The 59,140-nt window shown below is 45.0% G+C and overlaps 2 protein-coding genes, 2 long non-coding RNA genes and 1 other non-coding gene across 8 annotated transcripts in view; 3 read left to right on the top strand and 2 right to left on the bottom strand.

The window, feature by feature from the left end:
- LOC141424035 (uncharacterized) overlaps window positions 1-650 on the bottom strand; it is a 1,297-nt gene extending 647 nt beyond the window's left edge. The window contains exon 1 of the long non-coding RNA XR_012448831.1: window positions 261-650. This is a non-coding gene — a long non-coding RNA (uncharacterized lncRNA). The remainder of the gene's footprint in view (window positions 1-260) is intronic.
- Window positions 651-772: 122 nt separating this feature from the next.
- Window positions 773-5,844, top strand: Cdkn1b (cyclin dependent kinase inhibitor 1B). Of its 2 annotated transcripts, none has more exons than XM_020186743.2 (3): window positions 773-1,752; window positions 2,298-2,430; window positions 4,489-5,844. In XM_020186743.2, exons 1-2 carry the CDS (start codon window positions 1,278-1,280, stop codon window positions 2,420-2,422), a joined length of 600 nt encoding a protein of 199 aa, XP_020042332.1. In that variant the 5' UTR covers window positions 773-1,277; the 3' UTR covers window positions 2,423-2,430; window positions 4,489-5,844. The 2 variants fall into 2 exon arrangements, with proteins under 2 accessions (XP_020042332.1, XP_020042331.1); XM_020186742.2 differs by having other exon boundaries at window positions 775-1,752; window positions 4,460-5,844.
- A 38,869-nt stretch (window positions 5,845-44,713) lies between these two features.
- On the top strand, window positions 44,714-44,785 carry Trnav-aac (transfer RNA valine (anticodon AAC)). Its single transcript has one exon. It is a non-coding gene; the product is annotated as a tRNA-Val (tRNA).
- Window positions 44,786-48,887: 4,102 nt separating this feature from the next.
- On the bottom strand, window positions 48,888-50,706 carry LOC141424034 (uncharacterized). Its single transcript, XR_012448830.1, has 3 exons — window positions 50,671-50,706; window positions 49,895-49,988; window positions 48,888-49,313 (listed from the first exon to the last, which is right to left on the bottom strand). It is a non-coding gene; the product is annotated as an uncharacterized lncRNA (long non-coding RNA).
- Window positions 50,707-50,917: 211 nt separating this feature from the next.
- On the top strand, window positions 50,918-58,440 carry Apold1 (apolipoprotein L domain containing 1). 3 transcript variants are annotated; one of them, XM_074076025.1, is made up of 2 exons: window positions 50,918-51,007; window positions 52,653-58,440. In XM_074076025.1, the coding sequence occupies exons 1-2, from the start codon at window positions 50,990-50,992 to the stop codon at window positions 53,373-53,375; spliced, it is 741 nt and encodes a 246-aa protein (XP_073932126.1). In that variant the 5' UTR covers window positions 50,918-50,989; the 3' UTR covers window positions 53,376-58,440. The 3 variants fall into 3 exon arrangements, with proteins under 3 accessions (XP_073932126.1, XP_073932127.1, XP_073932128.1); XM_074076026.1 differs by lacking the exon at window positions 50,918-51,007 and adding an exon at window positions 51,056-51,452; XM_074076027.1 differs by lacking the exon at window positions 50,918-51,007 and adding an exon at window positions 51,435-51,452 and having other exon boundaries at window positions 52,417-58,440.
- The last annotated feature ends 700 nt before the right edge of the window (window positions 58,441-59,140 follow it).

Below are 59,140 nucleotides of genomic sequence, written 5' to 3'. Positions count from 1 at the left end.
GGGAGGGAGGGCTTGGGCTGGAAACACGTTATAAATGCTGCGTATACTCCTTGCTAATTTATGGGAAGTCGTCGCCCTGGATTCTTCCCTAAGCCCCCGGGCCTCTCCTAGGACAGACAGCAGAGACCTCTGGCTTAAGGCTCAGCTAACCACTGCCTACCACTCCGCCCTCAGCTAAGGCACCAAGACAGGGGGCTCCCAGGCTCCTGGCCTCGGTTTCCCGTCCCTCCCCTCCCCTCCCCTGCAGCTCCCGCCCCTACCCCGCAGCCTCCAGCGTCCCCGGCTAGACAAGAGTGCGTGCCAAACGATCAAGCCATCGAGGCTCAAAACGCGGGGCCAGCCACCTTGGCACTCCCTGGGTCCAGGCCCTGAGTTTGGCGGGCGGTCGCAACTTGGGGACGGTGGCGCTCCAGCCTGCGCAGCGCAGCGCCTGGACCCGAACCCCGGGCCGCGCCGGCCCCTCCCCAGCTCCGCGGCCGTTTGGCTTGCTTGTTTGTCTTATTTTTAATTTCTCCGAGGCCAGCCAGAGCAGGTTTGTTGGCAGCAGTACACCTCCAAGCAGTCACGCGACCAGCCAATCTCCTGGCGGCGCTCGCTCCAGGGAGGCGGCGCGCTCGGGAGCGCGCACAGGCGTCGGCACCGCGCCGGGGCCACCTTAAGACCGCGCTCGCCAGCCTCGGCTGGGCGGCTCCCGGCGCCGCAACCAATGGATCGCGTCCTCTGTTTAAATAGACTTGCAGTGTCAATCATCTTCTTCTTCGTCAGCCTCCCTTCCACCGCCATATTGGGCCACTAGAAAAGGGGGCTCGTCTTTTCGGGGTGTTTTTCTCTCCTCCCCTTCCCCCCACTCCCCTTCTTTTCTCCGCATTTTCTACCCCCGGCTCCAGGATTCGGACGGCACCAAGGTTTGGAGAGCGGCTGGGTTCGCGGGAGCCGCGGGCTTGCACCAGCCTGGACTTGGACTGGCTTTGCCACCTCCTCCTTCCTCCTCCCCTCTCCCTTCCCCGCCCTCCAGCTCGCCCGTGCACTTGATCGGCCGAGCTTGGGGCTGCCTGGCCGGGGCGTCCCCGCTCTCCTCCCCCAGACCTGCGCGCTCCTGAGGCTCGGCCACTACGTCGCCGGGGTTTGTTGCTCTTGGCTCGGAGCGCAGTCGCAGAGGGCTTCTGAGAGCCGATCGGACTGCGCCTGGGCGTTTTGTTTTGTTCGGTTTTTTGTTTTTCTGAGAGCGAGTGAGCGAGCGAGCGGGGCGATCGTCTCTGCAGCAGATCGCAAGGAAGATGTCAAACGTGCGAGTGTCTAACGGGAGCCCGAGCCTAGAGCGGATGGACGCCAGGCAGGCGGAGCACCCCAAGCCCTCCGCCTGCAGAAACCTCTTCGGCCCGGTGAATCACGAAGAGTTGACCCGGGACTTGGAGAAGCACCGCAGAGACATGGAAGAAGCAAGCCAGCGCAAGTGGAATTTCGATTTCCAGAATCACAAGCCTTTGGAGGGCAAATACGAGTGGCAGGAGGTGGAGAAGGGCAGCTTACCCGAGTTCTACTACAGACCCCCGCGGCCCCCCAAAGGCGCCTGCAAGGTGCCAGCGCAGGAGGGCCAGGATGTCAGCGGGAGCCGCCAGGCGGTGCCTTTAGTGGGGTCTCAGGCAAACTCAGAGGACACGCACTTGGTAGACCAAAAGACTGACCCGTCAGCCAGCCAGACGGGCTTGGCGGAGCAGTGCGCCGGGATAAGGAAGCGACCTGCCACCGACGGTGAGGACACTTTCAGAGTCGCCAAATGCCTGTCTGTTTGTCTGTCTGTCCGTCCGCCTGGACGCCGCTTTGCCTGCTCGATCGTATTAACCTACTCTAGCTTTAGCAGCGAGTTCTGGTCGAGCTTTGGGGGCGCAAACTTTGTTAAACCGATGCTACCTGGCTGACTGCTGGCTTGTTTGTAATTTTGAAGTCAGGTAGTAAGATCGATCATGTCCCCCAGCCTAACACTTTGCAGGTCCCCCCCCCACTCCCCGTCGCCTCCGCCGCTAGCCAGCCAGCTGTAGGTATGCGACCAAGTTGGGGTGTTTATCAGCAGTCTCCCTGAGGACTGCACAGAGCTGTGGGGCGTAACATATACTTTCTGTTATATGGAGACAACCTTATTCTGTGTCCTTAAAGGCCACTGGGGACCGATCCAGGGTTGTGGGTGGAGGTGGCGTGCTTTTCATCCCCTGCCTATTGGGCCAACTTTCCTCAGCTATTGTTGTTGCGAATAAAGATTGTTTGTGTGTGTTCTTTTTACAATCTTCCCTTGTCTTTAGAGTCTTCTACTCAAAACAAAAGAGCCAACAGGACAGAAGAAAATGTTTCAGACGGTTCCGCTAATGCCGGTTCTGTGGTGGAGCAGACACCCAAGAAGCCGGGTCTCCGCAGACGTCAAACGTAAACAGCTCGGTGGGTTGATCATTCAGAGCGCAAAACTGTCACTGCATCTGGGCTGCACGCCCTGTGGGGCCTGCACGCTCCACAGTACCAGGTCTTACTGGCTGCTGACACGGTAGTAGCTTGCTGAGTTTTTTATTTTTTGAGGTCAAAAAAGTAGCAGTGGGGAAGGCTGGGCGCCACCCTGGGGGATACTGTAACTCTTCGAAGTGTCTACGTCCCAAGATGATTTTGCCTTGAAATATTAAACAACCAGAGCAAGTGCCCCACGCAAGTGCTTGTAACCAAGGCCCCAACAGCCACATCGTCATGAGTCCCACCAAAGCGTGGGGAACAATAGATCTTTCCCCATCTGAACAAGAACTGGGGTACTCCCCAGTCCCACTTCATGAGAATTCATTTCCCAGGGGTTCAAATCGAATCACTAACGGATTTCTGAGCTGTACACGGAAAAATGGCTAATACATGATTACATTTAAATTTCGAGAGAAAAATTAGGTACAAAAAGTTCAGATTTGGTTAGGCAAGGGATTCGGGAGGTGAATAGAAAGGCGAGCTATATTTTATCATTTTCATAAGTTGCCTTTTCTCCTGTTTCCTGGGAGTTTTGGGGATAGACAAGGAAAGTTTTGTTTGTTTGTTTGTTTTTTTAAATGGAAAGTTCAAAAATACTAAAGTTCCCTACAGATTTTCTGATAACACTGAAGTTTTTGCAAAGCAGAAGTTAACTGGCAGAGTAAGCAATCCAGTAACACGTCAGCCTGTATGCTAATCGTGCTGGAACAGATGATTTGGATATTCGGAGGGGAAGTGGATGTAGACATTACCACTGTCCAGGGGTAGTTCTGCCTAGCGCAAGTGGAGATTTTCCAAGTATGAAAATCTTATCACCCTGAATAGCAAATTGGAATAATTCAGCCTCCCAATTTACATCGATGCAATGTCCATAGTGATCTAACTACATATATTGTTAATAAGCTTCTTTATAAACAAGGACTGTGACTTCTTTTTTTTCCCTCAAAGTACACTCAGACCCTAGTGTATAAAGAGATCTTAATAAGTGTCCATGTTAACTTTTTAAATCCTCACTTAGAAAAAATTTAAAAATAAATTACTGACCACAGGGATAAGGTAGGATCCAATGTCATCGTGTTTTTAAGTCATAATTTGACTTCTCCACATATAGCTCATATTTTTCAGAGCTAATACAAAATAGCACTATAAACTCTCTGTATTATACCTCTCTATAAAGGGAGAAAATTGGATGGAAATTTTTCATGAACAACCCTAACAACCAGCAGCTTTTGTGGGTTTGTGCGACTTGTGACCTGGCTCCTCAAATAAGCCATGGGAGCCATTCTACTGGATTTTTACCTGGCCCACTGTGACACACAGAGAGGACGTTGCTGGTAATATTTCTAGTTCAAGAATACTAGAAACTGTCAGAACCTACTCAAAAACATTCATCTGTTCTGCACATGAATAAGAAATTAAAGTATTTTTTAAAGTGGATGTTAATAGAATTTTCCTCTGGAGGTCTTTATAAGTTATATCTCCAAGCATTTTTCAAATTTAGAAGCAATTGGTTTCTGAATCCCTTTTCTTCCTATCTTTGACCCAGATTCTTTAGACAAGACTTTCCCAGTCTCTGCAACTATTGACATTTTGGGTCACATAATTCTTTGTTGTGGGAGGCTGTCCTGTGCATTGCAGAATGGTTGATATCCTTTGCTTCTCCTACTGGAGGCCAGTAGCAATCCTCTTCCCCAGTTCTGACAACCAAAGATGTCTCTAGACATTTGGAGATGTTTCTTGGGGTTGGTGGGAGGTGGGCAAAATTGCCCCCTTGTTAGGAACCACTGTTCTGACACAAAACAGAGGATAGCAAAAATCCGTTAAGACAGTTTTTGGTACATACTCCACACCCCCTCCATCACTATTTATTTCTCAACCAAGGCAGTAACAGAGGAATTCCTCTACTTTACTGATAATGTTACTCCAGTGCCTTACCCCTAATTCTTCTTTCTTGTTTCATTTGCAGAACTCAGAATATGTTTCCTTGTTTATTAGATACGTCACTGCTTGATGAAGCAAGGAAGATATACATGAAAAGAATTTAAAGACATATCGCTGACTCCAGCAGAGGACATCTTGTAAAAGCACTGAACAGCAAAAACACAATAACACTAAAATGTTAGGCACTCTAAGTGATCTGCCTCTAAAAGCGTTGGATGTAGCATTGTGCAATTAGGTTTTTCCTTATTTGCTTCATTGTACTACCTGTGTATATAGTTTTTACCTTTTATGTAGCACATAAACAGTGGGGGAAGGGAGGGCTGGGTGGGGCTGAGCAATTGGTGTGGGTGGGGCTGAAGAAATTGCTTCACTTTCTAGCAAGGAGAAAACTAGTTGACTTGCATGAAGAGAAGCAATTTTGGGGGAAGGGTTTGAATTGTCTTCTTTAAAGATGTAATGTCCCTTTCAGTGAGAATGGATACTTCATTTTTTAAAAACCATCAAAATTTGAACACTGGCTACATAAATAGTTGCTATTTATTTTTTACATGAAGCTTATTCTCATTTGGAAATTGTAACAATTCCGTTATGTAGCAGCAAATGGCTTACACACACACACACACACACACACACACACACACACACACAGCAACAAAAAACTACCCTTTTTGTTCCCCCTCAGTCTCCCTTAAATTTGGAATTGACCAGTTACAATTCTAGGCAAAAATATGGGGTATATGGTGAGGAATTCTGAAATGTTCAGAATTGACCATTTCATACTTACAAAATTTGTTGAGAAAATTTCGTAGTTTCTTTTGCTATATATAATTACAGCCAAAATAATTCTGAATCCTTGGATAGTTTATAAAGGTCTATAACTTCATACACACACACACACACACACACACACACACACACACACTCATAAATAATGAAATAATTTTTAACTGAAAGCTTCTTTTGTTATTTTGCCCAAAGGAAAGATTTTTGTTTGGTTGGTTTTTTTAAAGGAAGGCTCATATAGAAAAAAAGACTTGTGGAATAAATGAAAAGGACACTTACTACATGTTTAAACAGTATTTCTCCATTGCCTGTGTATGTGTATGAAACAAACCATTTGAAGTGTACCTGTGTACATAACTCTGTAAAGACACTGAAAAATTATACTAACTTATTTATGTTAAAAAGAGATTTTTTTTTTTTTTAATCTAGACAATATACAAGCCAAAGTGGCATGCTTTGTGCATTTGTAAATGCTGTACTGGGTAGAATAGGTCCCCCCTTTTTCTTACATAATATGGGTATGCTTAAAAGGTTGCATACTGAGCCAAGCATAATTTTTTGTAATGTGTGAAAAATGCCAATTACTGTTCCACATCAAGCAATCAATAAAGAAAACTTCCATAGCTATTCTCTGAGTGGCTCTGTAATGTGCCCTACGAAGCTTGAGGACTCGGGCCTGGCATTCCAGTCTTATTTACACAAATTAATGTGAAATGACAAATATCTAGAAAATTTAGGGCCACAATTCTCATGATGACTTTAGTGGGTCAGAATGGAGTCAGTAATGACTGTTTTCCACTTAATACTGAACGGGTAGACAAAACTTTATCAGGAGAAAGTGGAAAAGCCACATTTTCATAAATACTGTTGAAATATCCATTAGTTAAAATATTCTAGAATATGAATGTGTCAGAAGCAAAAACCCTTACATAAGTGTAGACTGATCTCACATTTGCAGGGCTGAAAATGAAAGTAACATAATGACTTCTCTAAGTGCTGTATTTACACATTTGGAGTGTTGGGAGGTGTTAAAAACAATTATCCAGACTATGTAGTCTACTAATCTTGCCCCAAATAGTCAAACATACTTTTTTACAAAATTGATGTTTATTCCACACTAATTTAAGTAGGTATTTGTCAAATGATACTGGTCATCCTATAAAAATTTCTCAATTTTTGAATATCCTGGTTATAATCTACACATCCAAAAACTAGCTAATCAAAACCCAAATTTTGATTCTTGGGTCTTTATATTCATACAACAGAAAGGGAGAGATTTTTTTATTTAAGGAAAAAAAAAAAGACAGCATTTTAAAGTCGGATTTATCAAAATGATTCTTGTAACTCCATATTCTTAAAAAAATGTGGTTAGGGTGTAAACATAAATTTTTACCTACTGAACTTTGCAAATGGGTAAATTGCAAAAATAAGAATTTGACTTAAGTTGTCTCACTCAAATACTAGTATTTTACATCACTGTACAACAAAAAAAGGCTCCAAAAAAAGATACTTTCAGCAGTTTTTGACCCGAAGATTTTTTTTCAAAGTTGATTTTTCTTCCTGTGCTGGAAAGGGAGAAATAGGCCTTTTGGTGGTTGGACCACGTTCTTCAAGTAGGTATTATTTTAATCCAAGACCTAAAGGTGTTTTTGTGATTCTGTTTAAAACACGCATACAGGGTGTTTTTCAGGAAGAGACAGCAAGAAAAACTATTGAAAATGGGGAGGAAGGAGTGGAAGGTCAGGAAATAGTGAAATAAAATGAAAGATCCTCTGAGAACAGTGTACTTTAAAAAGTGTCTTTAGCAGAGGACAAGCATCCTCTCAACTGCGTGTACCTCATTTTCCTTTCATAAAAAGGTCACTTTAATGTGAATTTGTAGAGACTACGTTTTAGGAATGCTAGCCCGGGAAGTGGATGCTGACTGCGCCAGGCGCGTTCACAGGCACGCAACCCCCAAGTCGCCGTGTCCTCCATCCTTTGAACGTCGGTGTCAAGCTTCCCCCAAACGACCCTTCGGATTGTTCTCCCCGAGGTCTGGGACGTCGGGGTCCGCAGCGAACGCCCCTTTGGAGGAGATGCGGCCGCCGGCGCCAGTCACCCGCTGCCCCGCCAGCCGGTCCTTTGCGCCGTCGACTCTCCAAGTGTCCCGCAGCCCCGCTCCCAGCCCGCCCGCTGGCAGCTGCAGTTGCGGGGTCCCCTGGCTGGGGCGTGGGGACCACAGCCCCACTCCTCGTCCTCAGCTCGCAGATCCCTCACTGTCCGGATCACCGCGCGCAGTTCCCGCGCCCCGGACGCCCGCAGGCCGCGGAGGGGGCCGCTCCTCTGGCCGCGCAGCGGGGCCGGGCGGTTTCTCTCAAACTTTCCTCCTCCATCATCTCTACTCGGGGCTAGGAAAGCAGCGAGAGCCCTCAGTCCTCTCCACCCGAGTCCCCTGTCGCCTCCTGAGCGCTGGGGTGGGGGTTGAGGAAGGGGAGATCCCCTCGGAATTTGGGGACCCTCCAGGGCGGCAGTCCGCTCCCACCCCTACCCCGGGCTCCAATGATCCGCAGCCCCGCGCATTTCGAAAGGCTTCCCGGCTCGCGGGCGGCGAAGGAGAGCCACAGGGGCGCGCGGGGCCCGCGAGGGCCACGGCCGCTTTCGGGGGTCGCCTCTGCGCGTATCCCTTTCTTGCAAAGTCCCCCCAGCGCGGGGACCCCGGCAGGGAAGGCCTGGGGGAAATGTGAGCTGGGGGGCTTAAACGGGGGGACTTGGAGGACTGGGGGACCGTGGATTCACCGGGAGGACTGGGGAAGCAGGGCAGGCGACCTTTCGGGCCCGGTTGCGCCCACCGTCCTGACCGCCCCCGGCGACCTTTCCAGGCGCTGGGCAGCTCTGCCTTCGCCATTTCATCTTCATCACCCGGAGCGTGCACACTTGCTTTCCCAGCTATCTGATTTACAAAGGTGTGTGCAGAACGCGTCTAGGACCGCGATCTGGTTTTCAGAGAATGCGTTTCTTTTTAATTTGCCATCTAGTTCACCTGAGCCACACCCTAGGCCTGCCACCCCCTTCTTCCTGCCCCCTCCCCAATAAGGCCAAAAGGCTGCCAAATTAGGGGGGGATAGGTCACCTCAAGAAAACCTGGGGGTGGGGGCGCTTCCCCTTCTCCCTGGCGTGCGGAGATGAGGGGGGTGGGATAGGGTGGGGTCACACGCAGGCCGACCCCGCAGAAGCGAAAGTGCAACATTCCGGTGTCCCCGCGCCGCCATCCGCACACCCGACCTGTCATGCGTGGGGACGCACAGAATAGGCAGGGATCAGAAAGTAAGAAATGGGGGGGAGCAATCAAGACTTTGGGCGCGAAAACTTCGACGCGCTTGGGAAGGAATGTTAGGAACAGGCAGGGAAAAGGGCGCGCAGTCGGGGCGCGGGCCGGGGGATTGCATCACTGCAGCTCCCCCTCCAGAAAATGGGCTCCGAACCGCGGCCACCATCATGGCGCTCGGGCCGGGCCGCGCTTCCCGCGCGCGCAGCCGTCCCCGAGCGCTCCGGCCGCGGCCGCGAGCTCCTAGCGAGCGTTTGCAAACATTTCCCCCTCTCGAGCGCCCTCCTCCCTTTTGTGTGCGTGTGTACGTGCGGCCGAGTGTTTGTGTGTGGAGGGGAGAAGTTGAAGATTTTTTTTTTTTTCTCTTTTTTTCCCCCTCGGTGCTGGTGGTTGTAAACTTGATTGGCATTGGCTGCGCCCACTGACCCCTGCACGGAGTCCACCGAAGATTTAAGGTGGATCCAGGCGGCTGCGGCTTCAGGCCGAGCTTGTCGCTTTACTTACTTTTCCAAAGAGAGAGAGAGAGAGAGAGAAGGAGGAGAAAAAAAAAAAAAAAAAAAGCCCCAAAGCCTGCGCCCGCCGCGCTTTTTACGAATCCCCCGCGGCCCCGGCTCTGCCCAACCCCCCCTCCCCCCCCCCCCGCCGTGGCCCCGCCCCGCCTGGTCCGCCGCGCACTTGCCCCGCCCCTTCTTCCCCATTGGTCAGCGCGTGCAGTTTGAATTTTTTTTTTTTTTTTTTTGGATGCTTGTTTTCTTGTAAAAAATACAGCAGCCTGGATCATGTGATGAAACCTACTCCTGCGGCCCGAGGTGGAGCGTTGGAGCGGGTTCCGTGCAGGCGGGAGGGGGAGGGGGCGTGGCTTCTGTTGCAAAAGTGTCCCCGCCCCGCCCCCCAGTGCGGTTGACAGTGGGCGGGTCCCCGAGCGCGGGCGGGCGGGAGAAGCGGCGTTCGCGCGGCGATGCGGGAGACCCGCGCGTGGGATGGCCTGTGTCCAGGGAGGGTGCGCGCGCCGGCGGGATGCACCTTTCCTCGGCCGCGCAAAGGTAGACTCGGGGGATCGCGGGAGGGATCGGTCGGTGTCACCCAGGGACAAAAAGAAACCAGAATGAGAAACAGCGTTCAGAATCCATCCGTTCGAGCTCAGGCAGTTGGGGTCATTTTTTTACTGAGATCAAGGAAAAAAAAAAAAACGTTTTTCTGCCTCTGATCTCGAGTGTTTTTGAGTGAGGGATATATTGAAACCGACATAGGAAATATGGCCAAGTGTGTTTGATTTCTAGGGCTATAGAAATTCTGTTGCTAGAGTACTTTAAGGTTCATCTTATTTGTAGTGCAGGTCTAATAAAAATGATGTCCTTTATTAATTAGAACCTATCTGTGTTTTACTTTATGCTGAAAAATTTTAAAGTTTGTAATAATTCAGTTTTATTCTCTGAATCTATCTCCACATCTACAAAGTTAGTATAGATAGATAATAGATGATAGATAGATAGATGATTGATAGATAGATAGATACAGGTATACCTTTTTCTTGTTTTTCTAGAGCAGGACAGTTTTAACCAAATGTCCAGCCACAGCCTTCTAACAGTTCCTAAACCAGGGTGACAGTTTTTAGTTTTTAACTGCTGAGATACTTAGCCCAAGAAAACCCTACTTATTCCATCCCACTAAGCTTGGAGCCCAGTCATAAAGCAGCCTGCTGTGTCTTCCCAAGGCTTTGTGCATTTAACCTCTCACCCAGATCATACAGTCTACTAGTCACCCCTGAACCCCTGGGACCCACCCAACCAGAGCCCTATCAAATGAGTAGTCAAACTACAGTAGTTTCAAAGTTGGTTCTACACCTTGAGATACTGTATTTCCAACCTTGGAGTTTCCGGATATCCATTAAATCAGGCCATTTTCCTTGCTCATTACTGTCTTGTAGAGTTGTGCTGTCCAGTACACAGGAGCTGCATATGGTTATTGAGCCCTGGAACAGGAATGATCCAAATTGAGAGATGCTGTGTCACACACATGCACTGGGTTTTCAAGACTTAGCATACAAAAAGAATATTGAATATCTCATTGATAATCTTTATAGGCTGGCATGATGATTCACCTCTGTAATCTTAGTTAGCTACTTGGGAGGCAGGGATGGGAGAATCAGTATTTGAGGCCAGCCTGGGCAAAAAGTGTGAGATTCTATCTGACAAAATAACTAAAAGCAAAATGGGCTGGAGGTGTGGTGCCAGTGGCAGAGCAGTTGCCTAGCAGTATAAGGCCCTGAGTTCAAAACCCCAATTATACTAATTAGTATACCTCAATTATACTAATTACATTGAAATATAATATTTTTGGTACATTAAGTATGTTATTAAAATGAATTTCATTTATTCCTTTTCCCTTGTTTTTAGTGTGGTTAACAGACAATTTTAATTTCCAATGTGGCTGAAATTATATTTCTATTGGACTTGCTGTTGTAGACCAATGCTTATGATAACTTGAAGGACCATCTTTTAAAAGCAGTCACTAATAGCCAGCTCACTCCTGTAATCCTAGCTACTCAGGAGGCAGTGATCAGGAGGATCGTGGTTCGAAGGCATCCTGGGCAAATAGTGAGACCCTATCTTGAAGAAACCCATCACACACACACACACACACACACACACACACACACACATACACACACACACACACACCAGGACTGGTGGAGTGGCTCAAGTGGTAGAGCACCTGTCTATCTAGCAAGTGCAAGTCAGTTCAAGACCAAGTACCAAGCAAAAAAAAAAAAAAAAGGTGTGTGGCAGGGAGGTCACTAATGATAATGAGGAATAATGGTGACCTCAAGCTGCCTGGACTTGAAGTCCTAAGCTCATGGGATCCTTCTCAGCCTCCTGGGTAGCTGGGACTATAGACATGAACTACTGCATCTAGTCTTAACTTTCCAAGTGAAAGTGAGGCCCAAATTTAGCCTCTGGAATTATTAAATAGACTTCTACCAACATTTCATATCTATTGTTTAATTTAATCTAACAGTATTAGGTTTGAGCCCAAATTATCGTAAAACAGTACAGATGCAGTTAACACCACATAATGACTGTGGTCCCATAAGACTGGAATGGGGGAAAGAAATTCTTGTTGCCTATCGGTGTCACAGCACAGTGCATTGCTTGTGTTTGTGGTGCTGGAGTAAAGACACCTGGTGTGCTGCCCGTCCTGTAAGAGTACAGCATGCACAGATACTTGTCACAGATGACTATGTTACTGGCTTGTGTATTTACTGTAGTATAGTTTTTATTGTCATTTTAGAGTACATTCCTTCTGTTTATATGTTTGTATAAAGCTAACTGTAAAACAGCCCTGGGCAAGTCCTTCAGGAAGTGAAGGTGATGTCATCATAGGAGGGTACACCTCCATGTCACAATGACAGTGGGACATTTGTGAAGGTGGAAGACAGTCAGAGTGATGACCCTGACCTTGTGCAGGCCCAGGGTAATGTGTGTGCTTGTGTTTTAGCTTTTAACAAAAATGTTCTTCAAAAATAGAAAATAGGAAATAGTTTACAGAACAAGAACAGAAAGTATTTTTGTACAGCTGTACAATGTGTTTTAAGCTAAATATTATTTCCAGAGTTAAAAATAAAAAATTTAAAGTTTATAAAGTAAAAACTACACTAAAGTTAATTTATGATTTAAAAAAGAAGTTGTTTGAAATAAACGTAGTGCAGCTTTGCACAGTTTAAAGTCCACAGTGGTGCACAGTGTGTCTGAGGCCTCACTCCTCCCATTGCCTTCCCACTCATGCAGGCCTGTAAGCTCTCTTGATGATTACAGCTCTCTACAGGCGTGCCATTTTGTGTGTATCTTTTAAACTGTATTTTTACTGTGTACAGTATTTTTAGTTGTTTATGTTTGGATACACAAATGCTGTGTTGCGTTACAGTTGCCTACTGTATCCAGCACCAGAGCATCTGTCCACCTACGGAGCCAGGAAGGATAGGCTGTGCCATACAGCCTAGGTGTGGAGTGGAAATTATCTTTTTTTTTTGGTGGGACTGGGGATTTGAACTCAGGGCTTTGTGCTTACAAAGCCTCTGGCTTCTTGTGCTTGTCTTTTTTCTCATATAGATTTAAAGTGAATTTTTTATTCTTTTAAAAATTCTCACTAACGTCAAAGAAATAATAAAATGGGAAGTTTATAAGTTTGTATCATACCAGGATAAATTTCCAAAGAATTAAAAAGAGTGAAGTTAAAAAAAAAAAAAAAAGAAAAAGAAACCATAAACATACCAGAAAGAAAACTCAAGAGAATTAATTAAAAAAAAAAAACAAAAACAAAAAAAACCCCCAAAACCTCAGACTGAGGAAGAGCTTTCTAAATATGACACAAAACATGAAACTCATATGATGAAATATTGATACCTTTGATAACAAAAAGGAGAATGTACTGGTGGAGTGGCTCAAGTGACAGAGCATCTGCCTTTTGGCCCTGAGTTCAAAGCCCAGCACCGCACCACAAAAATCTCCCATAAGCAAAGTAAAAAGAAAATGACCCAGTGGTGATAGTTACACCGTAGCGTGAATGTGCCTATGTCATAGACCTGTACACTTATAATGATTAAAATGGGTGTAAATTAAAGTGCTGGGAAAAATGATAAAATTCATGTTACATGTATTTAACCACAACCACAAAAAAGTAAAAACTGGAAAAAAATTGTGAAGTTTATCCAAGCTGTGTCTGAAAGAATCTCACCCAGTGTTTGTGTGACACTGGTGCAGTTTTCTGACTTCAAGCTTGAGTCCAACTGATTGGGTTTGAGTTTCATTTACTTAATTTACAAATTATTTTGCCTTTTAAAGTTTCTATTTCATTGTTGCTATAAGGAGCATGCTTACAGTGCTCTCATAGGGTTATTAAAAATACCCAATGGTAAGGCTGGTGGAGTGGCTCAAGTGGTAGAGTGCCTGCCTAGCAAACACAAGGCCCTGAGTTCAATACTCAGTACTGCAAAAAAAAAAAAATGAAATAACAGGGTAATGTGTGTGCAGTACTTCATGTATATCTGGTGCTTAGTAAGTAAGGGCCAGAATGCCTATTATGTATTTATAAGAGTATAATTAATGGAGCTCTCCAGTTCTTATTTTTGTCTTCTTACCATAACTACAGCCAGTAGTTATGCTAATCTTGTAAAGGTATTTTCTGTCTTTTTTTTTTTTCTCTCTTTCTCTCTCTCTCTCTCTCTTTTTTTGGTGGTAGAGGGTTTTGAACTCAGGGATTCGCACTTGCTAGGCAGGAGCTCTACCGTTTGAACCACACCTCTAGGCCTTTTGCTGTGGTTATTTTAGAGATAGGATCTTGCTTTTTGCTCAGTTCAGCCTGAACCATGATCCTCCTATTTAAGCTTCCTGCTATTGCTGGGATGAGAGATGTGTGATGCCCGTGGTGATGCCCAGCTTTTTTTCAATTGAGATTGGTGTCTCTAGAATTTTTTTTTTTGCCCCAGCTGACCTAGAACCATGATCCTTTCAATCTCAGCCTCTCAAGTAGCTAGGAAAACAGGCGTGAGCCACCGCACCTGGCTTATTTTCTCATTTTTAATTATTACCCTTAAGAAAAGCATGTGTTTTAAGTTGGTGTTTAATAAACAGAATCAATGTACTGCAGAAATGATTAACATGGTCAGTTTTATAGTATGCATATTTTGTTAAATAAAAAAGTTTTAAAAGTAAGACATTTAATGAATTTTTACCTCGCTAAGGATTTTTGAAAGGACCAGGTATAGATTTATTTGTGGTAATAAATCAATAACATATACACTTACACACTGACAATGACAAGCTAGAAAAATGTTTGCAATTCATATATCAAAGTGTGAATTTTCTCAGTAAATAAATAGTTTCTACAAGTCAATGAAAAATGTAAGCCAACAGCAAAACAGAACAGGATATGAATAGTTTTCAGAACAGGATTTGCAAAAAGCTCTTAAAATATGGAAACATGCGCAAGTGTACTTGGAGATTATTGGTATATAAACTCCATACAGAGCCGGACGTGTGATCTGAGCTCTTGGGTGGTTGAAGCAGGGGGATCATGAGTTCAAGGCCAGCCTGGGCTACATGGCCAGACCCTGTCACAAAAACAAAACAAAAACAGTAGTATAGAATATATAAATTCAAGTGAACAGAGGCAGGACTAACACCACACAGATGCAAAGGTGGCCATTCTTGCTTGTTAGTTTCACTTTTCTATCCAAGCCTGAGTGATTTTTTTCCCCCAGTTTCACTGGTGACCAAAGAAGCAAGGAGTTTGTGTTGGACTATCTGTGAGCATCTTTCAGATTTGGTGTAAGATCCCTGTCCTCAAACCATCTAACCGTTAGCTTAGTGGTGTCACCTTACCTCGCCCTCAGAAACCCCCATTAGCCTCCGCCTCTGTTGACACGTCCCGATCTGTTCCTGTTAATGCCTGCATTCCTTCCCAGACTCCAAAATCCTCACCTGATTCCAGCTTTTCCTTCAAACTCTGTTCTTTTTTAAAAGTCTCAGGGGCATTTATCACAGGACAGATGTGAAATGTCCAATCTATGGAGAGATGCTTCATGAGGCAATAAGCAGTGTGAAGTGGTAGCCATTTGGGGAAAATGGTAAATTGTCCCCAACACCCACCACACTCACACCAGCACATGCGTGTGCGCACTCATTCACACACTCACACCAGCACGTCACACTCGTGCACACAACTCACACCAGCACACACTCCCACTCCCACCTGTGCACACATGTGCACACTTACTCGTGCACACCTGCACATACACACTCACACCTGTACACACACTCACACACTCATGTGCACACCCACACCCCATCCGTGCACACGGGCACACCTACTTGTGCACACAGACACACACTCACATTCACACTCACACACTCATGTGCACACAACTCACCCCCACTCCCACCAGTGCACACATGTGCACACTCACTTGTACACACCGGCACACACACTCACACCCACACACCTGTATACACATGCACACTCACACACTCGTGCACACAACTCACGCCCCCACACTCACACCCCACTCATGCAAACATGTGCACACTCACTTGTGCACACCCCACACACTCACATTCACACCCGCACACATGTACACCCATTCACACTCACACACTCACATGTGCACATACACACTCACATTCACACACTTGCACTTTGTGTCCTACGCTATAGATTTATTTTTCCCTTTCTACAAATTTACTTTTGGTAAATAATCAGATTTGTGACTAAGAGATTTATTAGAATGAACTGGTACTGTGATATATTAGGCTTAAAAAACCAAAACAATAAGCAACCAAACAAAACCCCATTTGATCTAGGGTTACAGGACTGATTATTCGATGGAACCACCTAGAATATATTCACGAATGTCAGAGTACAGCCTTAGTACTCCCCACGCAGGGCTGGGGCTTGCTCATTGGTAGAGCACTCGCCTAGCATGGGCGAGGCCCTGGGTTCAATCTCCAGCACTGGGGGAAAAAAAAATTCAAAGCAAAGCCTGAAGACCTCCTCGCATCACTTTCTCTGTATTAATAGGATGTCCATGATATATTAAAGCAAAAAGCACGCACAGAGCAGTATTTATGGAATAAAAGCATTCTCACAAAAATTTTAAAATTTACATATACATGTGAAATTTTATATATATATATGGACTTTTAAATTGTAGAGTTATATATTGTGATAGATTGTGTACAGTATGATACACACAATACATATGGGATGTTTGCATGGGCTTGGCCTGGAAGTTCACCCCTCACAGTAACAGTTCCTATTTCTTTTATTTTATTTTTAGGTGGAACCTGGATTTGAACTCAGGACTTTGAGCTTGCAAAATGGGCATTTTACCCCTTAAGCCATATCTCCCAATAGTTCCTTTTTTTTTTTTTTTGGTGGGCCTTAGGTTTGAACTCAGGGCTTCACACTTGTCATTTTCCTTTTTTTTTTTTTTTTTTGGTTCTTGTTATTTTGGGGATGGGGTCTTGAGAACTATTTGCCTAGGCTGGTCTTAAACTATGATCTTTCCAATCTCAGCCTCCCAAGTAGCTAGGATTACAGACATGAACCACTGGATGCCCAGCTAGTTCGTATTTCTAAAGGTGTCCTTACAAGGGACTTTCCCTTTAAACATTTAAGTATTGGCTGCATTTTTACAATGGATTTTTTTTTTTTTTTAATGGTACTTACACTCAGGGCCTTCACCTTGAGTCACTCCACCAGTCATTTTTTGAGATAGGGTTTCGCGAACTATTTACCCCGGCTGGCTTTCAACTACGATCACCCTGATCTCTGCTTCCTGAATAGCTAGGATTAAGGGGTAAGCCACTGGTGCCTGGCTTACAATGGATTTTTAAGACGGAAAACTCATAAAGATATTTCAAATTTGAAAAGGAATTATCACTACAATTTCTTTTTTTTTTTTTTTTTTCTTGGTGCTACTGAGGCTTGAACTCAAACCCTTGTGCTTGCAAGGCAGGTACTACAACACTTGAGCCACTCCACCAGCCCACAGTAATTACAACTTCTTGAACAAGGAAGCAGAGTTTCTCTTCAGGTGTCACAGTCTCTTCTCAGACATGGAGCAGAGTTCCAGGCACTTCTAAAATTCATTTCCCCCCATTTTTCTTTTTTCTTTTTGCTGTTTTGCATTTTAAAATTTTATTTATTATATTTTATTTATTTATTTTTAAAAGTATTCATTTATTCACATGTGCATGCATTGTTTGGGTCATTTCTCCTCCCTGCCCCCCTCCCCACCCTCTTCCCCCTCTTCCCCTCATTTTTCTACTTAACCACAGACATACATCACAAAGTCCACAGATGAGTGATGAAGAATGTGGTTTCTAGGGCACATAAGTGAGGTATCAGCATCATCCCCACATCAGGAATCTCTTAACAAACTGTGGAAAATGGAGCCTCTTCCATCTTTTGCCACATGGAATCTTTTGGATTCACTCTAAATTCCCATTCCTTGATCTGTGGCACTTAGCTCAACAAAAGTCCATAGGGCAGAACAGCTCCCTGCCTTGGATTACTTAGAAAAAATTGCTGGGAAAGTCAGTTCACCTTTCAAGAGAGCTGACCAAACTTTAGCTGTCACAGTAGGTGAATGACCTGGGACAAAGTTCAGAAGCTGAGAATATGGGCTGTGGAAGGCCCCTTCATCCAATCTTTCCATCCACAGGCAAGAAAATTCCAATTCTTCATTTCCTGTAACGTGGGGACATTAGACTAGAGGTGACACAGATTCCTTCTGGCTTACAACCCTGTGACTCCTGTTTCCTTGTCAAGGCCACTCATTCCGTTGCTGTGGATCAGGTTATTTTCCAAGGAAGCAAGGTTCCTCATTTTTGGCCACAAACCACATATTCACAGGAGTCAAAGGGAGACAATAGTTCAAACGTGTAGGCTGAACAGTGAATATTTATTTATTTGGTGGCACTGGAGATTGAACTCAGGGCCTGGTGCTTGCTAGGCAAGTACTTGAGCCACACCCCAGGGCTTTTGCTTTCCTTTGTGCTTTTGCCTGGGCGGGCCTTACACTGTGAACCTCTCACCTTCATCTCCCGAATAGCTGGGATTACAGTCGCACCCTACCACATTTATGATCTTACTAGAAAGAAAGCATGTGACTATACAACTTGATGGCTGAATGTGTGTCCAAATGAGGAAGAATGTAGGACTAAAATCCAAACCCTTTCTCCAGGGCAGCCTGTGTTCACTGAAAAAAACAGGGGCCTGCTGGGTGCTGGTGCTCACGCCTATAATCCTAGCTACTCAGGAAGCAGAGATCAGGAGGATCTTGGTTCAAAGCTAGTCCGGCAAAAAAAAAAAAAAAAAAAAAAAAAAAAATTCACAAAAAGGGCTGGCAGAGTGGGTCAAGGTGAAGGCTCTGAGTTCAAACCCCAGTACCGGAAAAACAAACCAAAACCCAGGGGTCTTTAAACCTCATACCCTGCCCTTAGGTGGTATCTTCTTTGTTCCAGTGTCTGCCCTGCAGGTTGCTGTGAGTTTGAAACACGGGGTCTAGGTTCTAGTGATGAGGGCCAGGAAGTCCATCCTAAGAAAATGACCTTCAAATTGAGAATAGAAGCCTCACCTTGAGGTGGGAGGCTGATTCTGGCAGGGCACAGTCCACAGTCCATACTGGCAGGCAGGGAAGGACAACTGGGAAAGGTGTTTGTGACTGGGATTGAGGGGCCGAAGGCAGAAGGAACTATGGGAGGAGTGATAGGTTTTTAAAGCCACATTAGGAATTTTGGTCTTTATTCCAAGAGCAATGGAAGCTGCTGGATTATTTAAGACTGAAACTCAAGCAACTTCAGTTAAACCTGATTGGTGCCCCTGTTTATAATTCTAAAGAAAACCCTGACTCCTGCACTGGGCTCATTCTGTTGGAATGGGGAAGGAAGATTCTGGAATCTCCCTTTTTATTTCCCCATGATGCCGCTTTGCATACATAATACAAACATTTTACAGAAAATCTCTGGCTGCCTTAAGTGAGGAGGATGTGATGTGAAGTGCTTAGACCCTCAGAGTGGATAAAGGTGACAAGTGATATTATATTTGAGGTGTTTGAAGGAGGACATTGAGCAGCAGGGGTCTAAGGAGGCCTTAGAGCTGCCCCCTCCTCCAGTCACTGGTGTGAGCTGGGGTTCCCTTTCGTCCACATCGAGATGGGGCTTGTGCCATGTTCGGGTCTGATTGGTGTTTTTCTCCTTGCTTGCACAATTGCTGGGAATCTTGTGAGCAAGCAAGCAGCTTTTGGGTGAAAACCGAAATGTTTTCTTCAAAGAGCCCAGAATTTTGCCTTTCAGTTTTATTGAGTGGCTGGATTTAACTTTTTCTTTCCTTTTCCTTCCCTTCCCTTGTGCATGCTAGGCAAGGGCTGTACCACTGAGCCACCTCCTCAGCCCCTTCTTTTTTCTTTTCTTTTGGCAGTACTGGGGTTTGAACTCACTCGAGCCATGCCCCTAGTCCTTTTTGCTTTTAGGTAATTTTTGAATAGGTTCTCGTATTTTTGCTGACCATCTCAGTTCTGACCCTGGTGTTGCCCCCAATAGTTATATTGCCTGACTGGCCTGCAGCACTGCTGTGGTGATTAACCACACCCAGCTTACTAATTAGGTGGAGGTCTCACTAATTTTTTGCCTGGGGCTGGCCTAGAACCACCATCATCCTAATCTCCACCTCCCAAGTAGCTACAATTGCAGGCAATCCAGTGTCTCTTTTTCTCTCTCCTTCACTTTTTTAGACAGGATCTCACTATGTAGCCCAGGCTGGCCTCGAACTCTTGATCATTCTGCCTCAGCCTCCTCCCAAGTGCGAGGATTACAGACCTGTGCCACCTTGCCTGACTAATTCATTCAGCTTTGGAAAAAGACTTCAAAAGCAGGATAAAACAAATGAGCAGTTTCGTGATGGTTGTTTTGAAACTTGAAGATTAGTAGAAGAGCGACCTCTGCTGGCTAAACTGGTATAATGACCTGGAGTTGGTCGGTGACCCACTCCAATGGTGACCTGTCCCTTAAGCTTTCGGTTAGCAAATTGTTGGATCACTATTTGCTCCTGTCTTCAGCAATGAGCTCAGGTTCATCTGGGGCCCACCCATGTGGCCTGTGATCCCCACTCAGGTACATTGTTTCTCTTTCAGTCCTTAGGAAAAGCGTTCATCTTTCATGTGAAACAACAGCTGTAAACGTCAGCCCCAGCCCTAACCCAGAGCAGAAACAACCCATGCATCTTGTCACCTCTGTCCCCTTTTCCTTTTCTTCCCTCCCCTCCTCCAGTGAGACAAAATAAATCTTCACTCCAATTGAGGGGGTGCTGATGGAAAATGAGAAGGAGGGAATTCGAGGCTTATCTCAGGTAGATCCTCAACCTGGTGTGGTGCTGGGAGCCCAGCTGGTGTCACATGCCCGACGGGAGCTGTCCTGCGTGTTGATGTCTCTGGCAGGTTTGTTAGCCATGGGAAAGAGGGCCACAGTGTCACTGAATGCTGGAGAAAGTGGGAGGTGGCTTATTAGGAGGAGAAGGGGACTGTCTTCTTGGCACATTTCCTTGGGCAGAAACGACAAGCTCTTACTCTGTGCTAAGCCCTGGAAAATACCTTACACACCTTAGTTGTGCTTTACCTCCCTCTTTACAATTTAAAAATATTTTTTTCTGGGAAAAAATTAATATATGTGAAGAAAGACGAATGCGACTGGTATAAAATAATAGCTATGGGTGTGTTCAGTACAGAGGAGACTGCCTGAGTGATGGAGGAGGCCTGGGGGCCTTACAGAAGGGCATGTCTAGGGCCTGGCGTGGTGGTTCACACCTATAATACTGGCTACTTGGGAGACAAAGATCAGGAGAACTGAGATTTGAGGATAGCCTGGGCAAAATGTTAGTGAGACCCCATCTCAACAAACAAGCTAGGTGTGGTGGTATGTGCTTCTTACCTCACAGGAGACATAGATGGAAGGATCACAGTCCCAAGTTGGCCCCAGGAAAAATGCAGGGAGAATGTTATTTACTAGAGTACGACCTTGACCTACTTCTAAAAGGACACATCTGGCCCTTGGGAGCAGAGCAGTGGAGACGCCTCTTTGATTTGAGCACCCATTTCCCGAGGGACTCTTACTCCTTCCATTCGTTCTCATGCTTTCAGCAAAGCATGAGCTAACAATGTCACTTTAGTGCTGTCAAGGGACCTCAGAGCATAAGGAAAAGCTGCATCTTTGAGAAAATGAGGTCCAGAGAGGTTGTCAGTTGTCCATGATTACCCAGCCAGAGAGTGGCCGAGGCAGGACTGGAGCACCAAACTCCCAGGTTCTTGAAGCAGCACTTTCTATGTGACAATCACACTGTCATTGGTCTGCCTCGTGGGACAGATGGTTTCACTTTGACTTTCTGCTCCTCTTTGCAGGTTGTCTGACAGTCCCTTCTGTGGGTTTTTTGTTTTTGGCGGTACTGGGGTTTGAACTCAGAGCTTCATGCTTGTTAGGCAGATGCTCTACCACTTGCGCCACAGCTCCAGCCCTAGCCATTTCTCAGACAGGGCCTTGTGTTTTCACCTGGGCTGGCCTAGACCTCAGTCCTCCCACCTATGCCTCCTGTGTAGCTAGGACCACCGGTCCACTCCACTGTGCCCAACTTGTCAGTTGAGATGAGGGTCTCACTTTTTGCCCAGGCTGGCCTTGAACCATGATCCTCCTGATCTCTGCCTTTCAAGTAGATGGGATTACAGCTGTGAACCACCGTGCCTGCCCCTTAAGATCTCTTTTTCTAAAGCCTCCATCGCCCCTTGCTGCACACCAGCCTTCTGGGGCCCATTAGTGCAGCCACCTAGCTGCTTCTCTGACCAGCCTGGGGTAGCTTGTCCTCCTTCCCTTACACTTACTCTGTTCGGGTGTTGTTGGGATTTTAACAAGTCACTCCACTCACAGATCTACAGACACTTCTCAAGGGCCTATTGATATTGGCATGGTGTTTTTTGCGTATACTTAAGTTCGCATATATTAAAACTTGCCTCACCAGCACTGGTGGCTCATGCCTGTAATCTTAGTTATTCAGGAGGCAGAGGTCAGGAGGATCATGGTTAGAAGCCAGCCCAGGCTAATAGTTCTTGAGAACCTATCCTGAAAACATTCAACACTAAAAAGGGCTGGTGGAATGGCTCAAGTGGTAGAACATCTGCCTAGCAAGTGTGAGGCCCTGAGTTCAAATCCCCAGCACTGTAATAAAAAACAAACAAACAAAAAACCCACAACCACTTGCCTCTACTTAATGCAACCCTTCTGCTCCCTCCTTTTTTTTTTTTTTTTTTTGGCAGTACTGCGGTTTGAACTCGGGGCTTTGCCCTTGTTCGGTAGGTGCTCTGCCTCTGAGCTATACCCTAAGTCCTAATTATGTGCCTATTTTAAAGTAGAGAGCCTATGAAGAGTTTCAAATTCCATCCTATAGTCTTTCATGTGGCATTCTGGGTACACTGTGTTCCCTAAAGTTTTGTAACAGGTACAGTGTCTTCCTTCCTCGTTGTCACAGAGTCGCATCCTCCCACCTGCAGTGCTTCTGCAGCATGCTGGGCGGTGGAGGCCCAAAGGCATTTGAAAGGCAGGCTGACGTCTGCCAGTCCGTCCCCCTGGCTGCCCACCCTGTGGGTGAGACAGGCAACCCGAGGAGGAGCTCTTTGTTCCTGAGGATAGGAGGACCATTGTGGAGCTGAGAACTTCCCAGGAACCACAGGCCAGGTCATCCCCACTCTGTGTCGCTTATCTCCAAGGACGCCTTTTCTGAAAAGGAAAATCGACTTTTATCTTTTGCTGAAGTCACTAGAATTTCTGGGCTCTGTTACCAGCTTCCAAAAGCACACCTTAACTGATAAAGGAGGCCTTGAGGATTTTTGAGCAAGGGACTTGCTTTGTACAGTTGGTGACTTTGCTAAGCCAAATTTACAGTGTTCTGGGGGAACCAGGAGATACAGATGACCTGGTGGTGATGGAGGGGGGACACTGGGAGATTGAGCCAGGGAGACTGTGCCCATCTCCCACAGGGTCACTCATGCCGTTTCCTGTTCCCAGGACATCTCTGCTATCCTCCATGACACAGTGGCTATTTAAGTCTGAGTTACTGGGTCACCTGCTATTGTGGACTGGCCTGAAAGCCGGGGGAGTGAGGAGATGCAGTCTTTGTGCCTTGAAAAGAAGCTGTGGCAGGAAGAGCGTATCAGCGTTACAGGAAAGTAAGGTGGCTGTGTTTTCTGAAGTCCCACTGGCATTGAGAAGGAAGGGGACCTTTGTTACGTGCATCTCTGATCAGATACGTGTGAAATGTATCCCTCGCTGGATGGTAACTGTACATAACTACAAAAAACTATCTTTGGGCTGGAGGTGTGGCTCAAGTGGGAGAGTGCCTGGCTGAAAGCACAAAGCCTGCATTCAAACCCCAGCATAGCCAAAACACCAAAACCCAAACCCCATGTCTTGGAGTAACTTGCAGAACAGGATAATTTCATATGCTGGAAACTTTCACCTGGGGGAAAATCCGCCTCAGGAACTTACTAAGGTTCACGGAATCACGATGAGTGTGGCTGTCTCTTCAGAGTGAGCTTTTCACTTTGAGGTTAGGCTGATTTCACACAGCAGGAGAAATGTCAGTATCGTTCACATGAGTTATAAAAATGTAATCACATAGCTCTACTTTAATTGAATATTATAAACTTGGATACTTTAACTGTCACTTTTCTTTAAGGTGCATATGTCTCTGATTCCTTTGTTTGTGGACATGATGGCTTAGCAATAGTTGGCGGTACTGGGGATTTGAACTCAGGGCCTCCCACTTGCCAGGCAGGTGCTCTCCCACTTGAGCCACTCCCCCAGTCCTTTTTTGCTTTAGTTATTTTTTTGAATAGGGTCCCAAGTTTTTGCCTGAGGATTGTCCTACTTGTGCCTTCTGAGTAGCTGGGATTATAGGCATGGCCACTGCACCTGGCCTCTGTTCAACATTTTTACCTTCCTTTGCTACATTGTGTTAACGGTTAAGAAACCTTAGTTCTAGGGCATAGCTCCCCTTTGAACTACACAGGCCACCTGTGTTTCCTTCATGATAATTGGCAATTATTATTAGTATTATTATTGCTGGGTATTGAATCCAGGGCCTCATGCACGCTAAGGCATGCACTCTACCACTGGCCCAGCAATTCTGAAACTCCTTCCAAGTTTAGCCGGACAGGTAATTAGAAGCCTTGGCTCTACTTAAAACTTCAAGGTCCTTAAGGCAATGGTCTTCAGCCTTACTCACCCCCCTACACATACACACACACACACACACGGAAGGGCAGGTGTGAGTAGTGTTATCTGAAAACTCTTGCTCATTAATTGCCTACTCCCACTTTCCACTGATTTGAGAAAAATAACACAAATGCCTGAATATTAGGCTGTCACCTGGACTCTGTGCTGCAAACCTCCACACTTTTCTTTTGTTTTTTTACCAACTCAATTTTTTTTTCTGGTTTGAAGATTTGAACTCAGGATCCTGTGCTTGCTAAACACTCCAGCCCCTAACTCAATTTTTTTTTATATATATGCATTTATTTATTGCTGGTACCAGGGTTTGAATTCAGGGTGTCACACTTACTAGGCAGCTGCTCTACCACTTGAGCCTCTCCACCACCCCCAACTCAATTTTAACAGTAGCATGTGGCTTGTCCCCAGTTGCTATGAATCCAAACAATGGGTTTTAGTTATTTCTCTTTCAGGTTCCTGATTGCGTTTTGCTACAGTGTGGACACCCAAAACAAAACAAGCAAAGCCTGAGGTCAGATGAGCACATGTTCTCACTCTGCAGTTAAGTAATAAGGATAGCCAACATTTATGGAGCACAGTGTAGCAAAGTGCCTGATCTGTGTTATTCTTTCAGTCCTGACCAGAGTTCTGAGAAGTAGCTGTATTCGTGAGGAAATGGCTTTGGAGCTGTTCTCAAGGTCACCCCAGGCAGCCCAACAAGGGCAGATTTAGGTTTTACTGCCTCCCTCGCCCGGGGTTTACAGCCTGGCCTGTCACTCTTATAAATAATCTCAAGGAGAACAAGGCCAGGTGGTTCCGTGTTTCACTCCATCCCATATTTATCCTCTCACTCTGCCAGACTCAAAGACCTGATGGTGATTCTAGATTCCTGGCCAGCCCTGCCCTGCCATTTATTGAAAAATGATACCCCAATATCTGCAATAATTGTCTCAATAAAAACAAAAGAGAGCCCTAGCTATGTTTGGAATGACTGTAAGGACACCGCCTTATCTGTCTCTGCCTCAGGCTCTCCCAAGGCAGGAAGAACAATGCCACTTTCTGAGGATGCTGTGGGGAGAAGAGAAAGGGTGGGTGCCCCTTTCTTGTGATCAACAGCCACTTTTTTTGTCGGGGTGGGGGGGAAGGCAGGCTACAATTACCACAGGTTGTTTTAAGGTTGGGAAAGCCCTTCTCATAGGATGGTCATTTTGTGGTAAGAGGAACACAGCAGACCTGGGGAAGAGGGGTTTGTTTTGGTTCTTGTTTTCTTTGTTCTTTGGGTTTGAGCTCAGGGCTTGTGTTTCCTATGCAGGAACTTTCCTGCTGGGCTACACCTCTACCCCTTTTTGCTTTACTTATTTTTCACATAGGGCCTCGAGTTTTTGCCAACGACCACCTGGACAGAGATCCTCCTACTTATACCTCCAAGTAGCTGGGATTATGGTAGTGAACTATGACACCTGGCCCCCTCTTTTGATTTTAGTGCTGGCAAGGCAGGCACCCTACTGCTTAAGCCACACCTCCAGCCCTCCTTTTATTTTTAAGTACTGCTTTTGATTTTTAACTCAGGCATTTCGCAAAGACCACCTTTTTCCAAGGTAGGGAGGAAGGCCCAGATCAAAAACTTTGTATTTGCTAACCTTGACTCTGTGAGCTCCCCACCTCTTGGATTGTTTGCCAGAGGTGGGGACCCAGCATACCTTGGGGAAGGTGTAGGTAGAGAGAGTCAAGTGCTATTTGCTAATTTGTTTATTTAGTGAGAATCTAATTAAAAAGGTCATTTCCTTTGTGTGATTAAAGAACTCCTAGGACGCCTGTAATCCAGCGACACAGGAGGCTGAGCCCAGGAGTTGAAAGCCAACCGTGGCAACAAAGTGAGACCCTAACTCAAGTCAAAAAACAAAGAACTCCTAGACCTTTTCAGCTTGACATTTAGGGACCAGCGTTTAGGCTCTGGCAAGGGCATTTTGTTTTTAGTTGGGACTGAGTTCTAGCAGGACTTGTCCTTGCTAGGCAAGTGCTCTACCACTTGAGCCACACCTCCAGCCCTTTTTGTTTAGGTTATTTTTCAGATATGGGCTCACTGATTTTTGCCTGGGTTGATCTCGGACTTCTGTCCTCCTAACTGCTACCCAAATAGCAAGGATTATAGGCATGTGTCACCACACCCCACTTGTTTGTTGAGAAAGGGTGTCATTAATTTTTTTTGCCCAGGCTGGCCTTAAACCTCAAAGGAGGTCAGGGTGCTGTAACGTGAGAACTCAACGTAGCTCGTTTTGAAGATGGAAGAAGGCAACTGTGAGCTGTGGCATGGTGCAGCCCATAGAAGCTGGAAAACACAGGAAGTGGATTGTCCCCTGCAGCATCCAGAAAGGCATGTTAGCCCAGTGAGACTCACGGAGGACCTCCAGCCCATAGCACTGCAAGATATTAAATTTGTAACTGAGTACATTAGCACACTCTCATAATCCCAGCTACTCAGGAAGTAGAGATAGGAGGGTCACAGTTCAAGGCCAGCCCAAGGCAAAACATTATAGAGACTCTATCTCAAAAAACAGGGTGAGTTCATGCATGTAGTCCCAACAACTTGGGAGGCATAAGTAGGAAGATCAAGATCCGAGGCCAGTACCAAGCACCGTGGCTCATACCCTGTAATCCTAGCTACTCAGAAGGCAGATATCAGGAAGATCACAGTTCGAAGCCAGCCTAGGCAAATAGTTCTTGAGACCCTATCTCGAAAACACCCTTCACAAAAAAGGTCTGGTGGAGTGGCTCAAGGTGCAGGCCCTGAGTTCAAGCCGCAGTACTGGAAAAACAAAAACAAAAAAGGTCTGAGGCCAGCCCTGAGCAAAAAGTGCGAGACCCTATTTGAAATGTAACTAAAGCAAGAAGGATTAGGGGTGTGGCTCAAGTGGTAGAGAGCTTGCTTAGCAAGCTTCAGACTCTGAGTTCAAACCCAGTACCACCCTCAAACATGTTAAGTTTGTGTTGTTTCAAGCCACAAAGTTGGTGGTTATTTGTGACAGCAGCAATGAGCCTAACACAAAGGGAGAATGTATAGCAGTTAGTCCTTGACACCCTTTCAGTTCCCAAGTTCCACAGATGCTCAGATGGTCTAGTATTTAAATGTAAGCCACGCAGGTCTCCCTCATGCTTCACAACATCTCATGATTACTTACAATAACCACCATGACATAGATACTTGTTATACTGCACTGTTTAGGGGAATAATGACAAGAAAAATGTTTATACTTAGTATACATATGATTTTCACTTTTTGGTGGGACCAGAGTTTGAACTCAGGGCCTCACATTTGCAAAGCCGGTGCTCTACCACCTGAGCCACACTTCCAGTCCATTTTGCTCTGGTTATGTTGGAGATGGGGGTCTTGAGAACTATTTGCCTGGACTGGCTTCGAACTCAGATCCTCCAGATCTCAGCTTCCTAAGTAGTTGGGAAGTAGTATTCCTAACTACTTCCCAAGTAGGATTACAGGTTTGAGCCCGGCGATGTAATTTTTTCAAACGTTTTTGATCTGTGGTTGATTGAATCCAGGACCTGGGGTCCCCACCATATTCTTAAATGTGAATGGAAGACCCCAAGAGTAGGCCTGTGTGGCTTCCTGACTCCTCAGCCTGCAGCTCTACGCTGAGCGGATGACCCTAGAGTCTCCTTGTCCATTTTCATTGTCACCTAGGACAATTCTGCTTGCAGTGAGCTTACGGGGCACCCTGTTTGGAACCAGCTCTATCACTTCCCATTCTCTCGCTGCCCAGGCCCATCTTCCCAGACATCCAGCTCCTGGCTTCCTCCCACACCTGGTTTTATGTAGAGCATTTGTCCCTGACTCAAGATTCCACGTTCCTGGCCTGCTTACTTTTCACCAAATGTCACAAGAAACTGTGTCCACCTTGACCTCATTCTTGACTCACCCTGACGTAGCCTTTTCTTCCCTCCACTTCTGGCCTGCTTAGAATTTGGCTTTATGTCAGTGTGACAGAAGGGACAGGTATTAAAATCATGGACTGCCAACACCTCCCTTCTTGTGCGAGGAAGAATGACAGCTTTGTCATCCCTCAGAGTGTCTTTGCTGAATGAAGCAGGACCGTTTGCAGTGAGGAGAATTAAAATCACCAAGTGCAAAATGACGGAGAGACTTGGAAGAAAACATAAGAAGTTTGAAGAAAAAAGAAGGAAAGGGGGGAGGGGACAGAGATGGCGAGCTGCACCTCTGAGGAAAAAGAAGCAAATGTAAATCATATTTTAAAGGAAGTTTTCTAACATTCATGCAATATCACATTTTCCTTGCATCCTTAAGGAACGTTGGATAAACGGGTTGGTGGGGGACCTGGTGCATGCACTGCTCAGGTTGACCCTGAGGGAAGGGCACCTTGAGCCCTAACAGGCCACAGAGCTTCAGGTGGCAAGGGCAAGGCCAAGGGGTGCAAAGATGGAAGGTGAAAAGCTGTCTTTCCAAAGCAAGTCTTCCAGCAAGTACATTTGCTCAGTGCTCAGGAATTTTCCAGAAGGCCCCTCAGTGTAGTCTGAGAAAGATGTCACGGAGGGAGCGTGTGCTGGCAGGCCTCCTCCGTCTCCAGTGGCCTTGGCCAAGGTTCACATTGTGTACAGTTAAATCCCCTCGGGACTCCTAGGTGGTGTCACCTGGCCACTCCAGAATCACTCAGAAAGTTAACTTTATAGATCTTGTACCGTGTGCATTCCATCCAACATCTGGAAGTGGGGAGTGACCAAAAGAAAGGGGAAAAAAAAAAGGCAGGGGGCAATGGAGGGAATCTGAGGAGAATTAGAACATCTTGAAATTGAGAAAAGGCTTTATTTAAACCTTGCTCCAAAGGGTGAGTCACGTGCATGTCTGATACTGAGATGAATGTAGGCGTTTTCATAAAGGTATGTGAAAAACTGTGTGAGGACATGGGAAAACCTCTGTCATATAAATTGATAATACCAGAGAAACCTTATCTGTAGACTTCCAGATTATAACCATTGTACCACAGATTACAGCCACGCACCAGGTAGCAGTTTCTACATCTTGCCTTTAAAAGTAATCAACTTATTTAACTACTCAGGTAATATAAATTTTTACCGGCTATAGTGGCACATGCCTGTAATTCCAGCCCTCAGGAGGTGGAGGTAGGACGATCATAGTCTAAGGTTGGCACTGGGTAAAAACATCTGAAAAATAACTAAAGCAAAAAAAGGGCTGAGGGGGGTATGGCTCAAGTGGTAAAGTGCTTGCCTAGCAAGCATGAGGTCCTGAGTTCAAATCCCAGCACTGTACAAAAAATTCAAATCCAGACTGTCCTTTCCAGGGACTCAACAGCCCTCCAGGTGAAGGGATTGCATTAGTGTGTACCTGGATTTTTTTCTGTTCTTTCCTACCTGTGCCCCTGGGCTGGAGATTTAATCAGCTAATCTGGGGCCCTTCCCCAAGTGCGGCAACTCTTCCTTGTCCCAGTACCAATGGATCTTATTGTCAGCTTGGGGCTGGGAAGCTCTCTGACTCTACATTAAATGACACAGCCTGCAACCCAGCTGTATCAGGAATAAAGCCACAAGTTCCTTCTCCTTCCATTCCGTTATCTCTTCCTGACTTTGTTTTGCACTCTGAGAAGGAGGGGTTAGTTACTGGGTATTCCTTTAACACCCCAGCATTTGGGTCAGAAAATTTGATAAGTAAGAAATAAGGAGGCTTTTACAGTGGTTCTTACCAGCTGTGGCCTGGTGGGGGCAAGATGGGAGGGAGACCTTGGATAAACCACTCAGAAGTTGTAAGAGGATCTTGACAAGGGCACAGGGACTGTGACAAGCCTTAGCAGAGGCCAGTGGACTGAAGAGGTCTTAGTTATCAGTCGCAGCTGGGTCAAGGATTCAATTATGGGGGGGCGGCAGTCTTTTCCTTCCTTTTACATATTAAGGAAGAAGAAAATTATTTGCTATTTTTTTTAACTGTTGAACAGCTGGGTTCTTTATGGACCATAGACCATTAGTGAGAGATTGGTTTTCAGTCTCTTAGTACTGGCTCTGGGGGTGGGGGTGACTTGTAAATGAGCAGCCCTCATTTCAATCCCTCTTTTATTAATTTTAATTAATTTATTTTTTTGGTGGGACTGGGATTTGAACTCAGGGCTTCAAGCTTGCAAAGCATGCACACTGCTGATTGAGCCATACCTCCAATCCATTTTGCTGTGGTTATTTTGGAGATGGTGGGGGGGGGGGGTGTCAAGAACTATTTGCCTTGGCTGACCTCTAACCTCAACTCAGCCTCCCAAGTAGCTAGGATTTCAGGTGAGAGTCACTGGCGCCTGCAAGGGTGGACCAAGTTTGAATTCACGTGGCCCTTTACTTAGTCTAAGGTTTCTAGAAACAGGATGGATAGATCTGATGGAGAAATGTTCTCCAGGTGAGGTTTTCTTAGGCTAAGGAATTCCACAGAAAGAGGCTGGAGACAAAGTCACTGGGGCACAGGAGTAACTACGCTGCCTGGCGATTGGTGGGCTCTGTTACCAGGCGGAGTTCACATCCCCACCAGCATAACAGTACAGGAACCAAGAGTTTACCAGGGACAGAGAAATAGATAAGGTTTGAATACCTGGGTGGGAAAGAACAGCATCTCAGGTGAGCTGTGAGGACTGGGGGGCTTTGCCATGGTACTATTCTTTTGGGGGCAGCACTGGAGTTTGAACTCGGGGCTGCACACTTGGGAAGCAGGTGTTCTACAACTTGATCCATGCCCCCAGCCCCCCCATTGTCCATTTCTAAACTTTGTAAGAAGACGTCTTCTCACATGCTCTGTTTGGAAAAGGAGACAGCACTCAGAGGTGGCTCTTCCAAGACATAAGTGCAAGGAACTGAAATTAACCTGTTGGTTTGGATATTTCCACTAACTGGGATTAAATTCACAGATGACGGATTCTGGGCATCAGTTAACCAGCATCTTGGTGAGGACACAATCTCTGCAGTAGCCTTTGACAACCCAAAGTGTTGGATTCTGTATATGTTAATTTTTTCTTGACGTGTACGTGATTTTCCTGTAGATCCCAGCTAAGGAATGACTGACTTTCTGAACATGGTGACCGTAGAACCAGTGTTATGGGCATTTCCCATGTTCTTCTAAATCTATCTACTCTTGAAGAAGAAGAAGAAGGAGGAGGAGGAGGAGGAAAGAGGAAGGAGAAGGAGGAGGAGGAAAAAGGAAGAAGGAGGAGGAGGAAAAAGGAAGAAGAAGAAGGAGGAGGAAGAGAAAAGGCCCAGCCTGGATGTGGAGGCCATGCCTGCAAGGCAGAGGATGGAGAATTGAGAGTTCAAGGCTAGTCTGGGCTATCTCAAAAAACCAACCAACTAAACAAACAAACCACCACCAAAAGAAACAAAAGCAAAAAAAGGTTCATCACACCCTTGGCTGGTCACATTGTTCAATCTGGGCCTCGGAAGGACCTGCCCCCATTCCAGTGAGGTACCACTTAAGCTCTGACTCTGCCTTGGCATTGAAGTCCCTTCCAGCTGAGTTGGCATAAAATAAGAAATCATGGAAGATGAATTTTGGGCTTTTAGTTCCTTTGCATCTGAATGCATAAAAACAAGATAATTTTACTTTGACCTTTAATTTCTTTGACCTGTAATATCTCATGATTTTACTATAAGTGGATGTTAATTTTTCCCTAAAAACTTGATACAAGGACGTTTAGACTGAGTGTGGTGGCTCATGCCTATAATCCTAGCTACTTGAGAGGCTGAGATCTGGAGGATTGTGGTTTGAGGCCAGTCTGGGGGTAGGGGGGGGAGCAGGGAAGCTCACAAGACCCCACCTCAACCAGTGAGTGGATGTGGTGGTGTGCACCTGTCACTCCAGCTATATGGAAGCACGAATAGGAAAATCATGGTCCAGGCTAGCCTAGGCATAAAAACAAGACCTATCTCAAAAATAGCCAGTGCAACACAAGGGAGGGGTGAGGATAGGTAAGACACCCAAAAAACTAGATAGCGTTTGTTGCCCTCAACGCAGAGAAACTAATGCAGATACTTTAAAGTGACTGAGGCCAACAGGAAAAGGGGACCAGGAACTAGAGAAAAGGTTAGATCAAGAAGAATTAACCTAGAAGGTTACACACATGCACAGGAAATCAATGCGAGTTAACTCCCTGTATAGCTATCCTTATCTCAACCAGCAAAAACCCCTGGTCCTTCCTATTACTCCTTACACTCTCTCTTCAACAAAATTAGAGATAAGGGCAAAATAGTTTCTGCCTGGTAGCAAGGGGTTGGGGGGGTAAGGGAGGGGATGGGGGGAAGATGGGAGAAATGACCAAACATTGTATGCACATATGAATAAAATAAAATAGCCAGTGCAAAAAGAGCTGATAGAATGGCTCAAATGGTAGAGCGCTTGAAGGGCACTGAGTTCAAACTCCAGTACTGCCAAAAAAATGCAAGAGGTTTATGTTAAAATTTGTTTTTTGACAATGTGATTGACATTTTGTTTTTGAAAGTGTCCTTGTGTAAATGACACATCGCTGATCCTCTGATATGCTGTGTGAACAGTATTGATACAAATAATAAAATGGGTAGTAGAAAAATGAATGGAATTTCAGCTTTTATACAGAATGGCATCAAACTATTTAATAAACACATTATAAGCGACTATTTTGGAAATTTTCATGAGCAAAATCTCTATTGTCCCTCAGTGCTCCTGGGCCAGTACAAAGTTGAGTGATGTAAGAAGGAAGGGTCACCTCAGGAAGATAGGACAGACTGTCCCTCTCCTGAGGACATCAGCCACATCTCTGGTTGGCATAGGTGGATCATTAAACCACTGGTTTAAGGGAACGAGAGTCAAGTGGATACAAGTGGGAGGTGATTCTTAACCAACTCTTGGTGTTGCCTTCTCTGACAGGACGAATAATGGCTCCCCGAATCTGTCCACATGCAAATCCCTAGAACCTGTGAATATGTTGTCTTCCTTGGCTAAAGGGACTTTGGAGATGGGATTAAGTTAAGGATCTGGGATGGGGGACGTTATCCTGGGTTATCTGATTGCCCTGATATAATCCCAGCGAGTCTCTAAAAAGGACACAAGGGGACGCAGAGTGCCAGAAGATGATGTAACAGAAGCAGAGATGGAATGATGAGCTCTGGAGCTGGATGAAGGAGCCTCAAGTCAAGCAATCCAGCGGCCACCAAAGGTGAGAAAGGCAAAAACTGTATTCCTCCCTTAGCCTCCAGCAGGAACCAACCTACTGACGCCTTGCTTTTCCCCAGTGAAATGGATTCTGGATCCCCGACCTCCAGAGCTCCACGAGAACAGAGTGGGTTGTTTTAAGCAATTGCGTTCTAGTACGCCTTCCAAATGAGGAAACAAGATTGGGTAGAGCTCCTGTTCCGGAGGCAGTGATTTAGCCGAGTGGTAAATTCTACAATAGTAAATGAGCATGACTGACTCAGTTTCATTTCTTTCTTCTTTGGGAGCCAGTCAGACAAAGACAGCACAGGTCTTCATTCTTGCAGGGAAGGACGCCATCTACCCATGTGGTGAGTCCTGCCCAGTCAGGCTGGGTGGTTAATTTGTGTAGTTCTGTGGTTCAGTATTGGAAAGCACATTTGGTTTTCATGCTAAGCTGCATTCTGGAGTAGTTTCCTTCCTTCGTTCCTTGCGCCTTCCCTCCCTTCCCTCTCTCCCTCCCCCCATCCCTCTCTCTCTCCCTCCCTCCCTCTTTCCTTCCTTCCTTCCTTCCTTCCTCAGAATAAGGTGATATTTGGGCCTTCACAGATCACTTCTGTGTATTATTTCATAAATAAAGCATAGCACAAGGATGGCTTTGAGGATAATAGATTGAACAAAAATGCTACAGTCACCTCTCCCAGCTCCCAATTATGCACAGAGTAATGGAAAAAATGGTTTCCAACTACATTGGAAATAAGAGGGAGAAATTTCTAGAGACCAGAGACTATGAGAAATCCCTGACTAACCTAGAATCAGGTGCAGGAGATAAACCAAAGCTAAATGGTAGCCAATAGCTGCAAAAAGTAGGAGAAGCACTAAGAATGTCCCTTGCCACACAGAGGTGAATAGCAGTGGGAGAAGTTCAGAGGTCATCAACAGATTAATTCAGGTATCATAGTAGGTATCATAGCTAGATGTTCAGTCTGGTTCTTGCTTAACCACCCTTCTCTACCCCCTCAGCCAGACCATAGAGATAAGAGGTGTCTATCTCTAGTCAAGAAAAAATGGTTGGGAGGGTGACAGTAAGATGAGGCAGTGTCCCACCCTAGGGTCTGACAGTCCCTGGGAGGAGAAGACAGAATCCACAGAACAACACTGGTCACCAAGATGTGCCCAGTGGTACCTCCTACCCTTCCTCAACACAGGCTAAGGGAATGGATATGTCTATGTCATAGATCTAACAGGACATTTCCACAACAGAAATGAGTGAAAATTTAACAATGGCCAATTAAGAATGCTAGCATGACAGAGAGGCAAAAAAACCTAATACTTGATAAAACTTCTGACTTCTGCTGGTAACCCTAGCTATTCATGTCCTTATTATTATTATTATTATTATTATTATTATTACTAGGTCTGCATTCGACACATTTCTACTTCTTACCATTCACAAATATTAACAGGTGGCATTAGCAACTTAGGCAGATCTGTTATTATTAGAAGACACAAGGCAAAAAGCCATATTGATGGGCTGATGGTTTGAGACATGATGTCGGGACTGTATAATACCATAAATCAAAGACAAGCATTGGATGAAGTAAATATTTACTATGTACACAACAGAGAATTAGTGTCCACATCGTGATAAGCCTTCGACACGTGAAGAAGTAAAAAAGGCAACCTGACAAATACTGGCAAAACTGTGAACAAATAATTCACATATACAGGACACAGAAAGGGCGGAAAGACAAAACCAAACCAAACTCAAAACCTACCCAAACGTGTGAAAGGTATTCAATAATCAAATGATTAAGGCAGTGCATTTTATGTATTTTTATATTATTTATTTTTGTTACATGTTTTATTTTATCTTATTGTCATATTATTGTTGTGCTGGAGGTACATCGTGACATTTACAAAAGTTCTTACAATATATCAGTTAGATTCACTCCCTCCATCATTTTCCTTTATCCCCCTCCCCCATCCCCATAATAGTTTTGACAGGTCTCATTTTTCCATTTTCATACACGAGTACATAATAGTTCCACTGTATTCATCCTCTTTCATCCTTTCCTTATCTCCTGCCCTCTCCCATTGGTATCAACCTCCAGATACCACTTGTTTTACCTTCCTGTCCTTCATTTTTAGAAAAGACATTTTTGTTTAAGATAGCTATAACAGGGAGTTTCCTTGTGACATTTCCATGTATATGTGTATTATAACCCAAATTGGTTCATCTCCTCTATTTTTTTCCTTCAGCCTTAGTCCCCTTCTTATGGTGATTTCAACAGGTTTAAAAATTCTATATTCATTCTTGTATAGAAAGTGCATCAGCCATATTCACCTTAACTTCTTTCTTTTCCCCTCCCCCTCCTGCTAGTGCCCTCCCCTTAGTGTAACTGTTTTTCATTCTTGTCCTTTGTTGTTCAGGTGTCTGTCCATTGTTCAGTGGGATTTTTGCCTTGGTATTTTGACTGTGAATGCCTTGTGCCTAAGTCAATCTAACCCCTCCACTGCACTTCATTACTCTTTTCCCCCAGTCCTGTGTTCAACGGTTTTCTCTGTGTTTCCCTATGTCTTTTTTTTTTTTTTTTGGGGTGGGTGCACCTGGAAGTTGGGAGGAGTGGTGTTGGGAGGGGTGAGCCCCCAGCCTCAGTGGGTTAGAGGCTCCTCCTGAGTTGGTATCTTAGCTGTTCTCAGGCTTCCCACGCCTTGCCTTTTTTTTTTTTTTTCCAGTGCTGGGGTTTGAACTCAAGGTCTACACCTTGAGCCACTCCAGCAGCCCTTTTTTGTGATGGGTTTTTTTGAGATAGGGTCTTGCAAGGTATGTGCCCAGGCTGGCTTTGAACCACGATCCCCCTGATCTGTGCCTCCTGAATAGCTAGGATTATGGGTGTGAGCCACCGGCATCTGGCCCCTCCCTATGTCTTATTCCTACACAGATGTGATGCATTTTATCATTATTCACCATTATCATCTTTCTTTCCTTCTTTTCTTCCTCCCTTGGTCTTCTTTGCCAGTCCCACTTTCGAGTACATGCTTCGTATATATTTCTATGTATATGTAATACTGCTTGCGATTGTACTGGGTGTGTATTCTACATGTGAGAGGAAACATGCAGCCGTTGGCTTTTTGAACCTGGCTAACTTCACTTAAGATGATGTTCTCCAGTTCCATCCGCTTACCTGAAGGCAGTGCATTTTAAAACAATAGCGTACTATTCCACAGTGTGGATGTTCCACAGTGGAACTTTTTTCCTACTGATGGCAATTTAGATCATTTTAACGCCTTACATGGAAGACTCTGAACAACTGTGTCTTGTCTCTTTGGAAACTATTTCTGCTTTTGAGATGCGGGTCTTTGTAACCTTAAACTAGACTATCTGTGAGTATCTTGATTTCTCAAATAGAAGTTGAATATTATGTGAACACACTCTAAGACTTATGGTCAGAATATTCTTTGAGTTTTATTTGTAATCACCTGCTTAATCTTTTTCTGGTCAGATTAGTTAAAACAGTTAGCAATTGTTCTCCTTCCTTGAAATAAAGCTGATTGAGGATTACGCTGTCTGAATACCTGCAGAATTCAGAAATTCCTTTATAAAGACTTTATTTTTAGATTTGAAATATCTATAATTTATTTTGGATTAATGGTTTGAAGGAGCATATTCGACTATAGCTATAGCTGTTTGTTGCCTGTTCATGTCCCAGGAAAGGAAATTATTGGATCTCTACTCAGTGGGGAAAGAAAATACTTATCAAATTCAAAATATATGTGCTTTTTGTTTGAGTACCTCCCATTTCAGGAATCTCTGTCTCTGTCTCTCTGTTTCTCTGTCTTTTGAGACAGGGTCTTGGTATTTTAGCCCAGGATGTCTTTTAAAAAATTTTTTATTAACATATTATTTGTTTAGTTGGGTTTCATTGTCACATTTCCATATGTACTTACAGCGAAATTTAGTTACAGTCACTTCCTCCATCATTCTCTCTTATCCCTCTCCCCCCTCTTCAAATAACTTCAAGGGGTTTCATTGTTCTATTTTTATACATGTCTACAGAGTACATGGGCCATATTCACCCTCCTTTACCCTCTTTGTTCAACTTCTCCCCCTCCCACTGGAACCCACCTCCAGACAGGAGCAGTTTTACACACCTGTCCTTCATTTTTAAAAAGATATATTAATTGTTCAAGGGGTTTCCCATGAAATTTCACACGTACAGGTATTGTACCTTGATCAGACTAATCCCCTCTGCTACCCCCTCTCTCCTGTCCCCCTCTTATTGAGCATCTTTCAGTGCTTCCTTGTGCCATCCTCCCTCTCCCACCTCCCCCTTCGTCCCCTCAAACAGTCCCACTGCTACAAACACGTTCTGTGTCTAGGATGTCTTTGAACTCACACTCCTCCTGTGAGGATTGTAATCCAGCACCCCGAGTGCTAGGAGTACAGTTGTGAGTCACTTTCCCGGCTAGGAAGCACGTCTGTAGAAATACTCATAAGAGTACACACACACACACACACACACACACACACACACAGATGTTGACTGCACTGTTGTTTGTAATAAATGATTAATTTGAAAATATGATATGTTTATAATAAATTAATGGATAAATGAACTGAATCATGACCAGTCCCTACAAAGAGTGACAGCTACACGTATCATCCTTGAAAAGTGTCCTCTAAGAGAGGGTTCCTGGCAGGAATCAGGATTGACACCAAATGGTCCATACGAACAGATTTTTTAGGAAGGGATTATTCATAGAGGTTGGGCATTACTAAGCAAACCGGCAAGGGATGGTGAAGTACCCAGAGGCTAGCAGTTGTGGAAGCCATCACCAGTCCTAGGGCTAAAGATCCAAATGAGAGGACGCAGGATGGCAGGAGTGCAGGGAGGTCTGCCAGCATGGAGGAAGGCCCGCCCTATGGAAATATAGCCAGAGAGACACAGCCATGGCAGAAGCCGGGGAGGCTTAGGGGGGTCTCTGACCTCCTCTGTTGTTCTGTGATTGCTTTGTGGTCCATCAGGCATCTGGCATGGAAGCCTGAGTAACATGGTCCCTAAGAGTCAGCCTGGCAGGCCCAGAGTAGCAGAGAGGGGCAAAAAATGATCTAGGAGTTACAGCATAACTGGCACGATGTCTGGAGGATTTTATAGCTCTTTAAAATCAATAGATTTTCATTGACAATACATTTGTAAGTACTTAAAGTGTATAGCATGCTTTTTTGATGTATGGATACATTGTACAATGGCTAAATCAAATGAATTAAAACCTTTATTACTGGGTGTAGTTTATTTTTGTGGTGAAAACACTACTGTCAGTAATTTTCAAGCATATGATATATTATCATTGACCGTTGTGCATTCCTCCTGTCTAACTGAACATTTGTGTGCTAAGGATTGAACCCAAGCCCTCACACCTCACACACGCTAGACAAACACTAAATACTGTGAAAAATGTGTGTATGTGTGTGTGAGGGGCAGAGATGAAGCTTAAGTTATAACAGAGAGGATGAATCTGACGCAAGGGTGTCATAGGTATCTTTGGAAATATCACAATGAAGCCATTTCGTACACTTAATGCACACTAATTAAAAAATCCAAAGAAGGCATAAATGAGAAAAAGGAGAAAGATAAACACATATTTTGTTTATTATAAACATTACGGAAGAACACACAGAAAACTATAAAACTCCGTGTCATCTCTAGAAGGTGAACACAGATGGAAAGAGACAAGTTTTATTTCTAACCTTCCACATTTTATATTATTAAAATTTGTTACAAGAAGTGTGCATTTCTTTTGCTATTATGAGATTAAAGATGAACCAAATTTTCCATGAAAAGAAAGCATTGTTCACTAACATGGAGACCAGAGCAAGAGAAAGTCCTGAAGAGTCACCACACAGTGGACGCAAAAACACCTCTAAAAATCTGCTAACTCTTTTTAAAATTAGAGCAACGACTACACCTCATATGCTTCAGTATTAAAGTTCTCTGCAGCAATAGTCATAAATCAAACCAAAATCTGTGCCAGGGGTGTGGCTCAAGTGGTCGAGCATCTGCCTAGCAAGTGCTAGGCCTTGAGTTCAAATCCCGGTATCACCAAAAATAAATCCAGATCATTCAAGGAATTAAAAGGGAGTTAAAAAAAAAAAAAAGGACCTATACAGATGGTGCATGTATGCAAAGGAAGATAAGAAGTAAAAATTAAGACTGTTGCTTAGGTTCTTCGTTACCCCCCTGGTGAACAAATCCTTTTTTTTTTTGGTGGGACTGGGGTTTGAATTCAGGGCTTTGTGCCTTCAAAGCAAGCACTCTACCATGTGCGTGAACAAATCTTTTCTGCTTTTGGGACACGTAACAGGTCAAATATGGCTGCCCTACAGACCTTGAGTTCTGAATTTCAGTTCCTGCCATGAAGACTGACTCAACCCAAAGTTCAAATTTCAAAGTTCCAAGACGCTCTGTTATGGTTTGAGTATGAAATGCCTCCCACAGGCTCAGCCCTGGAAGGTCGGGTTGCCAGACGGTGGTTCTATTTTGGGAGGCAGTGGACACTGGGATGGGGGGGCCTAGCTGGAGGAAGTAGGGCATGGGGGGCCCTGCAACGTTATGCCTGCTCCCTGGCTGTCCTGTCTCTGCCTCCTGTCAACTAAGAGGTGAGTACTGTGCTCAACCTATGCTCCCAGCCATGATGCTCGGTTTTCACCACACACAGGCTCCAAGCAACTGAGCCAAGTGACCCCAGACTGAAACCGTGAGCCAAAGTAAGTCTTTCCTCCTCGGCTTTATTTTCCTTACTTCTGGTGGTGGTACTGGAGCTTGAACTCAGAGCTCCGTGCTTGCTAGGCAGACTTGAACCACATCTTTGGCCCTGTTTTGCTTTAGTTTTTTTCAGATAGGGTCTCTTGGTTTTCTCCAGGGCTAACCTTGGACTGAGATCCTACTACTCCTGCTTCTGGTAGCTGGGGTTATACGCACACACTATCACACCCAGCCTGTTCTTTGAAATATGGCCTTGATAACCTCGAGTATCCTATCTCTGCTTTCTAAGTAGTTGGGATTACAGGTGTGAGCCACAGAGCCCAGTTCTTTCCTCCTTTAAAATAATTGTCTCTGGTGTTTTTACAGTTATGAAAAGTCTGACTCACACATTCTGAGAACAGTGTTTAGGGGGAAATTTGTGACATCAAAGGCGTATATTGGTAAGTGAAGAAAGATCTACAATCATCTTAATCTTCCACTTTAGGGGTCAAGTGGTAGAGTGCCTGCCTAGTAAGCACAAAACCCTGAGTTCAAACCCCAGTGTTGCCAGGAAAAAGAAAAAGTTAATAACTAATCTTCCACCTCTGAAAATAAGAAAAAAGAGGAATATATGAGATTCAAAGTAAGCAGTTTTGAAACAGTAAAAATTAGAGCAAAAATCAGTGGTGAAAAAATCAGAAAACTTCAAGCGTTTGTAACCAGGCTAAGGAAAAAAGAAAGAGGACACATCAGAAACAAAAGGGGATGTCTTTATAGGCCAAGCTGTTTAAAGAGTAACAAAGGCACACTATAAGGAAAGTTTATGCCCACAAATTTGTTAATCTTGATGAAACAAACCACATAGATAGTCTATCAAAACTCACCCAAGGAGACAGGCACTATGACCAGGGCTATCTCTATTAAAGACACTGAACCAATAATTAATGATCTTCTAAAACAGAAAGCAGAAAGCAGGTCCAGGTGAGGTCACTGTGAATTCCACCAGACATTTAAGGAAGAAATTATACCAGTTTTTTTTTTAAGTCTCTTTCAGAAGATAAAAGCAGAGGGAGTACTTCTAACTCACTCTATGAAGCCAGCATTACCCTAATATAAAAAACAGACACTGCCCTGCTAGCTCAAGGCTGTGAGTTCAAACCCCAGTACCACCAAAACCAAACAAACAAAAAAACCAAAACCAACCCCAAAACATGGTAAGAAAAGCATCCACAGACTAACACTCTCACGAACACAGATGCAAAAATCCTTAGAAAGATATTAGAAAATCAATCCAACAATGTATAAAAAGAACTATACACCATGACCAAGTGGGATTTTTTTCCAGCGTATATAGTGCTGGTTCAATATTCAAACTTAATGTAACCCATCACATCAGCTGGTTAAGGAAGAAAAAAAAATGACAATAAATTGACATGGAAAAAGCATTTGACAAAATCCAGCACCCCTTTTGGGGCTTTGGTGGCCAGGAGTACATGAGAAATCCCTGGACCTTCCATGCAATTTTACTATGAACCTAATACTGCTCTAAAAAATAAAGGCTGATAGAAGAGCAAGATTGGAGAAAAAAGTGGATTACATAAAGTTATTTTATCACTTAATTCAAAGGCAATGGTGTTTAAAGCTTATTATAGAAACTATTTATTAAAAAACAAATAACTAGGGTTGGAGGTGTGGCTTGCCTGCCTGGCAAGCGTGAGGTCCTGAGTTCAAACCCCAGTGCTGCCAAAAACAAAAACAACCAAATAACCAGAACAGCCCTGATCAATATTTAGAGGCTTTTTTTTTTTCAGTACTGGGGTTTGACCTCAGGGCCTCGCACTTGTTAAGCAGTCGCTCTACCACTTGAACCGCTTTGCCAGCCCCTACATTGTTTAATATGAATGGACTGAAGTCTTCTATTAAAAGTAGATTTTAAACAAAGTTAAAAAAGAAAGCCAGTATCTAACATTATCTTGCCTGTAAAAGACATTAAGACTCAGGAGCCAAGATTTATTACGCCTCTGCAGATACAGAACAAGCAGGTGTTATAACTCAGGCTGCAATGACTGCTGAGTGTGTATGAGAACTTGAGAGATAAAGACTAAGCCTGGGAAAGGGAGAAACAAAAGCAGTTCTTTCCCAGTGTCCGGGAGATAAGAGAGTCTTTATGGCCACTGGCCACACTGGCGGTGAGGGCTCAGCGGCAGCCTTTTTGGCACCTTGGGAAAAGTGTGTGGCCCATGGGGCAAATGCTTCTCTATTAATGACATAATGCAGGTCGCACCCACTGGATCCCAGGTGCTCTGAGCAGGTGTGCACACTTGGGAGGACAAAGGGGAGCGTGATTACATTAGGGGGCCTGGGACAACGGAAGAGCTCCCGGGGTCAGATTTGCCCAGAAGAATAAGCAAGTAAACTCACCAAACAGACATTTTCCTCAGCATAAGGCAGGGACAGTAGAGTCTCCCTTTAAAAATAAAAGTCCTCTTATGAAGTAGTGTTTTTCAAAATTATAGAATTGAAAACTGATAAATTGATTAGTGAAATAAATTTTATAGATGCCAATGTAAACAAAAGTAACAAATCTATGTAAGACTAACCAGAAACAACACATCTATAGAAAAGTATTTTTATATAAAAAGTGATCAGTTTGGAGAAGAATTATTTCCACCCTGCACCATAACAAACTCCAGGTGTGTTGAATTTGCTTGAACTTTTTTTTTTTTTTTTTGGTATTCCTTCCTTCCTTCCTCCCACACTCCCTTCATTCCTTCCTTTTCACTTTTTATAGATTTTTGTTTGTTTGTTTTATTTTCTTGGTGCCAATGGGGTTTGAAGTCAGGGCTTCATGCTTGCTAGGAAGGCACTCTACCACTTGAGCCATTCCACCAGCTCTCACTTTTTGATAGGGCCTTACTCTATATCCCAGGCTGACTCAGAGCTCATTATGTATCCAAGGCAGCCTTGAACTTGTTATCTTCCTGCCTTAGTCTCCCATGTGCTGGGATTACAGGTATGAACCACCACACCTGGCTTCTTTTGAATATTTTAAGTATCAGTTAATACATCACCCTACAGTAAAATTTATCTTCCTGAATGTGCGTAGAGTTGGTGGGAGGGGAAGCTCTGTCACTGTCTTCCATGTGGAAGCTGAAGGGGGCTCACCTTCTTCTCCCTGCCCTGCACAGCCAGTGGATGGGCACTTAACTGAAGCCCAGTCAACCCAGCAGTCATTCCTAGAACTCTGATTCTTAGGCTGACCCATGGACAAGAGGGCCAGCAACACCCAAACAGGTGTGGCTGCAACCAAAGGACGGTGCTGTCCTTCCAAGAGCCTTATTCTCCAGAACGCCTCGGTGCTTTCCCACTCTCAAGAGCATTCCTTGAGCTGGGCACAGCAGCTCACTCCTGTAATCCTAGCTACTCAGGAGGCAGAGATCAGGAGGATCAAGGTTCAAGGCCATCCCAGGCAAAAAGTTTGTAAAACTTCATCCCAACCCCAATGGCTGGGCATTGTGGTATATGCCTGTTATCCCAGGTACACAGAAGGACTGAGGTCCAGGCTGGTCTAGGCACAAATTGAGCCCCTATCTCAAAATTAACCAATTACTGGTAGAGTGGCTCAAATGGTAGAGCACCTGCCTAGCAAGTGTGAGGCCCTGAGAGAGAGAGAGAAAAAGAAAAGCATGTTTATATAAAAAGTGATCAGAGAGAGAGAATTCTCTGAGACCCATAGTGACTGTTGACTTACATTAGCCAGAGTGAGATTTCATGGAATATCTTCTTTACCAGGCAAGCACTTGGGAGACCCTCTGATGGTTCGCATCTCTCCCCCTTGCCTTCCCTCAAAGGAGGAGACTATGCCCTGTTCCTTTGATGTTGGGTTGGCCACACGACTTGACTGACCAATATAACGTAGGTGGATGTGCCAGGTGCCATGTCTGAGCAGAAGCCTTAAGGTGTTTTACACCTTTTCCGTCCCCTTACCCTCCCAGCCCTGTCCAGATGCTCGATAATTTCTCCCGACGACCTCAACAAACTTCTAACTAGTCTCCAGCCTCACTGTACTTCTGAAAACACCTGTGAGTGATGTCAGTGGTCCTGGGAGTGCCTTCAATGGCTCCTGGCCCCCACGTGGCATTTGAGCGCCATCACGACTTGGCTCTTCTCTCCCGTCAGCCTCACCTGGGCTTTCCCACTTTCCAATTTATGCTTAGCAGTATGAAGCTGCTGGAAGAACCCTGACTGTCTTGATGCCTCCTGTTCCAGCCAGACCTGATCTCTTTCCTCCAGGTCCAGACAAAGCTGGTGCTTCCAGAAGTCTCTCTAGAACTTCCTAGCCAGGGCTGGAAGCATTGCTCAAGTGGTAGAGTACTTGCCTAGCATGTGGGAGACCATGGGTTCAATTCCCCTGTCCCCCAAAACCAAAAAAATAAAGAGAACCATGGAATTTAGGGCTGGTGGAATGGCTCAAGGGTAGATCATCTGCCTAACAAGCATGAGGCCCTGGGTTCAAACCCCAGTGCTGCCAAAAAATAAAAGGAGACTGTAGAACTTCCTAGTCACACTTGGCCTGTGCTCGCTTGGTCCCTGTGGACACCTCTGGCACTTCCTACATTAAATTGAAGTGATTTGTTCTGTGTCATTCTCTTCCAACAGACTGCCATCTCCTGAGGACAAGGACTATTATACACTTTTTTGGGGTGAAAGGGGAGTGATACTCGGGTTTGATCTCAGGGTCTCACACTTGCTGAGGCAGGTGCTCTACCACTTGAGCCACTCCACCAGCTCCTATAGATCTTATTAGGCTTTTTATCTTCAGAACTTAAGATGAAGTCTAGCACATGGTACGTGTTCAATCCACACTGGTAAAGCTGAAATAAACCAAATTAAGTATTAACATAACAAAATTCTTGATTTGTCTCAAGGCCTTCTTGTTGCTATCCTTACAAAGCTGGTAGAACTATAACACAGAGCAACATGTAACAGAAACTATGAAGGCTCCCCCCCAAAAATAACCCAAAGAGGAAAATGTGCACAGACATCTGTGCAACTCTGGTTATAATAGTGAAAAACCTGAAGGACTCTAAGTGTCTAACAGGCAAAGAACTAAATAACAGGACCATTATACAGCTATTAAAAATGAGAGTGGTGAGCACTGTGTCTGCGTGGAGAAGCGCATGTTTGCAGGAACATTAGGTGGGAGAAAAGAGGGAGATGCTCAGACACTAACATTTAAGGATGTGTGTTAACCGTTCACAAACATCAGAGGCCAGCTGGAGGCATGGCAGTGGCTAGAGTCCAGTATTCACTGTTCTCTTTCCTCCTGTGCAGTTCTGTAAATTTATGACAGTAATAGTTGAGATCCCATGCAATAAAAATGTCTTGAATCCCTGCAATAAAGACATCTTAAGTCCTCTGCAGTATAAGTGCTCTTAGTTGCCTTCTAGGTTGAACGTTCCATGAGATAATGTCAGCTCTCTTAAACAAACAGAATACTTTTCATTTTTCCTTTTAATACCTTAAGAATTTTCATTGACAATAATTATGCATATTTATAGGGTGCAGTGATACAAACCAAAATACTTTCCTTTCTTTTTCGCTCTTGAGACAGGGTCTTGCTATATAGCCCAGGACGATTTAGAACTCACTGTGGAGCCCAGGCTGGCCTCAAATTCGTGATCATTCCTCTGCCTCTTTAATGCTGGGATCACAGGCAGTACTTTAGTCTAATTCCACAAGTCACTGTGAACGCTTAACTATGCACTAGAGCCCTTATATTCTCATGAAATTCACAAAATATGCAGGCTAACATTCTTGAGTGGATAAATGTTATTATTTTAACTTCCTTTCTTTACTGGGAGTTCAAATCCCAGTACCACAAAAAGACCCACAACAAATTACAGATGGTTGTCTCTGTGACCTTTGACCTAAGTCTCACATTCACAAATTGTCTCGATTTTAAACTTTCCATATTATTTCCAAATTAGGTTCTATGTATAGTCACTGACTTATACTGATAAGGATTGACAGGGAAAATCATCCTCCTCTAACCAAACTTGTGTCAGTTTATCACTGTAGTGCACTGTGAATTAATATTTTAAATAAGTACTGTGATTGTATTATGAATAGCAAAATATTGACATTATATGGTACAGTACATTGCAATTAAAAGAAATAAATAAAAAATTTTATATCCCATGTTAGAATTTGTGTGTGTGTGTGTTGCTGGGGGTAACACTCAGGTCCTAACACACGCCAGGCAAGTGCTATCTGTCCAGTGTCTTTCTTCACCATAGTTCACTGAGAATCTCAAAAAAAATTGAGGTGGCTCAGGCATGGAAGGCCCTGGGCAGAATTATCACTTTATTTTATTTTTTTTTGTGGGACTGGGGTTTGAACTCAGGACTTTGCATTTGCAAAGCAGGTGCTCTACCACTGGAGCCAAGTCTCCAGTCATTTTATCTTTAAAACATAATAGTTTTAGTTGGGTGCAGTGGCTCACATCTGTAATCCTACCTACTCAGGAAGCAGAGATCAGGAGGACCATGATTTGAGGCCAGCCTAGGCAAAAGGTTCATGAGATCCTTATCTCAACCAGTGGCTGGGTGTGGTGGTGCATGCCTGTCATCTTAGCTACACAGGGAAACACAAACAGAAGGCTTGTGATCCCAGTCAGTCGCCCTGGACAAAAAGTGAGCCCTGTGTCAAAAATAACTGACACAAAAAAGGGCTGGCAGAGTGGCTCAAGTGGTAGAGCGCCTGCTGCTGTGCAGTCAGCATCAGAGGCTTCTAGGACAATGGTTCCAGCCCCAGCTGCAGTCAGGGTCACCGGTGCCTTCTCAGACCCCACTCAGACCTCCTGACCCAGACTCTCCAGGGCTAGGGAGGTTCCTCTGCTTAGAAAGTGCTCAGCCCTAGCTGAGAACTGGTGGCTCACACCTGTAATACTAGCTGCTCAGGAGGCAGAGATTAGGAGGATTGTGGGTTGAAACCAGCTCCAGGCAAATAGTTCACGAGACCCTATCTTAAAAAAAAACCCTCACAAACACAGGCTGGTGGAGCAGGTCAAGATATAGGCCCTGAGTTCAAACCCCAGTACTAGAAAAAAAAAGTGCTCAGTCCTCTTCCTTCCTGCCCTGTGTTTCCCTAGGGTCCCACAACTCAGGAAGCAATACTGTGTGTGTGTGTGTGTGTGGTGGGGGGGGGGAGGTAGGTAGGAGAACTGCCCACAGAATTTTTGACCAAAATATCTTCAATTTGCCAGGCACAGTGACAGGCACCTGCAGTCCTAGCTGCTGGGTGAGGATGGGGAGACAAGCTGGAAGATCACTTGTACCCAGGAGTTCAAAGCCAACCTTGGTAGCCCAGTGAGACCCTCATCCCACAAATATTTACGTATGGTATGTGTGTGTATATACATATACAATACATATGTATGTGTATGCATGTCTTCAGTTGTTCCTGTAACTTGTCATGAGTCACCCTATGAAAGTGAAGAATGCTGAATTGAGTGTTGAGTCCACAAAGAAGAATGAAATTTTGTCGGTTGCAAGTAAATGGATGGAACTGGAGAACATCATCTTAAATGAAGTTAGCCAGGCTTAGAGGCCAAAAATCGCATGTTCTCCCTCATATGTGGATTATAAACCCAAAAGAAATGCAGTAATATTATTGGACATGGGTCACACACTAAGGGGAGAACATGCACGGGAGGAATAGGGAAAGGGAAGGAAACCTAAAACTTGAAAGTGTTTGATGTGCTCCCTATAGAGGAGCGAATATAGTAATCTTAAACTGACAGAGGCCACTATGGGAAAGGGACTAGGAAGTAGAGAAGAGGTGTGGTAGAGATGAACCAATGTGGGTTGTGATACACATGTGCATGGAAGCAATGCTAGGAATCTCTCTGAATACCCATCTTTATCTCAAACCAGCAAAAACGCTATGTCTTTCTTATTATCTCTTATGCTTTCCCTTCAACAAAACTGGAGAAGAAGAGGGCAGAACCGGTTCTGCCCAGAAGCCCGGGCGGGAGGTGGGGTGGCAAATAATGTATACACATGTAAGTAAATGTAAAAATGATAAAATAAAATTTTAAAAAATGTTGAGTCACTTCTTGTTAATAATTTGGAGTGCCGTGCTTTTAATAGACAGTGAAACTTCAACAGGGAAAGGGTGTAGGAGGGAGAACAGGTGAAAATATTACGTAGTCATATGAAAATGAAAACACGAGACCTGTTGAAACTGTTCCAGGAATGGGTGGAGGGGGATGAAGGAGAATGATGGAGGGAGCGAATTCAACTATGACATATTGTGAGAACTTTTGTAAATGTCACAGTGTACCCCCAATAGAACAATAATGATAATAAAAATAAAAAATAAAATATGAACCTGAAAAATTCAAGTAGTCCAAACTATCAGACTGGATTTCCCCTCTCCATAAAGAGGCAAATGTGAGGAATTTGGGGGGCAGTGCTGGAAGCCAAACCTGGGGACTCTCTCTCTCTTTTTTTTTTTTTTTTGTGGTACTGGGGCTTAAACTCAGGGCCCATACCTTGAGCCACCCACCAGTCCTTTTATGTGATGAATTTTTTTGAGATAAGGTCTCGCAGACTATTTGCCTTGGCTGGCTTCGAACTGAGATCCTCCTGATCTCTGTTTACTGAGTAGCTAGGATTATAGGCGTGAGTCACTGGTGCCCAGCAAGGAGAGTCTGACAAGCTGGAGATGCTGGGGATTGAACCCGGGGCCTCAGGCATGCAAAGCATGCACTCTACCACTAAGCTATATCTTGGAGTCTCTTGAATGCAGGAAAATAGTCCTATCACTGAGCCCCAGCCCCAGTCCAGAAGATGGGTTTTCAACACAAAAAAGGCAAATCCCAGGATATGGGGGCTGAGTACACGAGTGAGGTTCGTTCTCTCATGCTATTTTCCCATCTTCCTCTGTACTACGATTGCTGGTGCACTGGAGGTTCCGGTCCATGACTGGCCCAGACCTGTTGCTTTGGTCCTATGGTGAAGCAGCAAGAGGGTGTCATAAGGCACCCGCGTGACCTGGAAGGAAAAACTAAAAATTTTTTAACCAGGAAATACAGATTTAATTGTGCTCATCTATGCCCAAACACACAAGATGGTGTCCAGGGAAGCTGGAGAACCAGGAACTAAAGAGTCAGCATACAGTCCCTCCTTGTCCTCTTCTCTACTGTAGTTTGGGTAATAAATGTCTTCCAAAGGCCCATTGTTAAAGGCTTGGTCCCAGGATGGTGCTATTGGAGGTGGTGGAAGCTTGAAGGGATGGGCCTCATGGGAGGTCTTTAGATCACTGGTAACATGACCTTGAAGGGGATTATGGGACTACTTCCCTTCTTTTTTTGCTTCTTGCTCATGAGGATGCCTTGTGACACCCTCTTGCTCCTTCACCACAGGACCAAAGCAACAGGGCTAACCAATCATGGACTGGAAGTTCCAAAATTACGAGGAAGATAAACCTTCTCTCTTTATAAGTTGATTGTCTCAGGTGCTTTCTTCTAGTAACAGAAAGCTGTCTAATATTCTCCCCAGTTCACCTTGGCTCACATCCTACTTGAAATGATTATGTCTGTGGAGACAGAGGAAGATATTCTTCTACTTCTTACCTTAAAAGTGTGAGCAGATACTTGAGGCATCTTGGATGAGGTTATGTTTACCTTTTGAGGAGCTGTAACCAGGATATTTGGACATGGACCAAACCTGGAATAATGAAGTATAGAAGGACTATTGTTTTGAGTAGTAGCACGTGGCATGTTGATAGATGAAAGGGAAGAATGTAATCGTGTTCTATGGTGATAGCCCTGTTAAGACTTTCTAAATGAACCAGGGTTGGGACAACAACTGTGTGCCCAGGCTGAGCTCCAGCCACTTCTAAACGCCCCAGAGATACACGTCCCCCATGTGATCTGCTTGGTGGCAACTCCACAAACTACACTCATTTTTCCCTCCTAAATTATCCAGATAAATGTCTTTTAGCACTTGCTGATTAATTGTTATGGTGAACAAAAGGAAGTCATGTTAGAACTGGACCCCTTCTCCCTAGAAGGTGACATACTGGAAACTCTCCACCTGGCCCTAAACAAACAAACAAACAAACAAACATCCATCTTAGCCATTCACTAGAAACTCCCCACCTGGCCTAGGAAAAAACGAACCCCACTCCTTAAGTCAGTATCCTGGGAGGGTGAGAGGGCTATTGAGGATTTTCTCTCCCAGTGACCTTCTGGGACTTCTCTACCCACCTCCTCTATCTAGCCCCAGTTTGTAAGCAGCTGGGGTCTTCAGCTCTTTTGCTGGGACCCCCTGGACAGGGTTTCTTCCCGAATAATAAATTCTATGCTGGCATCAAGCTCTCTTCCTGCCTACCTATTCTCACACTAACCTGTAGATAGAATCCATTCACTGAACTCACGGGAGCTGCAGCCTGACATCAAATGAAAGCAAAGGAAGCTATCTTCCTCCTGCTATGGAAAGTGTATAATTAGCAACTGTGCACCCTGACCCCACTGCTTCTTCTGACGCACTTGACCTTCAGTGTGCCCCCTGAGCCCTCCCTTGCCTCCTCCCAAGCTGCAGATGCGCCAATTTGCACGCAGCACTTCCCGTGGGCGTGGCCTTGCATCCCTAAGGCTCGGCGGAGCTGGCTGGACGCTGAGTGCATCACAGGGGCTCCCCACTCCCCGTGCTTTTTGAAATGGACTATGAGTGGCTGGATCAGAGTAAGAGTGCTTCCCAAAATGATTTTGGAGGGGTGTCCTCTCAACAAACATTGCAATTGGCCAGCCCGGGGCGCGGTTGAAAACCTCCCGAATGGCGTCATTAGCTATTCTCAGGAGAGGAAAGGCAGGGTGTCCTCCTGGGAGGGTGACCAAACTTCGTTTCAAGTTGGGGAAGAGCCTGGGGTTCTCTTCCTGCGTTCAGGGGAAAGCGTGCACACAATGTTCATTTCCTAAATACGGGATGTGCTCCTGCAGCTGGCAGGTCATTTTCCACCATGTCACTTCCTTCTGGCTGAAGGCCGCAGGGGTCAGGGCAGGAAATGGCAAAATCTCAGAATGAGACAAGGCTTTCCCAGGACAGTCATTGGCTCTCTGGAGCTATAAAGCTCGTTCATCCAGAAACAGCCTCCAATTTCTCCTTCCTGGAGGTGGCCAGAAGTGAATGGTGAGTGGGGAGTCCACGGGGATGCGGTGTGGAAAACACCCGCTGGACTGAAATACTGGGGTTGTAATCTAGGTCCATGCTGTATTTGGGATGGCTTTTTTTCACTGACTCTTCTTACCTGGAGGCTAACCACTGGTCCATTGCACTACACAAGCCTGCAAATTAAATTAACACCCTGGAGCTAAAGACCAGGATTCTAGACCAGGCTGTGTGAAGAATCAGCTGTATTTAGAACATTCTCTCAATGTTCTCATCTTCCAGTGACTTCTGTCCCAAGAGCCTACAGCTTTGAAATGCTCTATTTCTATGACTTATTTGCTACTTTAAATAAGTTCTTAGTAGCCATTTGGTCTTTTGGGACGGGGTCCTACTGTGTAGCCCAGGCTGGCCTCAAACTTGTGATCCTCCTGCTTCGGCCTCCCAGTGCTGGATTATAATAGGCACCACCATGCTAGGCTAGAAAGCTTGGTCTGTTAAATTTGATAGACAATATACTTTTTTTTTTGGCAATATACTTTTTGAAGATTTAATGACTTGCCTTTTTTACTTATGAGGGAGGGAGGAAGGGAAGAGGAGGGAAGAGGAGAGGGGAGTGGAGGGGAGAGTTGAAGAGAGGAGAGAAGGAGGAGAGGAGGAGAGGGAGGAAGGGAAGGAAGGAAGGGGGTGGAAGGGAGAGGGAGGGAGAGAGAGAGAGAGAGAGAGAGAGAGAGAGAGAGAGAGAGAGAGAGACTCAGATTCCTAGGCTCCACGTGTTCATCTAATGAAAGTTCTTTGCAAAGTGTACAACCTACTGCTTGTAAGGTTCCTTTCCTTTTTTGGTGACCTTGCGCATGCCAGGCACCCCTGAGCTACACCCTCAACCCAAGGGTTATGTTTCAAACAGATCAAAGGCCTCCGATTGATTGGAGCAGCCTTACCCCCAATCCTCCATCCTCCTGTTTAAATCTTATTTAACACTTTACAGTCGGTTCTTAGCGTGCCTTGGGAGAAAAGCAGAAGAAAGCATCACTTCTATTTGCATGTGCTGTGACAAGGTCCTGAGAACCCATGAGACTTGTCCCAGATTGCAGAACAGGTCTCTGCGAACTTGACCCCTGCCCTTGGAGCCTTGGAGCTGGGCAGCAGCTGGTGTGGCGTGGCGCAGCTGGGGCGTAGGCAGGCGCACACTCGGGCTGACAGTGACTGCTTGTATCCTCGCAGGGCATGGAGAGGCCGGCGACCCGCGAGCCCCAGGGTTCGGATGAGCTGCGACGTTTTCAGGGACTGCTGCTGGACCGCCGCGGGCGGCTGCACGGCCAGGTGCTGCGCCTGCGCGACGCTGAGCGGCGTCTCGAGCGCCTCCGCCGGCGATCGCTGGCCGCGCACGTGGCCGGCAGCTCGCTGAGCGCTGCAGGAGCCGTGGCGGCCATCGTGGGGCTGTCGCTCAGCCCGGTCACCCTGGGGGCGTCACTTCTGGCATCGGCCGTGGGGCTAGGGGTGGCCACAGCTGGAGGCGCTGTCACCATCACGTCCGATGTCTCCCTGATCCTCTGCAACTCCCGGGAGGTGCGCAGGGTGCAGGAAATCGCAGCCACCTGCCAGGACCAGATGCGCGAGCTCCTGAGCTGCCTGGAGTTCTTCTGCCGGTGGCAGGGCTGCGGGGACCGCCAGCTGCTGCAGAGCGGGAGGAACGCCTCCATGGCCCTGTACAACTCCGTGTACTTCATCGTCTTCTTTGGCTCCCGTGGCTTCCTCATCCCTAGGTGCTCCGAGGGGGCCACCAAGGTTAGCCAGGCCGTGCTGAAGGCCAAGATTCAAAAACTGGCCGAGAGCTTGGAGTCCTGCACTGGGGCCCTGGACGAGCTCAGTGAGCAACTGGAGGCCCGGGTCCAGCTCTGCACCAAGTCCAGGCGTGACCACGACCTTGGAATCTCTGTGCCATAGCACGCAGGCTTCTTGTTTTGAGAAATCCTTTCCGCTCTGGTGGCCCACCGCTCCCCATGGGAGGCTCCAGATTTGTAGCTCCCGCGGGAAAACGCCAAATTGGGTTAAAAACTGAGTGCAAAGAAAGAGAAAAGCCATTTTTGCAGAGGGTGGGTCCTTGCAGCCCTTTCCCCATCACTGTGACATCCTGCCTGGGCTCTCATGCAAGTGACTTTCCACTACTGGAGTGTGGGACCTGACAAGTCGTTCTCCTTGATCAAAAAACTTCACACAGCTGGGCAGACACTCCCATGTTAGAATGATTTCGGGATCCCCTGACCCACCCCGTTGGTTTGAAACAAGGCTGGAGAGCTGCCACCTTCTGGGTCTTCTGCAAGCCCCAGCAGGCTTTGAGGTTCCCAAATTGCCTGGGAGAGGAGACACTTGTTTAAAACCCTCAAGTCCAGAGCTTCTGATACCAAGAACCCCCAAATCCAGCAGTCCCACTATGTACTTTGTACCTAACATGCTGTCCTCTTCCTGCTCCTCCAAGTTGACTGGTTCAGAAGCCAGCCTGGGTATGGCATGATCTTTCTGCAGACCTCTGGGTACCCTGAGAGGGATGTCACCTGTTCAGTCTGAGTCCTGTCCTCAGAAGAAGCTGAAGCCAAGAAAGATGAAGTGTGTAACAACTTTAATTACTGACATCGTAGTGTACAGAAGAGGGCCATGGGTTTTGGTTAAGACCATCCTGGGTTTATTACCAGCTTGGCCATTACTGTGTGACTTGACTGCCTAATCTTTCTGAGTCTTGGCTTCCTGTTCTGTGAAGCAGAGCTGATAACACTTCACCCTTTTGTGAGGTATTGAGATATTGTGGGGTTCACAAATGTGGTCCCTGGACTGAATCATAGTCACCTGTGGACTGGTGAGAGAGGCAAATTCTCGGACTCAACCCTAGATTTGTGGAATCAGAAACTCTGGATGTGGGGCCCAGCAAGCTGGTTTAAACAAGTCCTCTGGGAGTTTCTCTTGCATGCTAAGGCTTGAAAACTACAGCAAAAAATGTTAATTTCTGACCCCTTCAAAATGTGTCTTCTCAAAGCCTCAGAGCCTCTCCAGGGGCTGTATGATCTTCAGAGTCATTCACAAAAGTGCAAAGACAGACTGTCCCAGAAGCAAAAGAAAGAATGTGCCCTGCTGTAGACGGGTGGAGGCATCCTGGGACATTCCTCCCCGATGAACTAAGGGATGTTACATAAAAAGCCCTGTAGGGGGCAGTGTTGACCACTCCTTGTAGAAACTGGTACAGAAAGGAATGTGAACTTAAGCAAAAACCCATCTTTATTTCCTTCTCTGAAAACTCCAGACTACATATTTTTTTAATTTATTTTAAGTTTGTTATTTAATTTCTGTCTATTATTTACTTTTAATTTTATTTAATCGTCACACTTAGAAAATAATACAGATGGCAAGTTTCTGGGAGATTTACTGAGGCTCTTTTTAAGAAATGAGGATTTTGATTTTCAAAGGAGTCTTTCTCCTCCAGAGGGGATTTTTTTTTGTCTAGTATTTTAAGTGATCCTTTTAAGTAAGTGTGGGGAGTTGTTAATAGAGAGCTCAAGAGCTCATTTTAAGTTTGTAAGTGGAGACTTGAATTGTAGGATGCATAAATGATGAGGCATATTTATCTGGTATTTTGCCAGAAGATAACACTTGACCTGGAAAGAGAACCTACTGAGTTCAGGAAGATTAAAAAAGAAAAAAAAAAGCATGTTAAAAAAAAAAAAGGCACTTAGACCTTGGGAACCTGATGTGCCAGGAAATGGTGTCTTATGGGTTACAGACAAAACAGCTTGTGTTATAGTAGTGACATGGAGGGTTATAAGAAACCTGTTAGTTATGTCTAAGAAAATACCTTAGTTTCTTTCATTTCCATTCTTGAAATTATAATGTTGAAAAATAAGGTGGACCACATTAAAAAAAAAACCCAAAACCCTTGGTTGTATTATTTAGCTACTTAATAGTGTATTCATTCACCCAATCTGTCCCCATAATGGCAGAGTGTATATGAGGAAGTGTAATTTTAACTATAATGAAGGGACGGGCATTTCTGTATTATACTCTTTTTTTATAAGTTGCCTCTGGTCTGTATCCTGATTTATTTTGAAATTGATGTTGGCTTCTATTTAAACTGTTGTCATTTCTAGCCTGCCTTGCTCAGGTGCCAGAATTCTAGAAAGTCGTTCCCCCTATCATTTGTGTTACACAGAAAGGCACAATTGTTCTCCAAATCCATGATTTATTAACACTTGAGCTTGAATTCTATTGTTCCAGTGTCTGAGGTGTTTCCTCCCTGTTCCTTTTTTTTTTTTTGGTAGGGCTGGGGCTTGAACTCAGGGCTTCATACTTGCAAAGCAGGAGCTCTACAGCTTGAGCCAAACCTCCAGTCCCTGAGGTATTTCCTAGAAAGAAGCTGGGCACATCTGGAAGCAGCAACCATAGCAGCAGAAGACTTTCCCCCAGGACTTGGGTATTTCAACTACACAAAAGCCCCAAACTTCTGAAGTTATAATTTCCGTGGTCAACTTTACATTTATGGAAGTGTCTGCATTGGAACAACAGTTATGCAGAGTAGAAACTCAAACTGTATTAGGTAATTTAACCGTCTGGCTGTATGAATAGGAATCTGTTGATAAGGAAAGATCATTCATTTTCTCCTGTGTCTGTTGTGAAGATTGGAGCCTCTGCTGGGATTTGGTCACATTCAGCAAAACTGACCCCTGAGATAAGTAGCCCTTTTTTTCTTTCATGGGAATGTGAACTGGGCTCTTCCTTAAGACCTTCATTCTATAAGCAAACAGGTTGAAATGGCAGGTTGCACAGGGAAAAAGGGATAGGTGTCTTTAGATGATAAATGTACTTCCCCAAAATGGCAGAGGTTGAAAAATACATGTGTTTGTGCTAAATGTCTCTGTTCCTTTCTTGGGTTTGCAACTATTTGGATTACTATGTTTCACAGGAAAGGAGATTCCTTTAGTTCTGTATTTCAAAGATGCAGTCAAACTACATTCTGCTCTACAAAGAAATAACCCTCAGCAGAATTCAGATCCCCACTGCTTTGATGTGTTGATATATTTCTCAATCAGGAGCTTGGTGTGAAAAGAAAGTGCAGGGAATTGAGATGTTGAGATTAACTGTTTTACAAAGATAGAGGGGATACAATTAAATGTAGCACTTTTGATCTTTCTGTAATTACTTAGTCCCATGTTTGCCTGTGTATGAGTTACTAACTTTGAAAAAGGGCAGATGTTCAATCATTTTCACTTAGAATGTTTAGAATTCAGTTCTTTTTTGTTTTTGTTTTTTAGAATGATCAATTCAGCTGGGTGCCAGTTGCTCATGCTTATAATCCTAGCTACTTGGGAGCCTGAGATCAGGAGGATTGAGGTTTAAGGCCAGCCTGGGCAAATAGTTCTCGTGACCCCCATCTTCAAAATAAGCAGAGTAAAATGGACTGGAGGAGTGGCTCAATTGGTAGAGCATCTGCTTTGCAAGCGTGAAGCCCGGAGTTCAAATCCCAACCCCACCTCCAAAAACTCAATTAATATATAGGAATTCCTTTATTCTTTAGAAATCAGCCTTCCAGCCATCTTGAAATTTGAAAGCAATTCCAAACTGGGAAGTGATGGAAAGGAAAATCTGCAATCCGCCAAATTCGCATTCATAAAACACAAACCTGACAGAGAGGCAGACAGGGAGGGAGAGGGGACAGCAACATATCAGGGAAGCCGAGCTTCTACAGTGATCTTCAGACACTTCATCTTGCAAGTCACTTATCTTAACCTCGCAAGGCAGGCTGGGAAATGTAGTATTTTTAGCTGAGGATAGGGCTGCCCAAACACACCTAGGATTCTGTTGGTAAAGAAGAAAAGGTAAATGGCCATTAGGGAGGGAGCCCAGCAACTCAGTCAGGAGCCTGTTGATGGGGCTGGAGTGCAGCCCCATGGTAGAGTCCTTGCCTAGCCTGTGCAGGGCCCTGGGTTCGGTCCTTAGCATCACAAAACAAAACCCAAACCTTGTGTTCAGACAGGTATTTTGCAGTGCTACTCCATATCTCTGAAATATGGTAAGATTGTTGTGAACAAGACACCTGCAAGGAAAAAACATGACTAATAAGAACTTTTTGCTAACTGCTGATGAGCTAGGAGTCTGTTATGAAGGAGACACAGCCATGAATAAAGGAATTACCGGTTCAACTGGCTGTTCCAGATCTTATTGAAAAACCACTAAAAATGAAACTTCTTGGGGTCATTCCACTGAAACCAACACTGGCCAGTTTTCTTCCTGGTAGGGTGTGCACTCACTGTTGTAGACCAGAAACTCAGAAACTGGTGGGAGGGAGGGTAGATCGGTGTAAGCAGGAAAAAGGCTTTGAGTATCCTGAAGCCATGCAAAGTGATGCTGCTTTGCGAGTGATTTGTGCTTAACTTTGTCCTTTGAGACTCTGCCTAGAAAACACTAAGAATTGTTTAATTTTCATTCTAGCACTTGACATTGCTGACTACTCAATTTTATTATTATTTTTTTTAGTAGTAATGGGATAGCTCTACGAATTGATCCACACCCCTAGCCCTTTTGTTTGTGTTTTATGAGATAAGGTCTCACTAACTTTGCCTGGGCTGACCTGATGTCCTTCTGCCTCTGCTTCCTGAGTAGTTGGGATTATAGGAATGTACCATTATGCTTGGCCCCTGACTACACAGTTTAAAAAACCCTCTTCTCTCTTGCATTTTGTGATGAGATCCTTTGTTTTTCTGTCTCTTTAGCTCCCTTAATAGCTTTTCTTTCCCCTCCAGTTCTAAACTTCAAGTATTCCCTGGAGTCAGAGCTGTGACCTTCTCACCTCCACCATGCAGCCCTTCACTGAACATGTTCACGTTCCATGTTTCACCACCAGCCCAGACTGGGTGGGATGGATGGGAACCCTCTCTAAAGGATTATTCTGTTGGGTCAACTTGAATTTGGTGGGTTTTAGGGGAGACATATGAAATCATTGACTGAATAAAAGAGGTTGCAGACAGAATGTACAACCCTCCCTCTCCCCTCGACCCCCCGCGCCAAAGTCTCAGCTGTGTCCCCACTATGCGTTCCTTTCATTGGAGCCCCACACTTTGATTTCAGCCAGACATAGTGTTTCTCTAATCTGAATGTCCAAGACCAGTATGTTAGTGCCTTTTGCGCTTATCACTTGATTGCTGTTATTAAAGATATTTGTGGCTGGGCACTGGTGACTCACACCTATAATCCTAGCTACTCAGGAGGCAAAGATCAGGAGGATCAGTGTCCAAAGCCAGTCCTGGACAAATAGCTCATGAAACCCTATCGTGAAAAAACCCAATGCAAAAAAGGGCAGAGTGACTCAAGTGGTAGAGCACCTGCCTAGCAAGTGTGAGGCCCTGAGTTCAAACCGTAGTATCACCAAAAAAAAAAAAATTGTGCAGACCCAAAGGCCTGAAGGACAGAAAGCATGTCACAGATGTCATTAAGTCTCCCCACAGTGTCTCTGGCTCCTGTGATTTGTTGAGTGAGCAAATGAACACGTATCTTCATGAAGATACTAGCTTTGTTTCTCAGCCCATCTTCAGTGACAGGGTCCGCTGTAAAAGCCACCCAATTTCCCAGCTGTGTCACCTCTGTCAAAGGCAACATCAGCATCCCAGCTGCCTGCCTTGAAGTCTCAGCACCATCACCTTCCTATGAAGCTTTGGCACAGTACCTCCTTC

The sequence above is a fragment of the Castor canadensis genome, chromosome 6 (genome assembly GCF_047511655.1).
Source record: "Castor canadensis chromosome 6, mCasCan1.hap1v2, whole genome shotgun sequence".
Taxonomy (NCBI): Eukaryota; Metazoa; Chordata; class Mammalia; order Rodentia; family Castoridae; genus Castor; species Castor canadensis.
Note: the sequence above shows the minus strand (reverse complement) of the source record. Positions and strands in the feature narration are given on the sequence as shown.

What these genes read in the sequence shown, in the direction of transcription:
- Cdkn1b (XM_020186743.2), top strand. Translation starts at nt 1,278, where the DNA reads ATGTCAAACGTGCGAGTGTCTAACGGGAGCCCGAGCCTAGAGCGGATG. An exon ending in GAAGCGACCTGCCACCGACG is followed by an intron (nt 1,753 to 2,297) that starts GTGAGGACACTT and finishes CCTTGTCTTTAG; the next exon opens with AGTCTTCTACTCAAAACAAA.